The 64,783-nt window shown below is 57.4% G+C and overlaps 3 protein-coding genes and 1 long non-coding RNA gene across 20 annotated transcripts; 3 read left to right on the top strand and 1 right to left on the bottom strand.

Annotated features, from left to right (window-relative positions):
* Positions 1 to 10,730: 10,730 nt before the first annotated feature.
* Positions 10,731 to 41,489, top strand: MAST3 (microtubule associated serine/threonine kinase 3). Of its 14 annotated transcripts, XR_013440639.1 has the most exons (29): positions 10,731 to 10,884; positions 11,185 to 11,274; positions 19,296 to 19,384; positions 19,464 to 19,536; positions 19,717 to 19,737; positions 20,261 to 20,375; positions 20,786 to 20,946; positions 21,129 to 21,204; positions 21,492 to 21,701; positions 21,789 to 21,890; positions 22,145 to 22,277; positions 23,831 to 23,892; positions 24,288 to 24,373; positions 25,201 to 25,409; positions 26,085 to 26,223; positions 30,825 to 30,957; positions 31,186 to 31,351; positions 31,895 to 31,996; positions 32,667 to 32,789; positions 33,655 to 33,764; positions 34,643 to 34,779; positions 35,494 to 35,738; positions 36,238 to 36,444; positions 36,730 to 36,956; positions 37,408 to 37,530; positions 38,146 to 38,282; positions 38,391 to 38,572; positions 39,381 to 40,084; positions 40,180 to 41,489. XR_013440639.1 is itself a non-coding variant. In XM_078053523.1 (28 exons), exons 1-28 carry the CDS (start codon positions 10,838 to 10,840, stop codon positions 39,911 to 39,913), a joined length of 3,999 nt encoding a protein of 1,332 aa, XP_077909649.1. In that variant the 5' UTR covers positions 10,731 to 10,837; the 3' UTR covers positions 39,914 to 41,489. The 14 variants fall into 14 exon arrangements, 13 of the variants coding, with proteins under 13 accessions (XP_077909649.1, XP_077909633.1, XP_077909647.1 ...); XM_078053523.1 differs by having other exon boundaries at positions 19,467 to 19,536; positions 20,261 to 20,339; positions 39,381 to 41,489; XM_078053507.1 differs by having other exon boundaries at positions 19,467 to 19,536; positions 39,381 to 41,489.
* Positions 41,490 to 42,644: 1,155 nt separating this feature from the next.
* On the bottom strand, positions 42,645 to 54,644 carry LOC118536776 (uncharacterized). Its single transcript, XR_004917814.2, has 5 exons — positions 54,582 to 54,644; positions 53,354 to 53,960; positions 48,101 to 48,213; positions 43,225 to 47,644; positions 42,645 to 42,746 (listed from the first exon to the last, which is right to left on the bottom strand). It is a non-coding gene; the product is annotated as an uncharacterized LOC118536776 (long non-coding RNA).
* On the top strand, positions 44,915 to 55,163 carry PIK3R2 (phosphoinositide-3-kinase regulatory subunit 2). 3 transcript variants are annotated; one of them, XM_078053487.1, is made up of 17 exons: positions 44,915 to 45,236; positions 45,789 to 45,861; positions 47,230 to 47,288; positions 47,964 to 48,056; positions 48,424 to 48,474; positions 48,557 to 48,688; positions 48,778 to 48,988; positions 49,504 to 49,589; positions 49,735 to 49,843; positions 49,932 to 50,030; positions 50,192 to 50,372; positions 50,468 to 50,593; positions 51,624 to 51,766; positions 51,996 to 52,172; positions 53,266 to 53,337; positions 53,516 to 53,686; positions 54,054 to 55,163. In XM_078053487.1, exons 1-17 carry the CDS (start codon positions 44,915 to 44,917, stop codon positions 54,259 to 54,261), a joined length of 2,313 nt encoding a protein of 770 aa, XP_077909613.1. In that variant the 3' UTR covers positions 54,262 to 55,163. The 3 variants fall into 3 exon arrangements, with proteins under 3 accessions (XP_077909613.1, XP_035949797.1, XP_077909617.1); XM_078053491.1 differs by lacking the exon at positions 47,230 to 47,288 and having other exon boundaries at positions 45,097 to 45,236; XM_036093904.2 differs by lacking the exons at positions 45,789 to 45,861; positions 47,230 to 47,288.
* A 2,610-nt stretch (positions 55,164 to 57,773) lies between these two features.
* IFI30 (IFI30 lysosomal thiol reductase) lies at positions 57,774 to 61,393 on the top strand. 2 transcript variants are annotated; one of them, XM_036093906.2, is made up of 7 exons: positions 57,778 to 57,954; positions 59,150 to 59,332; positions 59,414 to 59,488; positions 59,737 to 59,829; positions 60,632 to 60,784; positions 60,964 to 61,017; positions 61,109 to 61,393. In XM_036093906.2, the coding sequence occupies exons 1-7, from the start codon at positions 57,823 to 57,825 to the stop codon at positions 61,169 to 61,171; spliced, it is 753 nt and encodes a 250-aa protein (XP_035949799.1). In that variant the 5' UTR covers positions 57,778 to 57,822; the 3' UTR covers positions 61,172 to 61,393. The 2 variants fall into 2 exon arrangements, with proteins under 2 accessions (XP_077909607.1, XP_035949799.1); XM_078053481.1 differs by lacking the exon at positions 60,964 to 61,017 and having other exon boundaries at positions 57,774 to 57,954.
* Positions 61,394 to 64,783: the final 3,390 nt, after the last annotated feature.

The following is a 64,783-nucleotide window of genomic DNA, read 5'->3' as shown; positions in this document are numbered from 1 at the left end:
CTGAAGTCCATTTATCAAAGGGTTGCCAAATAGAACATGCCCAATTAAATTAGAGTTTTGGATAAACAACACATAAGTTTTTAGCATATCCATTTGCCAAGGATTGCATGGGACATATACTGGAAAAGTATTCATTGTTTATCTGAAATTAAACTTAACTGGGTGGCTGTACTAGTTTGCTAGGGCAGCCGCAACAAAGACACTGAGTAGCTTCAATAAGAAATGTATTTCCTTACAGTTCTGGAGGCTAGGAGTCCGAGATCAAGATGTTGGCAGGTTTGGTTTCTTCTGGGGCTTTCTCCCTGGCTTGCAAATGGTGTCTTCCTATATGTTCACATGATCTTCCCTCTGTGCGGGTCTGTGTCCTCATCTCTTCTTATAAAGACACCACATAATGGATTAGGATCCACCCAAATAACCTCATTTTACCTTACTTACCTCTTTGAAGGTCCTATCTCTGGGGCACCTGGGTGGCTCAGTCAGTTAAGCATCTGCCTTCGGCTCAGGTCACCATCTTAGGGTCCTGGGATCGAGCCCCGCATCGGGCTCCCTGCTCAGCGGGAAGTCTGCTTCTCCTACTCCCTCTGCCCGCCACCCACCCCCCCACTCGTGCTCTCTCTCCCAAATAAATACATAAATGCTTCTCCCTCTCCCTCTGCCCCACCCTCTTGTGCTCTCTCTCAAATAAATAAATAAAATATTTTTTTTAAAAACCCATAAAGGCCCTATCTCCAAATATAGCCACATTCTGAAGTACGGATGGTGAGGATTTCAAAATACAAGTTTTGGAAGAATGCTACTCAGCCCAAGACAGCGGCTGCTTTGGACTGCCCATAACAGTCTGGCAGTTTTTGAAAAAGTCTGAAATAAAGAGTTACCATATGAGCCAGGAATTCTACTCCTAAGTGTAAACCCAAGAGCACTGAAAGCATATGTCCACACAATAACTTGTGTGTGAATGTTAATAGCAGCACTATTCACAATAGCCAAAAAGTGGGAAAACTCAACTGTCCATTAACAGATGAATGAAGAAACAAAATGTGGTCCATCCACACAATGGAATGTTATTCAGCCAGAAAAAAGGAACCCAGGTACCCTTGTGATTCATCAGTCTTACACAATTCACAGTGCTCACCATAGCACATACCCTCCCCAGTGTCCATTATCCAGCCACCCCATCCCTCCTCCACTCCAGCAACCCTCAGTTTGTTTCCCGAGATTAAGAGTGTCTTATGGTGTGTCTCCCTCTCTGGTTTCGTCTTATTTCATTTTGCCCTCCCTTCCCCTATGATCCTCTGTCTTGTTTCTCAAATTCCACATATCAGTGAGATCATATGACAATTGTCTTTCTCTGATTGACTTGTAATTGTCTTTCTCTGATTGACTTGTTTCGCTTAGCATAATACCCTCTAGTTCCATCCACGTCGTTGCAAATGGCAAGATTTCATTTTTTTGATGGCTGTATAATATTCCATTGTATACTATATACAATAGAATAAAAAGGTATATTTAAAATAAATAAATAAGGGGCGCCTGGGTGGCTCAGTCGTTAAGCGTCTGCCTTTGGCTCAGGTCATGATCCCAGGGTCCTGGGATCGAGCCCCACATCGGGCTCCCTGCTCCGCGGGCAGCCTGCTTCTCCCTCTCTCACTCCCCCTGCTTGTGTTCCCTCTCTCGCTGTGTCTCTCTCTGTCAAATAAATAAAATCTTTAAAAATAAATTTAAAAAAATAAAAAGATGTATTTTATGGTGTGTGAATTATATGTCAATTTTAAAATGTGTATGAGAAAAACAAGTGTTGTCAGGGTGTCCTGTATTTTTATGTGCTCAATCTGGCCATTGTTATTTGGTAGGAGCCTATAAGAACCTCAAAGGCAACAGGGCCCTCCCTAGGGTCTCCTCCAGCCTGAGAAGATACTGTAAGGCCTAGGTCCAACAGTGGGGTAGCCAAGGGAACCTGCCGCTGCAGAGACAGTGGGAGTCCCAGTGAAAGAGAGAACACAGATGTTGTCTTGGGACTTTGGGCTTTTCCCTGCCTCAGTTTCCCTTTTGCAAAGTGGAGCTGACCAATTATCAACAGATACCTGTGAAAGGTGGTCTTCATGAGGCACTTAGCCAGGTGCCCAGCTGGCTTGGCAAAAGCAGCCATCCTCAAAACAGAAACGGGCAACAACAACAGTGGCCACCTGTTCTTGTAAATAAAGTTTTATCGGGACTAGGGCCAGGATTAGGGTGAAACAAGAGAGGCAGGGTCATGTAAGGGCAGAGTCTGATACTGTCTTTATTTGAAATTGTGATGTTTAGTTCATCACACATCTTTTGCATTAGTTGAGATTCTTTATACTATCGTATTAAAATCTTGTGTCTCTTAATTACTGATATTTGTGGGCTCTCTTAAATTTTGAATGGAATTCACCTCACCCTAGAACCAGCCCTGTTGTGTGCCCTGGGCACATTAATTAACTTCTAGGAGCCTCAGTTTCTTCATCTGCAAAATGGGGATGATAATGTTCTCATCTAGGAGGAGTCATTGAAAAAAAAAAATGTTTTCATCTTTGCTGGGGGGTAGGGTGGGGCCTGGAAGGGCGGTCCGGCGATCCAATGGAGGCGGGGCCCTTCCAGGAGGGTTCCGAGGGAGGGGCGGGGCCAGGCCACATCAGCTGACCGGCTTGACCAATGGCGCGGGGCGGCGGGGCTTGGCAGGTTGGGGCGGGGCCGGGGGCGGGCCCGGCTGTGCGGACTAGCGGGCCATGGACGAGCCGAGCCTCCTGCGGCGCCGAGGGCTCCAGGTGAGGCCCCTGCGTGGGCGGGCGGAGGGCACAGCAGAGTAGACCTGGCCTGGGTGCCAGGGGCGGGGCTTCGGCGTCCGGAGAAACTGATGCGGAAGGCGGGGCGCGCGCTCCGGTCGCTCCTTCTGCCCACCCGTTTCTCAAAGTGCTTTTTGCCTGGAGGGAAGGGGATATACCCCGTTTGGCATATGGGGAAACTGAGGCTCCAAGCGCTAGCGTGGGAGAAAGGGGCTGAGGGCTGCGCCCCTTCCCACCAGCTGCTCTAATAATAATATGAGCAACAGCAGTCTTTGCGCGCTCACCATATGTTCATCCTTGTATTAATGTTTTTACTAGTGATATATTAATATTAATTAATGTGTATTATTACCCGCCCCGTGCCTTTGCTGAGCCACCGCGCCTCAGCCTCAGATCACCCCTAAGGTGAGCCGGGGAAGGTTGGGGCTGTCCAGGCGCCCATCTGTCAGACAAGGAAACTGAGGCTCGAGTCTGGAAAAGTCACAAACTCGAGGTGGCCCAACAGGGATTCAGTCCGGCGGCCTTAACTAGCTCTCTGTTGCACAGAGCACTGCCAATAGCTGCGGCAGTTTGGGGTGGGTGGGGGGGAGGGCGGGAACCACTTTTGCTTCTCCGGGCCTCAGTTTCCCCATTTGCCGTAAGGGCCCTCCTTTTCTGACCTCGGGCCCTGGATTTGTGTTTGGGAGGCCGAGTTACCAGGAGGTAAGAACAGGGGTGTCAGAATTCGAACCCACGCAGGGGGCCATGTGACCCCGGTGGGCAACTTCTTTGACCTTTCTGGGAATTAAGGTGATCTAGCCAGTTCCCTCTGGGGCTTAGACCACACCTTTAAGAAGCTCCCAGGTTGCAGGTCGGGAACCAGAGATGCATCATTGACCCAACAAACACGTATTGAGTGCCCGCTGTATGCTCGGCAGGGGAGAGGCAGCGGTGTTGACCCTCTGAAACCGCTCCCCTGGATCTCCCAGCCTGTTGGGGCAAACAGACGCCTGAGCAGCGGGGACCCCAGGGAGTGGTCAGCTGCAGTGTGGGACGCTCAGGCACACTTGGAGAAGGCGCCTGAACCCAGCGTTGCTGGGCGGCCTTCCAGACGCGGGTAGCGGGGCAGGCGGGGGTGGGTGTATGGGGAAATAGAAGCGTCTAAGGGAAGCTAATCTGAGGGAAGCTAACACCTAGGAAGGACGGGGTGGGAGGTGGGTCAGGGAGGGCAGGGCCAGAGCTGCAGGGCAGAAACACCCCCACCACCCCACCACCCCTGCTCGGCGTGGCGGGGGGAGGGGGCCGAAAGGGGAAAGTCCGAGGCCAGAGGCAGCCGCGAGGGGCCTGGGCGTAGAGGAGGGGGCGGTGAGGAGTGGGGTGTTGTGGGGGGACAGGCCCCGCCCCGAGCCCCAGTTAGACTCCAGCCCCGCCCGCAGCCTCTTAAAATAGAGAAACTGCCATCGGGTAGGCGAATGGGGGCGCTGCTGACGTCAGGAAGTGGGGGCCTGTTCCGTGGGGGGGAGGCATCCGTATCCTGATGACGAGTCCCATGCTACACAAGGGGAAACTGAGGCTCAGAGAAGCGTAGCCACTGTTGAGGTGTCACAGCGTGTAGGTGACAGAGTCAGGATTTGAACCCAGGGAGGTCTGGCTCCCCCTCCAGACCAGCCGTGCACTAGCAGGCCTTACTCCATGGAGGCAGAGGGACAAGTAGGGACGGCCCAGGTGGGCGAGGGAATTCTGGGCAGAGGGCGCACAGCCTGCGCAAAGGCCCAGAAGCATGTAGCTCTATGTGTTATATGGGAAAACTAGAGGCCATTTCTTAGCGCTAGAGCTGGGGCTGTGAGAGGGGACCGTCTGCTTCAGGAGCTTCCAGCGCTGATTTTGACGAGGTTAGACTTTCCCCCTAGGGTGACTGGGAGCTATGGAAAGTGCTGGAGCAGGGGAGGACACAACCAGATCTTAGGGCTTTGAAAGACTCCTCTGGAGCCGATGGAGGGCAGAGAGGGAGCCAGAAGCTTGGGAGGGGCCCGGAGTGAACGACCAAGTAGGAGACAATGAAAATATATATATATTTTTAGATTTTAAATAAATAAAATAAAATAAAATAAAATGGCAGGCTCTCTGCTCAGCGGGGAGCCTGCCTTTCCCTCTCCCTCTGCCTGCCGCTCCCCCTGCTTGTGCTCTCTCTCTCTCTCTCTCTCGCTCTCGCTCTCTCTCAAATAAATAAATAAAATCTAAATATCTTATTTAATTTAGAGAGAGAGCATGAGTGGGGGGAGGAACAGGGGGTGAGGGACAAGCCGACTTCGCACTGGAGCCGGATGCGGGGCTCAATCCCACCACCCAGAGGTGGTGACCTGAGCTAAAATCAAGAGTCAGAAACACTCAACCGACGGAGCCACCCAGGTGCCCCAGACGATGAAAATAATTTTTAAAAATAATAGTATTAGTATAAATAACGGCTCACATTAACGGGCACCTACAAATGCTAACCACTGAACATGCATTTAATTCTCCTAACAGCGCAAGAGATCAGTGCTATTATTAGCCTCCTTTTTCAGAGGGGGAAACTGAGGATCTGAGAGGGAGAGTAAGAGATTTGGAATTCTAGCCAGTCTGGCGCCTGTGGGTATAAAAATGTTGAGGGCCTCGGTTTGGGGCATTCGCTCTACAGTCCCTTAACTGGAGCTCTGTTAATGGGCCCAGGAGAACCCCCACCCCCCCACCCCCCCCACCCCCCCGCCAAGCAGGTGGCAGCCTACTGGTCAGAGCCAATCAGATACTCTGGAGGCTAACCCTCGCCAAAGGTCAAAGAGTCAATTCATAAAAGCCTGAGGAAGCGGAGGGGACTCGGGTCAGTTGCTGACTGAGCAGTCCAGGCAACAGCTCTGGTTGTGCCAATGTGGGACGCGCAGTTGGCTGTGCGCTGGGAGGTGGTGAACAGGCCCTGGTCTGGCCCTCCGACCACCAGTTTGCCTTGGGTCAAGGCTAGAGCCGGCACCTGGGCCTTCCTGGGTTGGCTTAAGCTCCGTCTTCTGTGCAGTGTTTCTAGGTGCTAGTTCATGCAAACTTATTGCTACAGCTTCTATTCGGATTATTTTATCATTATTTTTTATCATCTCCCGCTTGGACCTTTGCTTCACAAAGGACAGAATTTGAAAACCCCAGGTGCCCAAATCCAGGGGCAGTGAAGGTGGCCATAGCTCGTGTCTGAACTTTGTCTCTGCTGCTGCTGGAGGGGTTCCCTTGAAGGTCCATCCTGCCTCCTCGTGGCCCACTTCCACCTATTCTCTTCCTCCCAAAAGCCCTCAGGCTGGTGCTATGGGGTCCCTGCTGACTTCTCTCTCCCTTCACTGCAGCTGCCAACTTCCCATGGGGCTTGGTGCCAACTGGGCTGAGTCCCACCTCCACCCTACAGATTCCCATTAGCCTGACACCCCCCTCCAGGAAACCTCTTGGCTCCCCCCCCCTCCAGCCCCTTCTCTCCCCCCGGGTCCCTGCTAATGCCTCCAGTATGGGGGTGTCCATTCCCTGCTCTGTCTTCTCCAGATTGGGGGTTCCTCGGGATGGAGCTGAGGCTTCTGGCTGGAAGGCAGCATTGCCCAGCCCAGCCAAGAACAGAAGAGGATGCCGTAAATATTATCTTTAAAGGGCAGTTCCAAGGGATTGGGCCCCCACCTACCCCAGTCTATGCGGGAGTCACTCCTTGGGGAACAGCCTGCAAAGAGGGGGCTGAAGGCGGAAGCAGATGGCTCTGGGAGCAGAGGGTCCGGGGGCGGTGCCGAGAGAGTTCCATGTGGCCCTAGCTTTCCACAGAGCCTTTGCAGGGGGCTGCCGACATTCCCTCTATTCTCTCTGCCACCTCACATCTTTTTGTATTTTGGAAGCAAATTAAAATTTGTGGTTCAGTTGGTGGTAATTATTAACCTCACAAAATTCACTGTCTTGGCTCTGATTTATCGAAGCTTCCCCCAGTGCCAGGCCCTTGGCTTGCTACTGGATTCCTTCCAGGACCTTGTGTCACCAGGAGGCTTTCCAAATGAAGAAACTGAGGCACAGAGGTGTGAGATTGCTTGGCGGGGGTCACACAGCTCAGATGAGGGGGCGCTTGCCTGGGAACCCAGGACTGCCGGGCTTTGGAAGGAAATGGTTGGGATGGTGGGAGGGGTGCAGCAAGTAGCCCTGGGCTCAGATTCCAACTCCTCACTCTTTCACAGGTTAGAGGAGAGGGGTAAGCAGGCATAAGATCCCAAAACAACTGGAGGGGGCTGAAGGAAGCCTTAATGGTGGTGGTAGTTCCTGGGACTATGATCAGTTGCCCTGAATGATAGTGAGCTCTCAGTCCCCAGAGGTATTCATTCAGGCAGACAGAAACATCTCAGGATGGCAGGTCCACCTCTTCCCATCTTGAACAGCTCGGTTTTGTTTTGTGGGCTCAAGGTAGCTGGGGTCAGGCCTCGGGGTGACACCCCAATCCTGTAGACCCTCCTCCCCTTCCCCAGCTGGGGGACCCAGCCAACCTCTCCCAGCCCCGTCCTGCGGGGGGCAGCTTCCAGCCCTCTCGAATTGGCTGCGGAGGCTGATGACGTCAGTGGTTGCCATGGTGAACGCCCCGCTCTGGATGTGGGCAGCCCAGAGCCCACCTAGGTAAAAATAGTCCTGTGTCCTCGACGCGACCGCCCTGGCGTGTGTGTGTGTGTTGGGGCGGGGGGTGGGGGGAGGAGGGATGTCCAGAGACCTGGATTCCCCACCTTCTCTCTGCCAAGAGACATGGGCAGCTGGCTTCCCTCTGCGCCTCAGTTTCCCAGCCTGTAAAATGGCCCCTGCTCCTGGTCTGTAGTAGGCGACTCAGTAAATGTAAAATATATCAGGTATTATGATAGTCCACCTAGGCCCTGGCTGAGCTCAACAATAACACAGCAACACACAACAGCAACAGTAATACTAACTGATCATTATTACCCTGGACCCCTCCTGGATCATTATTACCCTGGACCCCTCCTGGATCATTATTACCCTGGACCCCTCCACATTATAGATGGGAAAATCAAAGCACAGATAGTACAAGTTACTTGCTTAAGGTCCCACAGCTAGGAAGGAATAGATAATAAGTAGATCTGGACCCAGGTCTGAGTATCCCCAGATTCTAAACTGGTGCTACACGGCCTTTTGAGAATTTAAAAACCTTCTTGGGTGAGCCACATTTGAGGATGGACTCTGGGGTCACCATGGACCCCAAGTGCAGGGCTTTTTGCCCTGGTGAGGACACCCAGGGTTGATGCAAGTCAGCTTTTGAGCTCTAAAAGGGTCTTCAATAGGGAGTCACGGGTCAGGGCCCCCACCCTCCACTGGCTCCCAGGACACAGATCTGCATAGGTGCGGGGGAATGGCTTTCAGATCTGGGAGGGGGCAGGGTGAGGATGAGTCAAGAATTTTCCTTTCCTCAATAGATTGTTAGTATTTAGCCACTATTTATAAGGAAGACATACTTCCTTATAAATATAACTAATTTGTTATTTAAAATAATGAAGCTCTTTTTAGTGCAAGTAGGGTATGAGCTGGGCAGGGAGGTGACTGGGAGTCTGGGAGGGCTTCCAGGAGGAAGGGATGCCTGAGCTGAGGGATGATGTGCAATTAACTAGCACCAGAGGGGAGGGAAGGCAGCCCTGGCAGAACACACAGCTGGTGCAAAGGCTCTGAGGCAGGGCAGAGCCCAATGTGTGGGGCAGCAGAAAGGAGGCATTGTCTGGAGCTGGGTGATCAAGGGGCCAACGGGGTGGCGGGGGGGGGGGGGGGAGTGAGGTGAATGGAGGGCCAGGGATGTGAAGGGCTTGTCTCCTCGGGAATGACCCCTGTTTCCTCTCATTGCAGAAGGAGCTGAGCCTGCCACGCCGGGGACGTGGGTGAGTTCATCTAAGGCCAGTGGGCTGGGCCGGGCCCTGTGGTCCTGGGCACAGATTTTTCAGCAGCAGCCTCCAAACTGTGAATTTATTTAATAATTATAACAAAGCTTCTCACCTTGATCCTTTCCCAGTGTTTACAAAATGCTTCAGAAGTGCTTCACTTGGCTCTCACAAGCTGGGAAGCCCATGCCAGTTTGCAATTGAGGAAACAGAAGTGCAGTAGGGTTGTACCACTGACACAAGGGCATCCAGCCTGGAAAAGAGAAAACTGTCTCGCATCTAGAGTCCAAACTATAGAATTCCAGCCAAGTATCCTGGAACCAGCTTGCATGCCTCCCATGATGGGGCGCTCACTCTTGGGGAACACAGGTATAAAAGTGTATCCTTCAGGGTCTCATTAGCGTTTGTCTGTAGGTTGGCATTTTTGGATCCCAAAAGCTCACAGAATATTTTGGTCAGTGCCTTTGCTGGTTTACTGATGGGAAATCAAAGCCCAGGACAGGGAGGGGTTTGCCTTGTGCTGGTGGTCTAGAGGTGTGTGAGTGCAGACACCCCCTCTTTGGGGGCTGTGTTGGCCTGAGGGGTGGGAATTCTTTTGCCCCGCAGTGAAATCACCCACTTAACAAACTTTTTTTGAGTGCCTACCATGTGCCGGGCCCTGTTCCAGGCACGGGGGACCCAGAGACGGGGTCCAGTGCTGGATCCTGTCCATGAGCTCACACTCTCTTGGTAAGAGTGATAGTGAAGTGATATTATGCAGGGGAGAAATTAAACAGAGACAGACAGAGGGGCTAGGGGGCAGCTTTAGCCCTGAAGATGTGGGGCCTCTTGGAGGAGGTGACATTTGAGCCTAGATCTGGAAAAGGAGGCAGAGGCAAGGGGGAAAATCCGAGGGGAACGGCCTTCCAGCTAGAGGGAAGAGCATGGGCAAAGGTCCTGGGGTGCAAACCAGCTTGGCATTGGAAGAACACCATGGAGACAGGGGTAGCTGGAATGAAAAGAGCACAGGGGAGGTAGAGGGAGAGGAGAAGGGGGAGGTCCTGGGGGTTAGATGAGAGTTTGAAATCTGATGGTGGGGATGGGGTCAGACTGGCCCCCAAGCCCAGACCATCTGTTCTCGTTGGACTGGGGATAGTGCAGCTGGTGGGGAGGAGCCTGAGGGGCCCAGTAGGGGCAGGGCTCCGACATTGACCAGAAGGCGGGCACTGTCCCTGGCCTTTGCCCAGGCTGGGGGCGGGGTGGTGGACATGAAAAAGTCAGAACCATGGAGGGGAAAGTCCTGGGCTACCGGGGCAGGACGAGGACAGAGACTCCCTGAGGGTTGTCTACTCTCTGCTACCTGCCGTGTTCCTGACTGGGTCCAAGTGGGGTGTCAAGGGGGCCATAGCCAGACACAAACAACCCCGGACTCTTGGGATCTGCGCTGGGCAAAAGGGAAGGTGGGACTCGGGGAGCCATGGGTCGTTGTTTAGGGATGGCTCCGCGAAAGAGGGGCCCGTGGGACTGAACGCGGATGTGGGTGAGGCGGACGACGCTCCTGACAGAGGGAACCCGGTGAAGCAAAGACCTGGAGGCGTGGACCCGGCCTCTGGTGTGCGCCGGGATGCTGAGACCGCCGCGAGGGGCCCCGAACGCTGCGCTGAGCTGCTAGGGGTGGGAGAAGAGGGGCAGGACGCGCTCAGATCCCGGGTGCGAGAGACCCCTCCCCGGGGGCGGGGCGAGGGCAGAGACCCGGCCGCAGCCGGGGAGGGGCGGGGCCAGACGATGGAGCAATATTGCCAATCTGGGAGACAGTGACCGCCCTTCCTCTCCGGCCGCGCAGCCCGGGGGCTCGAGACCCGGCAGCCTTGGCGTCGCTCTCCGGGAGGGGGTGGCACCCGCGACTCCAGCCTCCCGCAACCCGACTTTTCCTGCTGGGCTGGGCCTGCGCGCAGGTGCGGGGCTCCGAGCCCCGCCCCGAGGAGGAGAGAGCCCGCCCCCCGCGCCCCCAGCGGCCCAGCCTCAGCGCCGCGTCGGTCGCGCCCGCCAGGCGTGCTGTCCCCACGTCCGCGTCTGTGGGTCTGTCCGATCGCACCACGATCGGGGTTCGGGGGCCACAAGGGGGGTTTTGGCACCCGGCCGCATAGACGCAGCCCCGGCCTCGGCATGAAGTCTCGCAGGGACAAGCTGCACATCCCGGCGCTGACCCTCGAGTGAGTCCTTGTCGGAGAAGGGGGGAAATAGGGTGGGGGGAGAGAAGCAGACAGACAACCACCCTTCCCCCGCGTCTCTGTTTAAGTCGCCCAGAGTCGCACCGCCGCCTCCGGGGAGCCCTCCGGGGTGCCCTCCGGGGTCATCAGTCAGGCCCCGCCCTCTCGGCCTGTGAGAGACCCAGAATTCCTGGCCTTGGGGCCCCTTCTCCCTAAGGGAACCTAAGTCCTGGTCCCTCTCCGGATTTGGCCACACGCAGGGGCCACCACCAGGTTCACCGTCCCTGGCCCCTTTCTTTGCAGTCTGTCTCCGAGCAGCCAGAGCCCATCTTTGCTGAGCCCCAGCAGCCCGTGCAGCCCCTGCAGCCCCTCGCTGGGCCTGCACCCCTGGAGGTAAGTGACAGCACATGGGGGCGGGGCTTGGACATCGCCCTGGCACCCCAGAGCCTTGGAAGCCGTCTAGACCCAGCCTCCTCACCAAGGTACTGTGAGCTGGTGACATCACCTCCCTGGGCCTCAGTTTACCCCTCCATAAAATGAAACTGCTGTGCACACTAGGACCTTGAAAGGGAAATTCCATTTTCAGCCCTAGCCAACAGGTCCTCCATCCGACAGGTGGCCAAGGTGAGGCCAGAACTTGGGATGTTGCCCAAGGACATCCCTGAGACAGGTGCTGGGTTCCCAGGCTGCTCTGGGCCCTCCCTACTGAATCAGCTAGGACCTCAGGGGCCTTCCCCACACCCAGCTCAGCTGGTTGGAAAGCTCCTGCCTCTGAATGTACACACACACACACACACACACACACGCACACCAGGGCTGACAGTTCACCATGACAGCCCGATGCACTGAACCGGGCAAAGTGGTGTAGGGAGGAAGAGCCAGCCTGACTGGGTGCCAGGTCTGTACCAAATACCTTCTGTTTCCTCCACAAGCCTGGGAGGGAGGTGCCCTTCCTGACCCCATTTCTCAGCTGGGGAAACCGAGGCTCAGAGAGGAGACACCAGTTCTCCTGGTTCAGTACATCTGGGGACTAAGTATCAGGGCCAGCATGGCTACCAGCGTCTACTGAGGGTTTGAGCCGCCCTCCGTGCCTGGCCCATCACAGGGTCTCACCCCCCATACAGGAGGGACTATCAGGATTATCATGGGCTCTTCGCACGGCTTGGGAGAAGTTCAGGGAGGCGACAGAGGTGTGAGTCAGTGATGTCTAGAATTCGAGGGCCCATTAATCATTTATACCTTAGTATGAATGAGCTGCTTAGATTCTTTCCACAGACCTTTAATGGGGAGAAGAGAGAACAATTTGGAGCCCACACTGGGTGCTGGGTAACAGATAGTTACCTTCATTAAGTGGGCGCCTACTGCAAGCCAGGTGCTAAGGGCATAGCTGTGAACAAGACTGACATAGCCCCTCCTTCAAGGGGCTCGCAGTCAGCTCTCAGGAGGTGGGCAATAAAGAAGTGAGTGGACAAATAGGATACATTCAGATGGTGACCTCTTGGGGGAGGTGGTGTTTTATTTTATTTTATTTTATTTTATTTTATTTTAAGATTTTATTTATTTATTTGACAGAGCACAAGCAGGGGGAGCTGGAGAGGGAGAAGCAGACTCTCCGCTGAGCAGGGACCCTGATGCGGGGTTCGATCCCAGGACCCTGGGATCATGACCTGAGCTGAAGGCAGACGCTTAATGACTAAGCCACCCAGCCGCCCCCAAGATTTTTTTTTTTTTAAAGATTTTATTTATTTGAGAGAGAGAGACAGATATAGTGACAGAGAGCATGAGTGGGGAGGAGAGGGAGAAGCAGACTCCCCGCCGAGCAGGGAGCCCGTTGCGGGGCTCGACCCCAGGACCCCGGGACCACGACCCGAGCCGAAGGGACCAACTGAGCCACCCAGGTGCCCCAGGACCAAGATTTTTAAAGCCTCTGTGGCTGCTTTGGGGAAAGAAAGGTCTACTGGGGGCAGGTGACAGTAATGGAGGTGGCAGAGTCAGGGAGGTGGCTAGGACAATATCTGGGTAGGAGATGGTGGGGGCTGGACCAGGTCGGGGTGTCCAGTGGGAGGAAGGGACTGCTCTACCCCCTATTTAGGAGAGGAGGAAACTCAGGACTTAAGAGTGTGTTGTCCAGGGGCACCCTGGGAGAGAGTAACAGGCCAAATCTGACACTGACTCCTTGGCCCCTACCACCTCCTTGGCCTCTACCCTCCCGAGAGTTACCGGATGAGGGGAGGGACCTGTTGTGAACAGCTGAGCCAGTTTTAACCAGGAGCAAATGGAGGCAGAGTGTTTGGGGCTCTGAGCAGAAAAGCCTCCTCACCCACCACCAGAGGGCAGCAGAATCACATCACTTTGGGCCCGGCAAGGAAATGGGTCCCTGCCTCCCCTGCCCCAAGCACCCTAGGAATAAGCCCACATTTGTTCCCTCAGCCTCTGAGGCCCCGTGAGTCTGGCCCCTGCGACCCCCCACCTCCTCCCTGTCTATCTCCCCATCTGCCTCACGCTCCTCTAGCCATGAGACTTCCTGGGCTGCCAGAACACAAGCTGGTCCAATCTCAGGGCCTTTGCACGTGCTGCCCCTCAGCCCAGAGCTCCATTTCCTCCTGTTCCTCCTTTCTTCATTTGTCAAGTCTCTATCAAGCCCCCAGATAGGAAGCTTTTCCAAACCACAGCCCCCCATTCAGGGTCTCCCAAGCCCCAATTACATCCATTACGGCTGTCCATTTCCCTCGTGGACACTGCATCCTGGAAGTGATTTCCATGTTTTCTTGTGTGATTATTGGGTTGTTTTTCTCACCCAGAGGCTTGGGAGCCCCTTGAGGACCAGACCTGGATCTGTCCTCTCTCCTAGGGCAGGGCTTGGTATACAGCAGATGCTCAGTTAATGCTTGTGGCATATGGACAAATGGGAAGGAGGTAGGAGGGCTCTGCCTGTGGTGGGGGTGGGGGTGGGGGGGGGTGGGAGGTAACTGAGGAAGGCCACGAGTTTGGCCCTCTCTGACAAGGTCGCAACAAAAGGCATTGTCAGAAGACTGTTCCCTCTAAGGCCTTGAATGCCAAAGAGAGGAAGAATTTGCATTTTTCTCTCCAGGGTACTAAGAACCACACAGCGGATGGGGCTGGGAGGGGTGCGGACAGTACATGGGCAGGTGGGAAGGGCTGGGGTGGTCGGACCAAGAAAGGGTTGGGGGTAGGGTTCTGTATGCTCACTGTGGCTTTGCCATCTACACAGTCATTAGCACCAGCAGAGGGGGGCAGATCGAGTCACAGACAGGGTGAGGATCTGAGCCCTCGGAGAGGGATTCACCCAGAAGTGTGGTTTTGCTGTAAAAGCAGTGAGGAGCCATGGAGGGTGTGTGAGCTGGGGAGAGACAGGATGTGGTGGGCAGTGGGCTGGTGCCAGAGATCAGTGGCTCAGCCTTTCATGGGAGGCCTTTGCCGTAGCCACGGGCACTCTGGATTGTCAGCTGCAGCCCTGTTCTGCAGAGGAGGAAACCGAGGCCAGATGGGCGTGGGAGAAGTGGCTGCTGGGGATGCCAGAGCTGTGGGCGTAATGGGGGGCATGTAGGCGGTGCGGGGTGCGGCCACAGCTGGGATTGAGCGGGGTAGTTCCTTTCCTGACTGCGCAGCAGTGTGTCCCTGGCACACATGGTGGGGAGGGTTCGTGGGCACAGCATGTCAGCATAGGGTGACACGAGACCATGACTCCGTCCCTCCTTGGGTCCCCAGACCTGTGGGATCTTGCATTCCCTGCACGCAGGAGGCCCTGTCCCTGGCCTGTGGCTCAGATGGAATACCTAAGGGTCAGAAGTGACGGCTTCCCTCCTCCCTTCCACATCTGGCCCCTCGGCAGGGCCCATCCATTGGCGTCAAAACAAGTCCAGAATCTACCCACTTTTCTCCACAGCTTCACCCTGGTCCAGGCCTCAGTGTCCCCCCCTCCCAGATCCTGTCACAACGTCTCACTAGCTTCCTGCCATCTGTATTCCTGCGCCTGATAGCTCCTGTTCCCCATGGCAGACATGGAGAGGGGGGGCTGACAAACAGTTCAGATCACACCCCTCCCCTGCTCACACATCCTCCACGGCTCCCCATTGCTTCCACTGTACAACTGCACTCCTCTTGCAATGCACAAGGCTTACATGGTAAGCCCTGCTGGCATCTTCCCCTCAGTCCTGTCTCAGGGCCTTTGCCCAAGCTGTGCCCTCTGCCTGGAACACTGTTTCCATGGCTGGCTCCTCTTCCTTCTCAACGTCTCGGCTGGCTATAGTGTCACTTCCTCAGAGAGGCGTCCGGGCTAAGGTCATCCTTTGCCATTGTTGCCTCTTTCCTTTCCTTCCTTGACTTCAGTGTTCAAAATTACCTCGATCATTTCGTTGTGTCCAATTTCCTCTCTGCCTCTTCAACCAGACTTGGGGCCTCTGAGGACAGGGTCCTCAGGGTTTAGCACAAGGTCAGGCACACAGTAGGTACTCAATAAATGTTGAGTGAGTGAATGACCAGATATGGGTGTTTGAGACCCAGGCCTGGGGGACCTGGAGATGAAGAGCATTCTGGGGGACACACCCAGGAGATACCTGAGAGTGACACTGGCCATGAAGATAGGGTGGGGAGTCTCTTGAGAGATCCGAGAAGCAAACTTGTGGCAAGAGGGTTGGGGAGAGTTAGGGTTACACACCAGGCAGGAGCACCTCTCTATGCCTTCTCTTCTCAGATGTGGGATCTGGGCTTCAGCGTCAGGCCTCTTGGGTTGGTTCCCGAAGTGTCATGTGGCCTGGGAAGGGGCCACCATTAGGGTGACACTACCCCTGCCTTCTGGGACTGTCATGAGAGGAAGAAGCATTAATTCACTGCCTACTGTGTGAGGCAGTCCTATTTCTATGGTGAGCAGGTACTGTACTCCCAACACTTTCTGTGCCTCCGATTTGATTCCATTTTCATGAAGGGACATCTCTAGATGGAGAAGCAGAGGCCTGAAAGTTAGCCTGACACTAACATTTATCAAACATGTATCAGGCACTGTGGCTGCCACCTTGCAACCCGGTTCCCCACCCATCTTACAATTGAGAAGACAGGCGTGAGAAGTTAAATTAGGTGTCCGCGGAGTCCTGACTGTAGCCGGGCTGATGGCCTTTCCATCACACAGACAGGCAGAGCATGTCAGGTGCTCTGACTCAGTTTGCTAAACATGCTCTTTCTGGCAGTCTAGTGCTGGGAGATGCTGGGACCCTTGGGAAGACAGAGCCAGACACAAGAAAAGGCTCCCTGGGAGAGGGGACCCTGGATTTTGCCAGGCAGGAAGGACGTTCCGAGGAGTGGAGCCAGCGTGGGCGCGGTAGCATGAGCCAGGCCAGGCCGTTGGATAGTTCTCAAGTGCCCCACTCAGAATGGGTTAGCGCGGGGGGGAGAGAGGGAAAAGGGGACGTGAACAGATTTACATTTCCAGGGAAAGGGGCCAAGTTCCACGGCCTAACCTACCAGGCGCCAACGCCCCGCCCCCGCTGCTAGCAGCCCTGGCAACGCCCCGCCCCTCCGCCCGCGGCCCTGGCAACGCCCAGCCCACTAGGCAGCACGCGGGTCTGCCAGCCTCGCTTCCGCGTCGCTCGCCCCGCCCCGAAAGGCCCCGCCCCCGAAAGGCCCCGCCCCCGCGCTCGCCTGGGCGGGGTTCCCGGCCGCGCTCTGGGGCGCGCGCTTCCTCCTCGCCCCCTACCCCCAGCCCCGCGGCGCGCACCCTCTGCCCCGCTCCGCGGGGCTCCCGGGGCCAATCCGGCCGCGGAGGTTCGCGCCCCGCCGCCGCCGGCTGCGCCCCCGCGCCTCCCGGGTCTCGGGCGGCGGCGGCGGCACAAAGAGAAGCAGCATGTCCGACCCCAGCTACTGGACGGCGGTGGCTGCGCCAGGCCACCGGAGCCGCCTTGCCAAGGGCGCGCTGCTGCAGCGCTCCAAGAGGTAGGGGGCACCGTGCGGGCAAAGGCGCGGCGGCCGGCCAAGCAAACACGAGTTGCCAGAAGTATACCCCGGCGGCGTGGCGAGGGCCGCTGTGTGTGGCGGTAGGGGGAAGAGGGTGGACGCTTTGGGATCAAGGTATTCGCTAGGGGCCCAGACACCCTCCTTTCGCCCTGTTACCCGGAGTTGGATGTCTGCCTGCCAGGGTCGCAGCTAGGGTGGTGACACAGGAAGCAAGGAGTTGGGACCGAGTCAGAATTCGAACCCGGGTCTCTAGGCCTGGGCAGACCTGGGGGGGAGGATCTTGGAAAAACTGAAGCTAGTCTGTCCTCGGGGCCCCGTCAGCGGAAATACTGTTTCAGAAGCAGATATTTGCTGCACGAGGCTGACGAGCAGGTGGCGTGGCAGGAGTGGGTAAATCGGGAAAAATACTGGGTTTAACCACAGCAAAGCCTGGCCTGTCTTGGAGTCTCTGTTTCCCTTTCTGAAAAGCAAAGGCCAAGTAGGGGCTGTGGACTTTACAGGACTTGGGTCCAAATTCCAGCTCAGCCACTGCCTGGCTGTGTGACCTCAGGCAGTTCCTTAACCTCTCTGTTCTCGTTGGGGCATTCGTAGAGGGGAGCACAGGCAAAGGCGGGGCAGGGACAGCAGCTGCTAAAGGACCCCAAATACTTGGTTCAGGGCTTAGACTCTTCTCCCGGGTCCTGTGGAGTTACAGAGGGCTTAGGGGCACCTCAGGGATCAGGTGGGGGCAGCTGGCCTCAGGCCAGTGTTTCCTGCCATATTCTCACTCTGTGTTGTCCCACATGGGTGTTTATTGAATGGCCAGGCAGCTTCTCAGGGTCGTGGGCCTTCTCCAGGGAGGGCTGAGCAAATAGTGGATACTTGACCGATGCTCGGCAAGTGAACAAATGACGCCCAGGTTCCCCTCTGAGACCTCAGATATGGCTGTATTTTCAAGAAGGCCCCACCTGAGCACAAGAGGGAGGTGGGCCAAGTATTTCCCCAAGGCTGCTGCTGTGACAAATGGTGCAGCGTGGGGCTGAGGACCCAGATGAGAGCTGGGAGAGGATGTGGGACTGGCTGCTCTATGGGGGGCGGGGGGGTTGTTGGCAGGAAGTTTTGCAGGAACCTGTGGGTTTCACTTTTGCTTCTGCACATCAGACGAACAGGACAGTTCCCTGCGGCTGTTGACATCTGTGGCCTCAGTTTCCTAGGCTGGGAAATGGGTGCAGGTGGTCTCTCCCACCTCCGGGGCTGTTGGGATGGGCAAACGGTGACTGACTTCACTGGGGAGGCATTGCCTGCCCTCCCGCTGTGCGTCCTAGGCCCTGCAGGAGTTGTGGGGAGAGAAACGACACTGTACGTGCCCACCGCAGTCTACCCAGTGCTGGGCCCAAAGCTGAACACTGTGTATGTAGTTCATCAAACCTTCCCGGCGCCTTGCAAGGTATATAGATGGGGAAACTGAGGCTCAGAAGGGCAGCTGCACCTGGAGCCGTGGACAGGCTGGATGCCTTGTTGCCTCGGTCGGTTGCTGACCATGCTGTCCCGTGCCTTAGCCTGCACTGTGCCTTCTGCCTGGGACACCATTCCTGGCCCTGTGAGGCCCTGAGGTTTCATCTCTTCCTCCCTGAGCCACTGAGCTGCGTTGGTGGCTCAGAGTATGTGGGCTGATGCTCTTGTCGAGAGCAGGCAGAGCTGTTGCTGGGCGACCGCACCAGGGAGGGAGGGAAGACGGGGTTGCTCTCAATTTCCCTCTGCCAGGGTGGGGGGCTGGGGCTGGGGCACAGGTGGGAGAGGCTGGGCCAGGGTGGGGATGGCCTGGGCTGGGGGGGGGGCGCGGTCTGGAAGAAGGGAACTGGGATGGAGGGAGGGAAATGCGTGGGCAAAAGTTAAGTAGGACGGGACCTAGCTGCAAGATGCTGACTTGAGGGTTTTTAAGGGTCATGTTGGCATTTTGGGGGGATCCGGGGGAGGAGGGTTGCCAAGACATTTGGGGCCGTGGGCCTGGGAAGGGGTGCATGGGATGGAGTGGGGACCTGCCTCAATTCCCAGTGGGCTCCAGGGTCTTCTCCACCCTTTGCCTTATTTGTCAGTGCTCCTGGCAGTGGGCGTGGCATAGGCAAGGGTGTGGGGGTGGGATCATGAACACAGAAGCGTGAGAAGGCGAGCCAGGGGCTCCTGGCCATGGGCAGGGTCCATCAGGAGGCCGGAAGTGCTTGATGCCACCACCAATAATAACCACCGTAATCTTAATAATAGGTAATATTTGTCAAAAATGGCTATCCCAGGCCTCAAAGGCTGAGCTTGGGGCCATGTGGGCATCCAGCTGGGGCCAGAGTGGCAGTGGTCACACCTAGCTTCTCGTCCTGCCCCAAAGCCGTATGTGTGCTCTGGCCTGGGCACGTGGTCCTCTGAGCCCGGAGGCCTGGGCCAGCACCTGACTCCGTCCCCGCCTCTCCCGACAGCTGCCGCAGTGGGAACCGCAAAAGCCTCGTGGTAGGAACGCCCTCACCGACCCTTTCCCGGCCCCTGTCTCCGCTCTCCGTCCCCACAGGTGAGTGCGGGAACAAGCATGCAGGGGCGGCGTCCTGTCTTTACCCCCTCTGACTCAGTGTCCCCCGCCTCCTCCCCAGCAGGCAACAGTCCCCTGGATAGTCCTCGGAACTTCTCAGCCGCGTCTGCTGTGAACTTCCCCTTTGCCCGAAGGTGAGTGGTCACTGGCTTTGAGGGATGGTGTCAGCACAGCTGGTGAGGGGACAGGCAGGGGCATGTGCTTGGTGGCTGGGCCTGCCTCCTCATTCACTTTTTCACCTCCCCTATCCCCTGCCCCGTGGTGGTCTCTCCCTCTGGCTTCTGCCCCTGGCAAACATGCACGGCCTTCTGCAGCCACATCCCACGCGTGGACAGGTAATTTCAGGGAGCCCTTGGGGAGGAGGAGGGCACGCCTTCCAGTCTAAAAACTATTAACTCACTAAAAGTCATGAATTCACTTAATAACAGCTGGTAAAGGACCTGTTGTGTATCGGGCGCTTAAATGTCACTCATTCACTCCGTAACATTTATTCAGTACTTGCCACGTGCCGTACCCTATGCTGGGGGCCGAGGAAGGGGAAGCTGGACTCTGGCCTTTGCGGAGTCCTCAATCTGGTGGGGGTGATCAGCAAGTATCCCAGCAGCTGCAACTCAGAGAAGTCGGAGCTTTGAAGGGGTATGCATTGGCAGCTGGGTCAGGGAGGACTTCCCAGAGGAGATGTCTGAAGGATGAGAAAACACATAGCGGACTTGTTCACCTTGAATCTCTGTTCTCAGCCTTTTCAGAAGATTCCTCCTCCAACAGGGCCAGAATCTGCCAGCCATGGTATCTGTCTTTAGTCCCCACAAACCACGGGGGCCATGCCTTCCTTCCAACTATTCTGGTTCTCCTCTCTAGGGCTGACGGCAGAAGATGGTCCCTTGCATCCCTCCCATCTTCTGGCTATGGAACCAACACGCCCAGCTCCACCGTCTCGGTACCCACAGTCCCACCTTGGCCAGCAGACAGGCGGGTGCGAGGTGGGGCGGGACACGTCTTTGGTTTTTATCAAGGTGTTGGATAGTTGTCCAGTCAGCCAACATCCTGGCTGCCCCCTTTGTGCCCCATTCTGGGCAATGTATGGGTCCCTGAAAAGACCCAGCTTCAGTCCCAAGGAGCCCCCAGTCTGGAGGACACAGACATCCTCGTCCCATGGGGTTAGTGCCTGGCCAGAGGGAGTCTTGGGGTTGCCTAGGGTGCAGGCAGGGAGGCTTGCTGGAGGAGGGGGCATCAGAGCTAGGGTTTTGAGGGATGCATAGGAGCCAGGCAGGAGCGTATTACCATCCAGTGACCAGCAGGCAGCCTAGGCCTTGACAGGTAATGCTGGGGTTCTGCCTTTGGCGCTGACTGTGAACTCGTGGCCCTGATACCCCCTCCTGCCAGTCGAGCTCATCCTCCCGGGAGCGCCTCCACCAGCTTCCTTTCCAACCGACGCCGGATGAACTATGCTTCCTGTCCAAGCATTTCCGCAGCTCAGAGAGCGTGGCTGACGAGGAGGGCGGCAACCGCTCACCCCACCTTCGCCCCCGTTCCCGCAGCCTCAGGTGGGTCTTGACCTCTGACCCCAGCCCCTCCCTGGGCTGGCTTTGGGGCCCACATTGTGGCTCTTCCTCTATGTCTGCCCCTGACCCTGTCCAAGCCTGGCCTCTGATCCTTGACCCTCCCCTGGACTGGGTCTCTGGTTCCATGTCACAAGCTGACTGTGTGTCGTCCACCCCCCCCCCAGCCCAGGACGCACAACAGGGACCTTCGACAATGAAATCGTCATGATGAATCATGTGTACCGGGAGAGGTTCCCCAAGGTGGGCAGTGCCGATGGCTGGACCAGCCCTAACTCCCCTCCATGTTGTTGTCCCTCTGTGGCATTCTGTCTTCTTGGCTCTATATCCCCCTCTGTCCCATTTCTGTCTGTCCCTATCTCTCTGTCTCAAACCACCGCCCCCCCAACCTAGGCATATTGCTTCTCCCCTCCCCCCAGTTCTCTGACCCCATCGCCACGTCTTTCCCTGCAGCTGTGTCTCTTGCCCCCATCTGTGTGTTGCTCCCCAGCCCCCTCCAATGACCAGGTTGCCCCATCCACCCTGCCCAGGCTACGGCACAGATGGAAGGCCGTCTGCAGGAGTTCCTGGCTGCCTTTGCGCCCGGTGCCCGGCTGGCACTGGCCGATGGCGTCCTGGGCTTCATCCACCACCAGATCATCGAGCTGGCCCGCGACTGTCTGGCCAAGTCTGGAGAGGCGCTCGTCACCTCCCGTTACTTCCTGGAGATGCAGGAGAAGCTGGAGAGGCTGCTGCAAGATGTGCGTGGGAGAGGGGGAGGTTTAGGGGTCCCCGGGCAGGCCAGGGCCCAGGACCTGCAAGTGACCCCAGCGCCCACCTGCCCCCAGGCCCACGAGCGCTCGGACAGTGAGGAGGTCGGCTTCATCGTCCAGCTTGTCCGGAAGCTGCTCATCATCATCTCGAGGCCAGCGAGGCTCCTTGAGTGCCTGGTGAGTCTCCGCACACGGCCGGGTGACGGTCCTGCCAAGGTACAGGAGACAGTGCCCCTGGGGTAGAGGTTTGAGAGGCACACAGGGCACCTCCAGGTGGGCTGGGCTTCTTTCCCCAGGGAAGGGTCAGGCGCTGAGACTCGGAGGGGAGAGCTGGAGCCGCCCCTCGGGCTGCTCCGGACAGAGGGAACAGCATGTGCCAAGGCCTGGAGGTGAGACTGAGCCCCGGCTGACCAGCCTCTCTGCACCCCCAGGAGTTTGACCCCGAGGAGTTTTATCACCTGCTGGAGGCTGCCGAGGGCCAGGCCCGAGAGGGCCAGGGCATCAAGACGGACCTGCCGCAGTACATCATCGGGCAGCTGGGCCTGGCTAAGGACCCCCTCGAGGGTGAGCTGACAGGGGAGTGGAAAGAGAAAACCCAAGGAGAGGCTGGGGCAGAGCTGTGATTCGAACTCAGGCCCGTCGACTTCACAGCTGCCATACTGTCCTTCGTCTCTCTGGGGCCCTGCCCTCGGCCACCTGCAGGGCGCACTGTGGGAAGGTGCACTGGGGTTCCTGCGGCAGACAGCCACACGCCAGACCCTCCGACCTGCTGGGGCCTCCGATGCCAAATTAAGATGGACCAGGGAGCTACCATGAGCAAATGCATTGCTATTATCTCATGAAATACTTTCCCGATGTCATCTGACTGTGGCCCAGGAGGTAGACTCGGAGTCAGACAGGGTGACCTGTGGGCTGGACCAGGCTGGTCAAGAACTCCCCCAGACAGCTGAGGCAGGAGAACTGAGACGTGGTACTAGGGGAGCATCGAACTTGGACCTGGCCTGGTCCAGGTGTGGTCCCAGGCGGCTCTGGTGAAAGGTCGATGTGTAAGCTGAGTGCTGGCGGATGGAGAGGTGACCAGGTACAGATCTGGGGAAGAGAGGCAGTGAACCAGGCAGGGGGAAGGGTGAACGCAAAGGCCCTGAGGTGGAACCATGCCTGGTGCGTGGGCAGAACAGCGGGGAGGAGGGGTGTGGCTAGAGCCAAGGAAGGAGGGAAGCCGGGAGGAGGCGAGGGGGTTGGCAGGGCTTTGCGCTGGGGCCAGTATCTACCCAGCGTCATTGCTGTGTTAACCCTGGGACCGAGCTGCCATTGTCCCCATTTAAAGCTGGAAAGACTGAGGCTCTGGGTAGATGAGGTTGAGCAGGGGTTCAGACCTCGGTGGGCCCAAGGCCAGACCACTTATAGATTTGCTGTGTGGCCATGGCTGTATTCGGCTGTCCAGTGGAGATAATGCAGGTGGCGCCATGGGTGGCCCCAGGGTCAGAGGAGGCAGAAAGTGGCCAGGCAGTTGGCAGCTGAGACTATGGGGCAGATCATCTATCCAGTGCCCCCCCTGGGGGAACCCACTGAGTGAAAGGGGCTGCATTTAAACCCAGGCCTCCTTCGCCCGTGAGACTCCACTGTCCCATCCCAGCCCTGTCCCCTGACTGTGAGACACTGTCTTTATTGCCATCATCATGGCTCATGTTCATCAACCACTCACTCGGGACCACCCCTCTGCCAAGCCCTAGGGCCAGAAAATTGCGGGGGGGGGGGGGCTCCCTCTGGGCCACACCCTAAGCTGAGAAGGATATTAGGAGCCAAAACCCAGAGGGCCCATGTCACAGCCTGTGTTAACAGGCCCAAGGCTTGGAGCCAGGATGACAGCTGTGCCATTCAGAGGCTGGGCTTCCCACTGGTCCTTCTAGAAGGTTCCTCAGCCGTTGCTTAGTCTGGTCTCCTGGGTTTGGCCAAGACCTGGACATCGTAGGGGCTCAATGATGGTATCATGGGAGCTGGTCAGGGAGGCACCATGTCCCCAGCCCAGGATGAGCCTTGGAAGCCGTGGGAAATCTCTGGGGGATCAAGGGGCAGGGCATGGAGGCCCCATTTGAGGCTCCTCCCTTGTCTTACAGAGATGGTGCCTCTGAGTCACCTGGAAGAGGAAGGACAGCCTCCAGCACCTGAGTCCCCGGAGGTAAGTCACAGAGCTTTGATGCTCCCACCTGTCTTGTTCTTTTCAAGGTAGACCAGGAGGCCATGGGAGGGGCTGGGTTTGTTGAGGTTTTGCATATAATAGGTGCTTATTAATGCCAGACTTTAGGGAGAAGGTAAAGGCAAGTGAGACTACCCTGCCATGGTGGTTGCAGCCTGGAGGGGGCACCGGAAAGGGGAGTTTTGGAGGATGTATAGGAGTTTTCTGGAAGGAAAACATGGCTTGAGCCAAAGCTCAGGAACTCAGAAGCTGAGCTGGAGAAGTTTGGAAGGAGGAAGTAGCATCAGACGCGAGGCCCAGTGGTTGGGACTCGAGGGAAAGGAGAGCCTGGCCTACTCTGAGGTGGGGCAGGACCCTGACCCCTTCTTGTCCCCTAGAGCCGTGCCCTCGTCGGCCCATCACGGAGGAAGCCATGTGAGAACGACTTCGAGACCATCAAACTCATTAGCAACGGGGCCTACGGGTAAGTCCTCAGGTCCCCCATAGACCCATTTCTCAGATGCCCATGGGGATGACTGAGGTCCAGGTGGTCCCTGAGTGTGGAGATAGGAAACTGAGGCCTGACGAGGGAAGTAGAGATGCAGTACAGCCAGGCCAGGGCCTCAGACAGGCTCATCCATGGTCTAGGCCGTTACCTGCCCCAGGTACAGGGAGTTGTAGGTATTTCGGGACCACGCAAGGAAAAAGCATGCAGTGAGCATTATCTTAGTGCCACATTGATGGATTTGTGTGGAGGTGGGGTGGGAGGGGGAGTCCTGCACAGCATAAGACTATCCAGCGGGGGGACTAGAGAGGGGGCTTATGCGTCTAGGTGATGTCACTCAGCAGCGTGGCCAGGAGTCTGGGTCAGACAGCTCCAAAAGGCAGTAGTGGCTTGGGGTCTTCATAGCCCCCAGGGTTTATCTTACCGATAGCTAGTCAGTTCGAGGCAGTTTTACTAGATACACAAACTTGGCAAGCTCTAAATGGTTCAAAATCTGCTCATTTCACCTCTACGTAGGTAAAGCGATTTGAGCCTGGTGCCGGGGGGCTTTTGAGCTAAAGGGTCTCCATCTACTGTGAAGAAGTAATGTAGGGGCTATCTTTGGCTTCTCGATGTGACACCAGGGAGGGGCAGCTTAGACCCATAGGGGGGCTGCTTTCGGAGAGGGGCTGGGGGAGGAGAAAGGGTGTCCCGGATGTAGGGCACAGCACGGGCAAAGGCCTGCCTGGTTGGGTTCTGGGCCCAGGCCAGGCCCCACTGCCTGCGGGGGCCTCAGTGTCCGGCCTCAGTGACCCCGGCTCCCCCAGGGCTGTCTACCTGGTGCGGCACCGAGACACACGGCAGCGCTTTGCCATCAAGAAGATCAACAAGCAGAACCTGATTCTTCGCAACCAGATCCAGCAGGTCTTTGTGGAGCGTGACATCCTCACCTTTGCCGAGAACCCATTTGTGGTCAGCATGTTCTGCTCCTTCGAGACCCGGCGCCACTTGTGTATGGTCATGGAGTATGTGGAAGGTGCGGTCTCGAGGGCTTGTATGCCTACGGTGACGGGGAGCTCACCCTCTACCCAAAAGATAGTCCATCCTTTGACCAAGCTGGGGTCTGCTCTGTCCTCCAAGGGGTCCCGGCCTGCCTCGGGGGACCCTCAGTCTGTGGTGCAGGGGCCCATCCTGTGGGGTTGGGGCTGAGGGAACTAAAGAGGAGTGTGAGAATAGGACCCTGGGGGATAGGGTAAGGATGGACACCTTTGGCAGGGGGTACTAGTGAGCAGAGGCCTGAAGGCCAGAAGTAAGAGCAGGGAAGGGAGGGAGGTGGGGGTTGGAAGGGCCAGGATGGTTGGGGGCCAGGAAGAGGAGTTGTGGCAGCAAGTTTGCCATTTAAGAATGAGCAGGCCCTTCAGGTGAGTGCAGCGGTGTGTGTTGATCGAGGTGCTTCTATTGCAAGGAGAGGGAACGAGCACTTAGGAGGCACCAGCTGTGTACAGGGTAAGGGACTGTGCCCTTACGGAGCTGCTGTCCTTCCAGGGGGAGAATCAGGAGTCGAGATCTGCCCTCCCTCCTGCCCCACTTGGTTCCCCACCTTGGTTCAGTACAGACTGGGGACGTTTTGCAGGAGGTTGGAGGTCCTGGAAGCCCCGGGGCGAGGCTATAGAGCCCAGGGCCTCTGTGAATGCATCTGCGCCCCCCACAGGCGGCGACTGTGCCACGCTCCTGAAGAACATGGGCCCACTGCCCGTGGACATGGCCCGCATGTACTTCGCCGAGACGGTGCTGGCACTCGAATACTTACACAACTATGGCATTGTGCACCGTGACCTCAAGCCTGACAAGTGAGCAGCCTGGGGCCTTGGGGCGGGGGGGGGGGGAGCAGCGCCTCTGATTGGGGTCTGGGGCTTCGCAGAGCCCCGCCTGTCTGGATTCTGCTGGCCTCTGGGGCCCCTGGTGACAGGAAGACACAGAACAGTGGCAATGTTGGGCACCTGGTGTGTACAGAGGAGATCAGGTACTTAATAGGTACCTGTTGTATGCAAGGGAAGGATAGTACATTTATGGAGGGGCTGCCAGGCAAAGAGAATGTGCCCTTTAGGATGCACAAAATACACAGGAGAAGGGCCTGTGCACTCACAGAGCTGCTGCTCCAAGGGGAGAGAACGTGCACTTAGGAGGCGCCATCTATATACTGAGAGCAGGGATATGCCCTTTGCAAGACCTTACATGTGAAGGAAGGGACCGTGCATGTCTTGAGCACCTGTTGTATGTTCGTGCAGGCAAGAAAGGAAGAGAATGTGTTTATCGAGAGCCTCGGGAGGTTTATTTTACTCTAGCACCTAAGAAGCACCTACTGCATGCCGGGTCCTCTATGGGTGACTGTAAGACACATGTATGAATAATCCTTCATGCTTTGTAACCCCTACATACTTTGCAAGGCATTCTTGCCTGCATTAATTGAGCACCTGCTATCCATAGATTCAGGGGCTGTTCTTTTTTTTTTTTTTAAAGATTTTATTTATTTATTTGACAGAGAGAGAGACAGCAAGAGAGGGAACACAAGCAGGGGGAGTGGGAGAGGGAGAAGCAGGCTTCCTGCCGAGCAGGGAGCCCGATGCGGGGCTCGATCCCAGGATCCTGGGGATCATGACCTGAGCCGAAGGCAGACGCTTAACGACTGAGCCACCCAGGTGCCCCCAGGGGCTGTTCTTATATCACGTGCCCTGTGGATACCAGGCAAGAACCTCGAGTTTCTCGGGTTCTGGCCTCGTGGAGGTGTGAACAGAAATGTCGAGAGCCTGCGTGTTTTCAGGCATCTTGCAGTTTGCGAGTAGCTTAGAAAACAAAGCAGATGTGTATTTGGCAGCTGCCGTATACCTAGACATGTGCTCGTTTTCAGGAACCCAGATGGCAGTATGACTAACTCCTCTCACAATGATGACCCCTTCGGATTTATAAAGCACATTTTTTTAAATCTGGTGCGTAAATTCATGGGGCACCAGCTTTGTATAAGGTGATTAGAGGAACAGTTATTAGGCGATGGCTGCGTGCCAGGCCCAGAACACTTCAGCTGCCTTTGTGTTAAAGTTTTTGTTTTGAGAGCAGCATTGAGCACCTACTGTCCCTTTCTCAGATGAAGATACTTGCTCCGTGGAGGTGTGAACAGAAGCGTTAAGAGCCCTGCCTGTTTCCAGGGCATCTCGTAGTTTGCCAGCAACTCAGAAGATAAAGTGTGTATTTGGCACCTGTTGTATACCTGGACCTCTGTGTTCGACACTCTAAGGATGCCCTGTGCCCAGCAGACCTCTGTGGATCATCCTAGAGTGGGCTGGGGTCTCCCGAGTGTGTCAGGTTAAACCCCAAAGCAGGACCCACCCCTCCCAGGCTCGGGACCCTCATCTGCAAAAAAGCTCAGGCAAGTGTCCAGCCCCAGAGGGCTCAGGGAGGTGGGCACACATAACAGGTGCTCGAGAAAAAAAATTTTTTTTTTCACTTTGGAAGATTTCAAATACATCCCAAAGTCAAGAGAAGGTGCATTCATTTGCTAGGGCCATCAGAGCACAGTAGCACGGACTAGGCAGCTGAAGCCACAGAAGTGTATTCTCACAGTCCTGGAGGCCAGAAGTCCAAGATCAAGGTATCAGCAGGGCTCCCTCTGAAGGTGCCGGGGAAGGATCTCTTCCAGGTCTCTCCCCCAGCTTCTGGTGATTTCATGGCTCGTGGCGGCATCGCTCCGGCCTTCACGTGGTGTCCTCCCTCTGCATGTCCGTGTCCACATGTCCCCTTTTCATAAGGACACCAGTCCTATTGAATGAGGGACCACTATGTTCTAGGACGTCCTCATTTAACTAGTCACGTGACCATCCTCCCTCCAAATTAGGTCATATTTGTAGTTCCTGGGGGTGAGGACTTCCACATGGGAATTTGGGGATACACAGTTCAGCCCAGAACAGAAGGGTCCAGTGCCCCCGCCGTCTACTCCCCACATCCATCCTGATCCTGCAGCTTCCAACACTCGCCCAGTCCTGCTTCCTCCCACTTCCAGCTCCCCCCTCCCCCCAGGATGGGTAATTTGAAGCATATCCCCGGCATCATAGCATTTCATTTCTAAGAAGGAAAACATTTTTCTTAAATAGCTCATATAGTCAGTGTTCAAGAGGTGAATGTTTTTTAGACAGGCATGTGCCCATAGGAACTCCAGAAGTATTGGTTGTCTTAACAGTGGGTGGCCCCAGGCCTGCCTAAGCCCTTGGTTTTTGATATTTTTTAAAATTGTATTTTATTTTTATTTTGTTTTTTTTAAAGATTTTATTTATTTATTTGACAGAGAGAGGCACAGTGAGAGAGGGAACACAAACAGGGGGAGCAGCAGAGGGAGAATCAGGCTTCCCGCTGAGCAGGGAGCCTGAGGCGGGGCTCGATCCCAGGACCCTGGGACCATGACCTGAGCCGAAGGCAGACTGCTTAACCGACTGAGCCACCCAGGCGCCCCAAGCCCTTGGTTTTAACTGCACCTGGGGGCTACACCAAAATGGTTTTCCTCAGTTGATGTACGCAGTAGTTGCTCAAGAAACGTCTCTTATTTTTAAAAATAGTGGCTGCCCATAGTAGGTGCACAGAATTATTTTTTTTTATGGAGTCGAGGTATGCAAGATGTGCCAAATAAAGGGTTTATCAAACAGCTTGGATATACACAGTGAGTTCTCTAGAAATGAAGCAGCCCGTGTACGAGGAGGTACATAAAAATGTGACTTTATGGGGCGCCTGGGTGGCTCAGTCGTTAAGCGTCTGCCTTCAGCTCAGGTCATGATCCCGGGGTCCTGGGATCGAGCCCCACATCGGGCTCCCTGCTCCGCGGGAAGCCTGCTTCTCCCTCTCCCACTCCCCCTGCTTGTGTTCCCTCTCTCGCTGTGTCTCTCTCTGTCAAATAAATAAAATCTTTAAAAAAAAAAAAAGTGACTTTATAAAGATGGTCCATGTGGTTCTATCACCTAACAAGACGTGCATGTACTTAAGCTGATGGAAAAACTTGAAGAGCAGGGTACATGGTAGGTGTCCAAGTTTTTGCCATTTTTTTAAAAATTTTTTTATTGTTATGTTAATCCCCATACATTACATCATTAGTTTTAGATATAGTGTTCCATGATTCATTGTTTGTGCATAACACCCAGTGCTCCATGCAGAACGTGCCCTCCTCAATACCCATCACCAGGCTAACCCATCCTCCCACCCCTCTCCCCTCTAGAACCCTCAGTTTGTTTTTCAGAGTCCATCGTCTCTCATGGTTCATCTACCCCTCCGATTTCCCCCCCTTCATTCTTCCCCTCCTGCTACATTCTTCTTTTTTTTTTCTTTCTTAACATATATTGCATTATTTGTTTCAGAGGTACAGATCTGAGATTCAACAGTCTTGCACAATTCACAGCGCTTACCAGAGCACATACCCTCCCCAGTGTCCATCACCCAGTCACCCCATCCCTCCCATTCCACCCCCCACTCCAGCAACCCTCAGTTTGTTTCCTGAGATTAAGAATTCCTCATATCAGTGAGGTCATATGATACATGTCTTTCTCTGTTTGACTTATTTCGCTCAGCATAATACCCTCCAGTTCCATCCACGTCGTTGCAAATGGCAAGATCTCATTCCTTTTGATGGCTGCATAATATTCCATTGTATATATATATATATATACCACATCTTCTTTATCCATTCATCTGTCGATGGACATCTTGGCTCTTTCCACAGTTTGGCTATTGTGGATATTGCTGCTATAAACATCGGGGTGCACGTACCCCTTCGGATCCCTACTTTTGTATCCTTGGGGTAAATACCCAGTAGTGCAATTGCTGGATCGTATGGTAGCTGGATCGTATTTTCAACTTTTTGAGGAATCTCCGTACTGTTTTCCAGAGGGGCTGCGGTAGGTGTCCAAGTTGTTAAAAGTGGGTCTCCTCATGAGGTGCACAGAAAGATTTCTGTATACAGCATATGCTCAAAGTATGTTCATTGTTCAACAGGGAATGTAAACAATAAGTGCTTGCAAAGCATTTAGTTTGGTAAAAAGAATGGACACATGTACAAACATGTATTTTAGATCCACCCAGTAGGTGTTCAGACGTTTTAACGCACAGTTGGGAGACGGAGTGATTCTCAGGAAATTTGTATTTGAACAGTGGAGCATACAGTTGGTGCTCAGCAGCAACAGCGGACGCATCCAGTAGGTGCACCGAGATGTTTGCCAGATTTGAAATACCGCCCAAGACCTACTGGTTCTTGTGATAATGTGCCTGTGTTCAGGAAGCTCTTTCAGACCCCCTCCGGGGAGTGAAGCTGCCCTGGCTGGACCTCAGCCCACCTGGGGTGGCACCAAGTTCTGGGGTGGCATGAGCGGCCAGGCACCTCGGGCCCCCGGCCCTGAGTGCACCACCCACCCGCCCACAGCCTACTCATCACCTCACTTGGCCACATCAAGCTGACCGACTTTGGCCTGTCCAAGATTGGGCTCATGAGCATGGCCACCAACCTCTACGAGGGCCACATCGAGAAGGACACCCGGGAGTTCGTGGACAAGCAGGTGTGCGGGTGGGCAGGGGGCCGTGGGTGTGGGACCACCTCCCTCTGTCTGGATCCTGACCCTCAGGACATGGGGAGATTTTGCAGCACAAAGGAGAAGATCAACTGCTCCCCCTCCCCCATAATTCTCTCCACCCCTGTGCCCAGCCTGGCCTTGACCTCTCCATCTCTCCCGTGGCCTCTCTGGAGTTGGAGGCCATCCTCCTTTTCCCCATTCTGCCTGACCCAGGTGTGCGGGACGCCTGAGTACATCGCGCCCGAGGTGATCTTCCGCCAGGGCTACGGGAAGCCGGTGGACTGGTGGGCCATGGGTGTTGTCCTCTATGAATTCCTGGTGGGCTGTGTGCCTTTCTTCGGAGATACCCCCGAGGAACTCTTTGGCCAGGTGGTCAGTGGTGCGTTTCCCCCACCATGGCCGCGGTTCGAGTCTTGGCCCCACTGGGGCTCTGGGCAGCAGCCCCCCTACAGGGTGCCTAGCCCCAACCGGACACTGGGGACATAGCCAAGGGCAAGACAGACAGTGAGGGAGATCAATAAGCAAATTACCGAACAACAGATACAAAAAAATGCCAAGGAAAAAAAGCAGGAAGAGGGGAGAGGATGGGGTACCAGATGTGGTGGGGGCTGCCTTAAATAGGGGGTCACGGAGGCCTCGCTGAGGTGACAGTGTGAGCAAAGCCTGAAGGAGCGAGAGGGAGCCACAGAAGTAGAAGAGGGGTACGGCCCTGGTGGAGGGGTACAGCCGGAGCAAAGGCTGTGGGTGGGACTGGACTAAGCCTGGCGTGTTGAAGGATGGCTTGGTGTGCAGTGAGTGAGGGGAGGTGGTCGGAGGTGCTATGAAGGGCTATCCTCACCCTCTCACTCCCTCTCCTATTTTATTTCATTTTATTAATTTAATTTAATTTATTTTAATTTTTTTTCCCCTCTCCTCATTTTAGATGAGATCATGTGGCCAGAAGGGGATGAGGCCCTCCCAGCTGATGCCCAAGACCTCATCACCAGGCTGCTCCGACAGAGCCCACTGGACCGTCTGGGCACTGGTATGTGATGGGGGGGGCAGGGGGGTGGGATGGGGACTGGGGAAGCAATAACTTGAGAGACTACAGAGGAGGGGGGCTTGGGGCTGGGGTTTTGAAGGATACATAGGAGTTCACCAGGAGCTAACAGGTAGCTGGGTCTGATGCAGACAAGGGGCACTGAGGCTGAGTATAGAAGCCTGCAAGGTCATGATGGGCTGTGTCCTCAGGTCCTCAAAGGCCCAGCCCAGTGGATCCCACTGTTCCGATTTCCTTAGCCACCTAATTAATGGTTAAGGGACTGAGACTCTTGCAGCACCCCATTACCCAGCCACTACAGGTCACGTTCATGATGAAGCCTAGCCACTGGAGAGGACCACAGGGGCTCAGGCTGGGGAACAGGATACCTTCACGCAGTCAGTCTACTCCATGGAGTAGAAATGCATGGAAAAGGCCTGGGAAGGAAGCCCTCCTAGGGCTGTGGGGTTTCTCCGGGTGGTGGGATCTCAGAATCCAGCAGAGGCAAGAGCAGGGCCTGGGTTCTAGCCCCGGCTCCGTCCCTCTTCAGACTCTGAAACAGCGGCTGCTCCCTTCGCCATCTTTATGGTTCTGTGTTGGCCAAGTTTGGGCTCCTAGTTGACCCAGGGGGCAGTGGGGACGGGGGGCTGCAGGGCTGAGCTGGGCATGTCCGTAGGTGGCACCCACGAGGTAAAGCAGCACCCCTTCTTCTGGACACTGGACTGGGCCGGGCTTCTGCGACACAAAGCTGAGTTTGTGCCACAGCTTGAAGCCGAGGATGACACCAGCTACTTTGACAGTAAGTAGGGGTCAAGGGGGCAGACTCTGCTGTCCCACATTCGCCTGAGATGGTGTGGGGTGTCTGCCAGGGTCTCCACCCAAGCGCCTCGCCCTGAGCCTGGAGCTTCTGACTTCCTGAGCTTTCTGAGAAATCAGAGCATGTCTGCTGGTAGCTGCCCCACCCCCACCCCCCCACCCCCGGCTGGTTTCCTGTGCATCTGGGGTCAGGAGGCCACGGCATCCTTCCGGATTGCAGGAGGGGAAACCGAGGCGCTGAGTGTGGCAGACCCTGGCCCCCTAGCAGGTTCAGCCTCCTGAGTGTCCAGCCTTGACCAGGCACGGAGCCCTGTCTGTCACACAGAAGGGTGGGGCACTTTGCTGGGCTTTGTGGGGGGAACCCCTCCAACACTGTGGGTGGGCTCAGACAAGTCTTCCTCTGCCCACTTGGGGCTCCAGCCAAGCAGATGAAATGCCCTCGGTTTCCAGCACCTCCTCCAGACCTTGCTGTGTGCTCTTGGGCATGTCAGAGGTCCTCTCTGAGCATCTGTTTCCTCTTCTGTAAAATGGGGAGCATCCTTTTAAGATGCCCAGTATTACCTACTTCTGGGTGACCCATCTCAGGGGTGAGAAGACTGAGGGTCAGACACAAGAATTCCCACCCACGATCCTGTAGATCGTAGGGATGCAGCTAGGTTGTTTATTGCCAGGTACTCACTCTGCAACTCAAGCCTCCTGTGGTCCCTAAATACACCAGCCATGGTCCCACCTCGATGCCTTTGCCCTGACAGTGTCTCCCTGCCTGGGACGCCCTCCCCACATCACCCCACAGCCCTTGCGGCCACCTGTGGGCATCAGGTGGGCTGCACGTGCCTTTCCCTCCCCAGCACGTTCGGAACGTTACCGCCACCTGGGCTCAGAGGATGAGGAGACCAATGACGAGGAGTCATCCACAGAGATCCCTCAGTTCTCGTCTTGTTCCCACCGCTTCAGCAAGGTGAGTCCGGGGCCTAGACACAGCTAGCTCTCAGGAAACACGCAAGATGTTCACTGCGGGGGGTGGGGGTGGGGGGTGTTCTTCTACCTTTTTTTTTTTTTAATTATTATTGTGGTAAGAATACATATAAAATGTACCACACTAGCCATTTTAAACTGTACAGTTCAGCGCCGTTTAGTACATTCAGAACGTTGGACGCCCATCACCTCTGTCTAGCTCTAGAACCTTCCCATCACCCCTGCCCCCACGAGCAATCACTCCCCTGCCCCCCTCCCCCGGCCCCTGGCAACCACCAATCTGCTTTCTGTCTCTGGATTTGCCTATTCTGGATCTTTCACCTAAGTGGAATCATACAGCACGTGGCCTTTCATGTCTGACCTCTTCTTCGACCCGTGTCAGAGCTTGGTTCCTCTTTATGGCCGAGTGCTATTCCATTGCGTGGATGGGCCACACTGTGTTTACCCCTCTGTCGATGGACATTCGGGGTGTGCCCGTGTTGAGGTGCTTGTGAACAGTGCTGCTCTCTCACTGCTTACTTTAGAGCCTCACCAGCTTAAGCGCCTGCCTTCGTTTATAATTGGATGAAAAAAACCTTCTGTGCTGCTTGCGGGCCTGAGACCCACGCAGAGCGTCCCGATCAGCAGCAGGAACCCCGGCTGTGGCCCTGTTGGTAGCCAGGGCCCTCTGAGCCTCAGTTTCTCCATCCGTACAGTGGGCTAAAGACTCTTCTGTTCTTAGGGATGTGGCGAGTATGGATAGAAGGAAATGACTCACAAGGAAGCGTCGGGCTTATAGGAAGCATTCAACTAAGCTGGCTCTTCCCCAGGGGTGTGGCCGCCTGTCTCCGTGTCCTTACTGTTATATTCTGTTGCTGCCAGGTCTATAGCAGCTCCGAGTTCCTGGCCGCCCAGCCCACCCCAACCTTTGCCGAGCGGAGCTTCAGTGAGGACCGGGAGGAAGGGTGGGAGCGCAGCGGTGAGGGCGAGTCCGGCCGCCGCTTGAGCGTGGAGATCCGGTAGGTGGGCTGGGGAGCGTGCGCAGATCCAGCCACCAAGCCTGCCGGGAGGGGGGACCACAAGGTCTAATGCTGGAGAGAGCTTCCCGTGGCCCAGTCGGAAAGGATCAAACACGTGGGCTGGCGTGTCAGAGCCCCGCCAACGTGGCCCCCCTGGCTTTGCGCCCCAGACCACACCGAGCATAGAGCAACTGCGCGGTCCTACTGCTAGGCTTTCGCTTGCCCTGTTCCAGAATACCCTTTGCTGACGAACTCCTGTTCATTCTTCAAAGACCAGACTCAACAGAAAAATAATCAATGTCTTCTAACAGAGGGGTGTTGGAAGCTGGGTTTTTAAAGACAAACAGAGGGGCGCCTGGGTGGCTCAGTCAGTTAAGCGTCTGCCTTCGGCTCAGGTCATGATCCTGGGGTCCTGGGATTGAGCCCCATGTCAGGCTCTCTGCTCAGCGGGGAGCCTGCTTCTCCCTCTCCCACTCCCCCTGCTTGCGTCTCTCTCTGTCAAATAAATAAATAAAATCTTTAAAAAAAAATAATAAAAGACAGACAGAAATTCTCTGGGCAGACAGAGGACCGAGCATGCTGAGGGGATTCACCCTGCATTTACAAATTACCTCTGTTTCTAAGCTGAGAGTTAAAATATGGCCACTAGGGGTGACTGGGTGTCCTGGGGCGAGGGTACCTGGCAAGTGTGACTTTGGCTCTCCTCTGCTGCAGACTGAGGTCCTGGACATCCTCTGGTTCTTCCTGCCAGTCATCTTCTTCCCAGCCTGAGCGGGGCCCTAGCCCATCTCTCTTGAATACTATTATCCTGGACACAATGCCCAAGTTTGCCTTCTCGTCAGAGGATGAGGGAGCCAGCCCAGCCTCTGCAGGCCCCAAGAGGCCCATCTTCATTCTGGGGGAGCCTGATCCACCCCCAGCAGCCACCCCAGTGATGCCCAAGCCCTCAAGCCTTTCTGGTAGGTGAGGTCCCGGATGGGAGGGATCGTATTGTAGAAAGTTTCCCAGAGGAGGGACTATTTGAGATGGGTTTTGAAGGCTGAGTAGGAGCTCTCCAGAGAGACCATTCGCTTGTCTAACAAAGGCTTTAAGATAGGAGAGGCCAGGGCTCCAGAGAGGCCTCAGGCCTCAGTGTTACTCCCAGTCTAGGGATGATACCCCCAGCTTCATGGGGTCAGGATGGGACTGGAGAAGGGGATGAGGCTGGGGAGCTCTGAGAGGGGTATGGGATCTGAGGGGTGGGGGAAGGCTTCTTAGAGGAGGGGACTTGAAGAGTGGAGCTTTCCAGGGAGAGCAGGGCAGGAAGGAAGTGTAGAAAGGGGGAACTGCCTGAAGAAAGGCCAGGAGGAGGCTGAACGGTGTACACGCTGACCGGGGAGGAAGGGGCTTTGCCTCCCGAGGGCAGGGGGCGGAGTGGCGAGAGCGGCCAGGCTGACCGCCAACCCTGCTGACCCCTAGCCGACACAGCTGCCCTCAGCCACGCACGCCTACGAAGCAACAGCACTGGTGCGCGACACTCGACACCGCGGGCCCTGGATGCTGGTCGGGGCCGCCGCCTTGGGGGCTCAAGAGACCCAGCTCCCGAGAAGTCTCGGGTCTCCCCCAGCGGGGGCCGCGTGCCCAAGTCTGCCTCGGTGTCCGCCCTGTCCCTCATCATCACAGCTGGTACCGCGCGTGGCCCAGCCTTGTCTTTGCTTGTCTGTCCATGTCTGTTTTGACCCCTGGGTTGGGGCCGTGCCACGGGCCGGGGGAAGCGGCTAGCCCCAGGGAGAGCTGGGGGACTGGCATTCCCGGCAGAGGGCACTGCATGTGCAAAGGCCAGGCGGGGGGGCCATGCTGGGGACATTGGAACAACAGGAAAGCAGCCAGAGTGATCAGCTTGGTGGGGGGCTGCCCTCCTGGCCCTGGGCCCTGCAAGGGAGTGACCCCCTCCCAACCCTGGTCCTGCAGATGATGGCAGCGGCGGCCCCCTCATGAGCCCTCTGTCCCCACGCTCGCTGTCCTCGAACCCATCGTCCCGAGACTCCTCTCCAAGCCGAGACCCGTCCCCCGTGTGTGGCAGCCTGCGGCCCCCCATTGTCATCCACAGCTCAGGCAAGAAGTACGGCTTCAGCCTGCGAGCCATCCGCGTCTACATGGGTGACAGCGATGTCTACACCGTGCACCATGTTGTCTGGGTAAGTTGGCCTTGGGGTGAGCAGGAAGAGCGGGACCTGGTTTGAGTCTAGCTTCCCCCTGGCAAGATGCTTCACTTTTGGAGCCGCACTTTCTAGTCTCATTGCCTGCAAGGTTTTGGAGCCCAGGGCAGGGAGCTGGTGCCACCTGGATCTTTGCAGTCCCTCTTCCTTATGGGCAAGACGGACAGGGATGGACAGAGGGTTAGAGACCTCAGTTGGGCATGAAGCTCCTAGCCCCTGCCCACAGATGCACAGTGGGAGTGTCGTCCTGCCTCCTCCCAGCCCAGGGCCTGTTCCCTCCCCACCAGTCACTCTCTGAACAGCTCCCAAGGTCAAGGAAACAGCACGGGAAGCAGCAGCTTGCTGGGGTCCCATGGCTGACCCAGCTGGCAAGGGGTCTCCAGCTGTGGGGCCCCAGAGCACTGACGCTACCATCCACCCTCACCCCCAGAATGTGGAGGAGGGAAGCCCTGCCCAGGAGGCGGGCCTGCGAGCCGGGGACCTCATCACCCACATCAACGGGGAGTCAGTCCTGGGGCTGGTGCACATGGATGTCGTTGAGCTGCTGCTGAAGGTACGGCGCCCACCACTGCCCACCCTGGGGGCTCCCAGAACCCCTACCCCTGTCCATCCTCAGGGCCCTCAGATCTGCCCCCACTGCCTACCCTCTGGTTTGCTCCTCTGACCCCCTGACAGCCCCTGATGCTGAGGTTCTCGCCCTGGAACCACACCTTTCCACACCTGGTCCCAATTCCAGGCCTTGCATGTCCCCTCCACTCTGCCCAGGATGTACCTCCTTCTTAGTCCCCCAGGTTCCCCTACTTTTGGCCCTCCCTCTGGCTCACCCTGACCATATGAGGCTGGGGATATCCGTACTGTCTTCGTCTTCCTCAGATCAGGCGTCCTCCGGGGCTGAGGCCTGGCAGTAGGGAGGCGGACACAGGCCAGGAGGCAGGGCCTTGTTTGGATAGCTCCTAGGACCGGTGGGTGGGTGGGTGGGTGGGCGGGCAGCTCGTTGCATGGACGGACAGATGGCGGACATGTACCTTTGGCCTACCGGGTGGTGGGTCATTAGGGGAGAAGTGGGCAGATAGGCTCGGGGGCTTCGATGGATGAGGAGGTAGGTGGGTGGGTGGGTGGCTCCCTAGATGGGAGGCATCCAGGTGACCCCTCGCCATCCCTCCTGCAGAGCGGCAACAAGATCGCCCTCCGGACCACCGCCCTGGAGAACACCTCCATCAAGGTGGGCCCCGCCCGGAAGAATGTGGCCAAGGGCCGCATGGCACGCCGGAGCAAACGGAGCCGCCGGCGGGAGACACAGGACCGGTGAGCGGCGGGTGGGCCCTCCACGGAGTGTTGGTGGAGGACCCGGGGGCCAGCTCCCCGGGCTGCTGGGGGCGTGGGTTCTGAAGCATCAGGGCTTCCCACCCTCAGGCGGAAGTCGCTCTTCAAGAAGATCTCAAAACAGTCCTCTGTGCTACACACCAGCCGCAGCTTCTCTTCCGGCCTCCACCATTCCCTGTCGTCCAGCGAAAGCCTCCCGGGGTCACCCACCCACAGCCTCTCCCCCAGCCCCACCACGCCTTGCCGCAGCCCAGCTCCTGATCCCCCAGCAGGTACGTGTGCCACCCCAGGGCAGCTCAGGCCTGTGGTGCCTGGCCCCACTGAGGGAGCCAGCAGGGTTTAAAGGAGGGAATGACATGATGTGGGAAATGAGGTGACCAGAAGGGCCTTTCCGGGCAGCCTGGAGGTGGTAGGAGACAGGTGTGAGAGCAGGGAAGAGTGTACCCAGCAGAGGGAGCATCATGAACAGAGGGGGCTGGGCAGGAGGGTTACGAAAGCAGGGGAGAGAGGAAGTTGGGAGATGAGTCAAGCCAAGGAGCTGGGCTTACGTTGGTGGGCAGTTGGGAGCCATGGAGGGTGTGTGAGCTGGAGAGGGCATGTTTTAGAGGGGTCTGAGTTTTAGAAAGATCATTCTGGGGCAGGAAAGGATGGTGATTTGGCCCAATGCTGAGCGCCCCCAGTCTGTGAGACAGCCAGACACAGACACCCCCAGCCCCACTGGGTTAGCATCCAGCTGAAGGGAGGAACAGGCTGGGGCAACCCAAAGGGGAAGCAGGGAGGGTCTCCAGGAGGCCTGGGCACCCCAGTTGCTACCCCTCTGGCTCACCCTGACTTCATGGGGTGGAGCGTATCTTTGGCCCATTGAGTGGTAGGTCATTAGATGCGAAACGGGTGGATAGGAACTAGGGCTTTGATGGCTGAGTAGGAGTTCACCAGGGAACAACTTGCACATGGAACAGGAGGCAAGAAAAGCAGGCATACTGGGTGGCCACGGGGAAGGACGTGGGCTTTGGCAGGTGCGCTCAGCCCCAGGGCCCCACATTGAGGCTGGTGGCCCTGACCCTCATCTGTCCTCCACAGACACGGCATCCCCTCCCAGTGCCTCCCCGAGCTCCAGCAGCCCTGCCTCTCCCGCCGCCGCTGGCCACACCCGCCCTAGCTCCCTGCATGGCCTGGCCGCCAAGCTCGGGCCACCCCGCCCCAAGACCGGTCGCCGCAAGTCTACCAGCAGTATCCCGCCCTCCCCACTGGCCTGCCCACCCGTGCCTGTGCCCCCACCCCGCTCACCCTCACCCCTCCCCGGACACCCGCCCGCGCCCGCCCGGTCTCCGCGGTTGCGCCGGGGCCAGTCAGCTGACAAGCTGGGTTCGGGTGAACGGCTGGATGGGGAGCTGGGACGCCGCGGCCGTGGGCCAGACTCGGAGCTGGTGGTCATGCGGCGGCTACACCTGTCCGAGCGCCGAGACTCCTTCAAGAAGCAGGAGGCTGTGCAGGAGGTGAGCTTTGATGAGCCGCCCGAGGAGGCCACCGGGCCGCTCACCTCCGTACCGCAGATTGCCGTGGAGGGCGCAGAGGCTGTGCTGGGAGCCCTTGGACCTGCCGGGAAGGACTGATCCCTCCCACCTGGCCTCTCCCTGGCCTAGAAGTCGGGCTTTTTTTGTGCAATGTTTTTTCCGTAAAGTGACTTCTGGATGGAGACTGAGCCACCAGACTATGACACCTGGAAGGCGAGAAGCCATCTCGGTCCTTACTGGAAGGCGGAGACGGCACCTCCCTCTGTTCTGGTACAGATCAGGGGCCGTAGGGGCAGGAATGGGGGACAAGGGTGGCATTGTAAATAGCAGCAAATCCCTGCAACTAATTTATTACTTTTTATAAGCGATAGGTAGACTGAGCCGCCACTGTGAAGGCGGCTGCCCGGGTCCGGCCCCTTGCACCTGGGACCCCATTTGCAGACGCTGCCCCCTGGGCTGAGAAGGAAGCACTTGGACAAGTCATGTATGTTCGTGTTTTCTAGGTTTTCTGTATTTTTTAGTTTTTTTGTGTGTTACTTGATCCCATCCTGGCCCAACACCCACTGATTTGAGGGGATACAGGCAAGCTTACCTGTCCGGGCCCAGTTTGGATATGACTTGGAGAGTCTACAAATGATTCCCCTCTCCCACAAAACAAGCAATCTCGATGATGGACTGGATTCTGAAAGCTACTTCTCACTATCATAGCCTCCATCCCTAGGCCAGTCTTGCTAGAGTTTACTTCTAGTCCTGAAGGCTTCAGCTTGGAGGAGGGGGTGTGGGAACTGGGACTTTCATGGATGAGTAGGAGTTCACCAGATCTAGGCAGAGGGGTCACCCATCCCACAGGGTGACACTGATGCCCTGGGAGGGAGACTCAGGACTCCAAGGGTACTACCAGGGCAGGAAAAGAATGTCCGCCCTGCACAAGATTTCATGTGCTTAATGCCCACCAGGGTGAGCCCTTGACCATGATGTGTCTGAAACACCCCATGGGGTGTCCCTCAATGTGTCACAGCCTTCCTAGAATGAAATTCAAGTGAGAAAACCCAACTGGGGGGCAATGGGGCCCAAGTTTGAATCTTGGCTTCCCTGTGTGGCTCTGGGAAAATGGCTTTCCCGCTCTGTGCCTCAGTTTCCTTGTGTTTACAAAAACTAATCCCAATGACTATTTATTAAGCATCTACTCTATGCCAAACGCTTTTACTTGTGGCTTCTCCCTCAGCCAGCCTTGAGAAGGCTGCAGGTGGTGTCGTCATCCCCATTTTACAGACAAGTAACTGAGGCCTGGTGAGGGGTGGAGACTTGTCCCACAATCACCTGGTAAAAATCATGCAGCCAGGCCCTTTGGTGGGCCTTGTCAACAAGGGAGCTTGAATGGAGGAGAGTCTGGTGCCGGATACAGCGGACTCCATCTCCAGCTCTCTTCCCTAGGATGCTATGTGACCCACTAGGCATGTCAGACAGAACCTCTATTTCCTGTTTGGAGGTGCCTGGCAAGATCACTGTGCCCCACATGGTGAGGGCACTTTCCAGGCACTGCAGCCCACTCTGCATCCCTCCCAGAGACCCCCACCCAGCACTGGCTGGTGTTGGAGCTAGACCAAGGCTGTGCATGACTTGCTCCCTCTTTCCACCCTGGAGCTGACCGTGAATAAAAGCCCACATTTACAAAGAGGAGGTCCAATGTCTGGATTTGTGAGGGGCAAAGAAGGGGGTAAGGGAAGAGTGCGGTGGGGACAGGGTGAAAACTGGCTTCATTTGAAGGGGTTTTGAAGGCTGCATAGGAGTTCACCAATGGGATTATCTCCCTGATGCCTTCTCAGGCCCCTGGCCTCCTGCTGCCCTCTCCCTGAGTACCCATCATAGGCTCTGCCCTTAAAATCTTCATCCAGACACCGATCTGGGGCCCTAAGCTGTGTTAATAAAATAAATAAACCATCTTTGTGTCCTTTCTATACAGGTTTTTGTTTGGACTGTGCCCCATACCACCCCACCCCCGCCCCAATCCCCCAACCCAGCCCAGCTCGAGTGCTTCGGGTTACTTCCTGAGCTCTTGGTAGCACCAGAAACCTTTGACCACGCCCCCCGTTTCCGAGTGTCTTCGGCTATTTCCGGAAACAATCGTCCGCATCTTGGCCCTTGGGCGTGCTCTCGCGCTCGCAGGGCTGCAGTTCGTTCAGCTGTTTCCGGACGCTCTAGGCTGCCATGGAAACGCTTTCAACCCCGGCCTGTTCCGCTCTCCCGAAAAGCTCAGCTTTCTGTGGCGAGCTCCTTTCCCACCCCAACGTCTCTCCTCTTCCCCTGAGCTCGGGGCCGCCTCACTCGCCCTTTGGAGTCATCCATTCTTGGCAATTTCGGGAAGTTAGTGGTCAGCCTCTGGGTCTAAACTTCCAGGGCCTCTATCTGGGTCCAAGCATACTCGGTTCTTTCCAAAACTCTCCGCAGTCCGGAGGCTCAGCCTCTGTTCTATCAGTCCAGCTGGAAGGCACTCGGCGACTTCCGGAATCGCTCGGGCATCTCAAAGCCCAGCCGAGCTTAGGGAAAGGCTTAGCAGACCGATTGCACTCGGCTGTCTCCGGAAATGATCGGCGATCTCGGGGCATCTTCTACCCGCCAGTCCCGCGGGAGTATGTTCGGTTCTTTCCGGAAATACTCGGACGTCTCGAGGCTCCGCCTCCACCTAGCTGCACCAGCCCGGCCCGAATGCGCTCGGCCATTTCCGCCGGGGGCGGGCCCGGCTGTTCGGAACCGCGGCGGCGGTGGCGGAGGCGGGGATCCCGCGGCTGCGGCGACGGCGGCCGCGGTGGAGCCACGGGTCGGGCTCGGCTCGGTGTGACGGCGGCCTCGGCGGCGGTGGCGGCCGCGACCAGGTAAGTCCAGGCCGGCCGGCGTGGCAGGCCGGGCTGGGGTGCGCTCAAATGCGGGGCTCCTAAGTGGAGTGTGGGGCCGAGGTGGAAGTCAGAACGCGAGCGCCAAGCTGCATCGCGCCCCGCGGGAACTGGGGGCCCCAGGGAACGGGAGGGAGGCCTCGGGCTGGACCTAGCAGCAGTGCTGCCTGCCCGGGACCGTGGGGCAGGAACGGGGTACCCCTAGGCCGAGATAAGGGGCTGGGGCTGCGGCCTCGAATGGAAGGAGGCCCTGCCTGGAGTGGAGCGTCGAGCAGTAATGAGGGGCACCCAGGCATTGTGTGGGACATAGTGGGATGCAGGAGGGTCGGGGGTCGACTCCACTTCCGGAGCTAGGCTGCCGGGTCCACGCAGGCCCGAGTGCGCGTCTGAACACGCGTGAGCGCGCGCGGGCCCTGCGTCCATCCGGCCAGCCCCTGGCCAGGCCTGGCCCCTCCACCCCGCCTTTTGGATTCGGGGAGCGCTGGTTCCCCGGGCGCACACACCGGGGCGTGTGCAAACCTGTGCATGCTGGAGCGCGGAGGCGGGCAGGCAAGCGGATCCAGGTGGTTTCCTGGATGTCCCCTCACTGGGCCTCAGTTTCCCCACCTGTAGAATGGGAGTACGGGAGGCCAGGAAGCGGGTAAGTTTGGGCGCCCCGGAATGTGGAGCCTCTGCTCCCTGCTCCGACACCTTCTGGGGCTCTCGTGGTCAGGGGGATAAAGCCCACTCTCTAACTGGTACTCGAGGACCAGCGTGGTGGCTTGGTGGCTTTCATAGAGCCACCCTGAACTCTTGGCAAGCAACTTCCCGCTGTCAAGCCTTTGCACGCACTATTTCCTCTAGCCAGTGCTGTCTCCTGTCCTCTGTGAAGACCCGCCCTCTAGAAAAGCACGCCCTCCCCCACCACCCAGTCTCAGGAGAACTGCACCTGCAGGGCTGACACTGGGAAGGCTGTCTGTGGTGGGCTGTTTCCCCAAGACTTGGGGCTCCTGGGGCTTGAGCATTGCCCTGCATCCAGCAGCCTCCCCCCTTGGCAGCTGTGATGCCCATCTCCCATTCACGCTGTCCTGGCTCCATGTCTGCCTTGGGGCCAAGGTCCCCTTGGTCTCCCATGACCTCCCCACGTGTTTTGAGATCCTGTTCTAGGCCCCTCATTTAGCCAAGCCGGAACACCGTCCCCCCACTTCATTTCTCCCCTGCAGAGACCTTGGACTCACTTCTTAGTCCTTTGCCTGTGCTGGGGCCTCTGCCTGGACCTGCTTTCCTACCTCTTTGCTTCCTGACTGCCTCCTTCTGTGCTCAGCTGGCCCGGCCCCTCCTCCGGGCTCCCACAGTACCCTGAGCATTCCCCATCACACTCCACCCACTCTGGGTATAACTATCTAGCCATGTGGCTGCTACCTCCTGCAATCCATTCTGGGCCTTGAGGTTGGGTGGATCTCGGTTTATGAGTCCTGGCTTCCTGGCCCACTGAGTGGTCCAACAAAGACCTCCCTGCTCTGAGCCTCAGTTTCTCCATCTCTAATGAAGGGGCAATGAAGAGCTTATTTACTGAGCATGCGTTATGCCTGGGGCAGGTTCTTGGAAGCTCTGCTCCCAGTGACCCCAAGGGAGGGCTGTTGTTACACCCATTTTACAGCTGGGGAAACAAGCCTAGAGAGGGGCTAGGACTGGCCCAAGGTTACCTAGTGAGTCAGGGGATTCTGACCCCATATTTGGGCCCATCTCTGGGGTGGGGGTGGGAGGAGACCAACCTGGCTGATGCCACCCTGCCCATCTCCCCCTAGGTCGGCGTCCTGGCCAAGCATGGTGACAGCCTGTGCCCTCGGCCCCCTCGTCTGGCGCAGCCGGAAGAGCCGCCAGCCTCGGGCGCCGATGGCCCCCCATGTGAGGGAGTGAGCAGCCTGGCCCTGCCCTACGGAGTGAGGGGGGACGCAGCGGCTGAGTGAGCTGAGACCACGCTGCCGACCCCCTCCCACCAGTTGACGAATGGTGGACCGAGCAATGAATGACCCATGTCAGGGTCATGGAATAATGGTGGGAAGCAAGGCATGAGTGACCCCCGTGGTCACCTGTAACTTCTCAGTAGAAATAGTGGTCTCGGTGCCCCAAGCCGACTCAGCCGACCCTCCCGGCCCTCGCCCCAGCTGATGGGGCCACTGGGGCCCCGAGCAGCAGCTTGACCGTCCAGACCCCACCCTGCCCAGCCATGGCCGGTGCTGAGGGCTTCCAGTACCGCGCACTGTACCCATTCCGCCGGGAGCGGCCGGAGGACCTGGAGCTGCTGCCGGGCGACGTGCTGGTGGTGAGCCGGGCAGCCCTGCAGGTGCTGGGCGTGGCTGAGGGCAACGAGCGCTGCCCACAGAGCGTGGGCTGGATGCCTGGCCTCAATGAGCGCACGCGGCAACGAGGTGACTTCCCCGGCACCTACGTCGAGTTCCTGGGTCCTGTAGCCCTGGCCCGGCCTGGCCCTCGTCCACGTGGCCCCCGCCCACTGCCCGCCAGGCCCCGGGATGGGCCCCCTGAGCCAGGTGAGCGGCAGGCAGGGACCCTGGCAGGGACGGGGTCCCCTCAGACCCTCAGTTTCCTCTTCTTTCTAGTGAGGCAATGGCACATCTTCCAGGGGAGGAGAAATAAGCACATTTGGTCAGTCGATAAGTGTTGACTGCGCTGCTGTCAAGGGCTGGGCTCAAATCATGGCACTGGGAACACAGTGGCGGACATAGGCCTGGCCCCTGCCCTTGTGGGGCTCCTGGTTCAAGAAGTGACAAGAATGTGATTAGGTAATGAAAAATGCTGTGAGGAAGGAGCCTCACATGGGGAGAGCTGGGGGTGAAGGGCTCCAGGCAGCACGCACAGCAAAGACAGAGGCTGCGAGGTAGGACTGTAATGGCAGGTTTGGGGAACAGCCAGTGGAGTTGAGTGGGAAGGGAAGGGCAATGGGGGCTGTGCCTCAGAGATTCTGTGGGATTGATTTTGAGGACAGCGGGGAGTGTTCAGTAGGATTCAGAGGTTCAATTTAGCTTCATCCCTCACTTTTGCAGATAGGGTCCCTTGAGAAACCCCCTTTGTTACCTAACCAGGTAACCAAAATGAAGGAAGCCACAAAGCCAAAAGAGGATGGGATGATCCCTCGAGGCCATGCAGCACACTGGGGTATGAGGACCCCACATCCCTCCCCAAAGACCCTTGGCCATCTACACTTCCAAGGGATGTGCTAGGAGTGAAGAATAGAGGGCACTGAGTGTATGTGGAAATTGCTGTATGCTGGGCAGAGCGCATGGGTTCCAGCCAGGGAAACTGAGGCTCAGCTTGTGGGAAGGAGGCTAAGTGCCGAGTGCCTGGTAGTCTGCTCCAACCTTCACAGCAACCCAGGGAGGCCCCGTGTACAGATGGGGAGACCGAGGTGCAAAGGGGTCAAACCACTCACTCGGGGTCCATTCCCCACTGAAGGCCAAGGCCCTGGGAAGCGCCATGGCCCCAACCTTTGGCCTGCCTGGTTTGGGGCTAGAGGGACGCTGGTGCCCCAAGAGGGTCACGCCAGAGCCCCACAGCATGGGGCCAGATGGGAAGCACCGAGGCGAGGGTTTGCAGCATCTGGCGCCTCCAGGGCCGGGGCCTAAGTCCCGCCTCAGCCTGGAGGAGCAGGAGGCGGCCCCATCCGGGCTCCCAGCCAAAATCTGCCTCTCCCCCTGGTAACAGCCGCCTCCCTCCTCTGCCTGGCCCCGATCCAGCCTCTACACACATGCCCACTCTGGGTGGCTGCCCAGCCCCGCCCTCCAAATCCTCCAGGGCTGTGTGACAGCGGCTGGGGCCAGCCCTGCCCCGGCCTCAGTTTCCTCATCTGGCAACTAGAAGGCTTGGTCCTTTGCACGTTCAGGCCCTGCCCCTCTGGGGTCCTAGGACCACCCAGCAACATGCTGTGGCCGCCTGTGTTTCCTCCATTCGACCCTACACCGGGAGCCGAGTGCAGAACGTCCGTGTCACCTGGGCCCCCCAGAGGGAGGTTGCTCTCTCTCTCTCAGCCTCAGTTCCCGATCCATAAAATGGGGGTGACACATGTTCTGATGAGTTTTCCCTCCCCGTTTTGCAAACTCGTCACAGGCAGATTTCGGAACTGTCCCCTCCCCCCCATCACCCACCTCCTCTCCCCTTGTTCTCTCTCTCTTTTTTTTCCTTCAGCGTTTTTGACTTAACTGGGCCTTTCTCCAGCTTGAGGCACCACCTGGCCCATCACTCAGGGAGGCCCTGCAGGCCTGGGCTTGCCCCTGCTGTATGCCAGGGCGTCCCTGCCGACGGCCGGAGCCTGCACACAAAGGGCCCGGTGGAGCGAGAAACGCAGGGCCAGGAAGGCCCCTGGCACCCGCTGGGAGGGGTTTCGGCATTTTTAAAACGGGGGGTAATACTTTTTTTTAAAACAAGATGACTTAGAGAATGGAGGAAGGTCCTTGGAATGAGGTGTTCTAACCCGCAGAGGGATTTTGTCCTTTTATTCTTTTCAACCGCTTTGTTGTTCGCCCTAAGGAGGGAGAGAGGACACCGTGAGCCAGTTTCTTACCTGAGGAGACCGAGGCGCAGAGATGGTGGGTCCTGGGCCCCAGGTTGCACAGCAAGCAATGGCAGCACCCTAAACCTGCTCTCCTGAACTCCCACAAGCTCGGTGGCTTCAAGCAACAGTGTACTTGCCTGCTGTTCTGGAGGCCCGAAGTCCAAAATCAAGGTGTCGGCGGGGCCGTGCTCCCTCTGGAGGTTCTCGGAGTGGATGGTTCTTTGCTTCTTCCAGCTTCTAGTACCTCCAGATGTTCCTCGGCTTGCAGCCGCATCACCCCAATCTCTGCCTCTGTCCTCACATGGCCTTCTCTTCTTATAAAGACACCAGTCATTGCATTGCGAGCCCTAAATCTCAGATCTTGTCTCAGAATTCTTACTTTAATTATATCTGCATAGTAAGGTCATATTCACAGGTATCAGGGATTAAGATGTGGACGTATCATTTTGAGGGACATTAATCAACCCACTATACCTGGTCTCTGAAGTTGCGTAAACGGATATTTTAACCCAGAAAATTGTTTACCACTAACTCGGCCCTCCCAGCCCCTCCAGCCAGGTTTTGGCTTCCCTAGGATGGTGGTACAGATGCCAGGCACTTGCCTAGACCAGACCCTACCTGGAGCTGCCCAAGCTGAGGTCCAACAGGCAAAGAAAGGGGCTGGGGTCCTTCCAGGGAACCCCACCAACATGCTCTCCCCTTCTGCCAGGCCTCATACTCCCTGACCTGCCAGAGCAGTTCTCCCCACCTGATGTGGCTCCCCCCATCCTGGTGAAGCTGGTGGAGGCCATTGAGCGGACAGGTGAGCCTCAGCCTGCCTACAACCCCAGTATGCTGCTTGCTTACCTCTGGTGATGGGCAACTCATCCCCTCATGGGGCTGCCAGACTCACTCTGCATGGAAAGAAGCTGAGCTTGGATGCTCTGGGCCTCTGTGTTGAGTTGGGGCAGTAGTGACTCCTAGGATGTGGATGGGAATATGGTCACCAGACCCGCCATTGCATGTACTGTGCCCTCTGGCACCATCTCTCTCCCTTACCCCTCCCGGCCCCAATTATCTCTGGGAGGTTGAGTAGCCATCCCAGGCCCCACAAGGGCTCCAGGAAGCATTTGAGGGCTGGGCTTGCCACCTGGGGTAGAGCTGAACCACCCCTTCCCCTTTCTCCCCAGGGCTAGACAGCGAATCCCTCTACAGGCCTGAGCTGCCCGCCCTGCGCACAGGTGAGGGGAAGCTTCGATGGGCAGGGGTTGGAGGGACAGCCGGCCTGGACATCCCGACCGACATGTCCCCCTGCACCCGCAGACTGGTCCCTGAGCGACGTAGAGCAGTGGGACACCGCAGCCCTGACAGACGGCGTCAAGGGCTTCCTGCTGGCACTGCCCGCGCCCCTTGTGACTCCCGAGGCCGCGGCCGAGGCGCGCCGGGCCCTGCGGGGTGAGCCTCGCGGGAAGCCCGGGTGGGGAGGGGGCCGGGGCGGACGGGCGCCGGCCCCGGCTCACCCTGCCCTGGCCGTCTGTCCGCAGAGCCCGCGGGGCCGGTGGGGCCGGCGCTGGAGCCCCCGACGCTGCCGCTGCACCGCGCGCTCACGCTGCGCTTCCTGCTCCAGCACCTGGGCCGAGTGGCCCGGCGCGCTCCCGCCCCGGGCACCGCCGTGCGAGCCCTGGGCGCCACCTTCGGGCCGCTGCTGCTGCGCGCGCCGCCTCCCTCGCCGCCGCCAGGGGGCGCGCCCGACGGGTGAGCGGCCGGAGGGGGCGGGGCCCCGGCCCGCCGAGCGAGGGGCGGGGCTTTAAATGGAGGCAGGGCCGGGAGCCTTGGCCCCGGGCGGGAGTCCAGACCCACTTAAAGGAGTATGAACAGGGCCCTGGGGGTAAGAGGCCAGAGCTGTTGTGATAGCAGGACTGATAGGATAGCAAGGCTGGGGCCTGGGCTCCAGGAAGACCCCAGCAGGCCTGAGACGGAGGGATGAGACCTAGACCAGAGAGAAGGCACGTGGGGGGTACGCGTACCTTCACTTCTCCCCACCCCACCCCCCACACACACCCCAGGTGCTGGCCTCTATGCGTTCGTTGTATGAACATTTACTGAGTGCTCGCTGCATGTACATAAACAGGAGTTGGCCTCCTACACCTGCCTGTCGTCTGCCCTTCTTCCCTACCCGTGCTTTCCCGCACATCTGCCCCAGGCGTGCACACACAGTGCAGGACCGGGTGCACGTCAGGCCCCACACACTACACTCCCCTTCCCCCCAGGACTGAGTCCAGCCCTGACTTCCCGGTGCTGCTGGTGGAGAAGTTGCTTCAGGAACATCTGGAGGAGCAGGAGGTCGCACCCCCAGGTGACCCCCCCCGTATTATCTCTTATTGTCGGGAGCCCTGAATGCTGACTTGGGGCCCTGCCGGTATCCACAGGCGCTGTTGCAGTGGGAGTCAGCCACAGTATACAGTCGGTACTCAATATGCATTTGTTTTCCTGTCCCCCAGCGCTGCCACCTAAACCTCCCAAGGCAAAGCCTGCCCCTGCAGGCCTGGCCAATGGGGGGAGCCCGCCCTCCCTGCAGGACGCTGAGTGGTACTGGGGTGACATCTCCAGGTAGGGTTGTGGGATGGGGCCACGTGGCGGGCAGGGCCTGAAGGGCAGGGTCTCTGGGTGGGCATCCCAATCCTGGGTGTCCCCACAGAGAGGAGGTGAACGAGAAGCTCCGGGACACGCCTGATGGCACCTTTCTGGTCCGAGATGCGTCTAGCAAGATCCAGGGGGAGTACACACTGACCCTCAGGTGGGGGCCTGTCCCTTCAGGGGGTGACTGGGTGTGAGAGCTGGGAGGGAGGCCACCAGGTCAGAAGGACCGGGGGTGGCATGGGGAGTGGGAAATGTGCAGTGTCAGCCAGGATGACTGGGGGTCCCCCTGGCTGCTGACCCCCCCCACCCCCCCCCCAGGAAAGGCGGGAACAACAAGCTGATTAAGGTCTTCCACCGCGACGGGCACTATGGCTTCTCAGAGCCACTCACCTTCTGCTCCGTTGTGGACCTCATCACCCACTACCGCCATGAGTCACTGGCCCAGTACAATGCCAAGCTGGACACCCGGCTCCTCTACCCCGTGTCCAAGTACCAGCAGGTCTGTGGCCCGGGGGGTGGCAGCCAGGGAGGGCGGCGCCAGCCTCGGGCCTAAGTGTCCCGGGCAGCTTCTCTGATCACACCGGGTGTCCCCAGGACCAGATCGTCAAGGAGGACAGTGTGGAGGCGGTGGGTGCCCAGCTCAAAGTCTACCACCAGCAGTACCAGGATAAGAGCCGCGAGTATGACCAGCTCTATGAAGAGTACACCCGCTCCTCCCAGGTACCACAGGCGCGGAGGGGCAGTGGCGAGGCCCTGGGGACACACGTCTGCTTCCGGGTCACAGAGCAGCCATGTAGCGCCTGGGCTGCCCTAAAAACAAATCAGTGTTTTAAAAAAAAAAAAAAGAAAGAAAGAACTGATGAGAAAGCACCAGCCAGCCCCCTGGGAGCAGCTGAGTCGGGACCTAAGAGGTGTCTCCTTGAGCCCCTGCGGCTCCCTGGGCCTCACTTTCCCCATGTGGAACTGTAAACTGGGGCCATGGTCTGTTTATCCCTGCCCTTGAACCTGGATGTTACTCAAAGTGCTAGCTAATAACCTGACAAGAGTTGATAGAGACAAAGAGTCAGGAGATCATGGGAAAGGGCAGCGTCTTTTAAAACAGGGAAGGGGGAGGACGGCTTTATCACATGAGGACTCTGTTAATAAATTACTTTCGTAAGTCGGGATGTAGCTTATTCAGACCAAACATCCCATCTCAGGCAGAGAATACCTCCATCCCCCCTGTTATCCCCAAGAAATTTCTTTCTTGTCTCCGTTTTACCTGATGGATCAATGGAGGCTCTGAGTAGACAAGATGCCTGTCTGGGATTGGTTATGAACATCAGAATCTTGGAAGTGACGTAGGGTCCCCGAGTCTCGGTGTCCCCATTAATAGTTCTGACTTTGTAGGAGGCTATTGGCAGGTTCTACAAGATGATGTATAGAAAGTACTCCGCGAAGCATCTACCCTGAGAGGGAACCCCACGAACTGTATGTCGGAACTAGATTTGTCTTTAATTCCCAGCAGTGCTAACAGATCCAGTTGTTGGTAAGGTACCCAAAAGAGGATCTAAAGGAAGACGGGGTTTGGGGAATGGGGTTCTGAAGGCTGAATAGGAGTTCAGTACAGTAGGAGCTAGAGGAATAATGCACCTGATAGAGGGAACAGCTTGAGCAAAGTCTCCATATCAGAGTTGGGATCTGCCTTCATCCCTCATGAGGGACTTGTAAGGAGTCTTGGCAGAAACTAAGATTCACCCCCTTCCCGCAGGAACTGCAGATGAAGCGCACAGCAATTGAGGCCTTCAATGAGACCATCAAGATCTTTGAAGAGCAGGGCCAGACGCAAGAGAAGTGTAGCAAGGAATATCTGGAGCGCTTCCGACGCGAGGGCAATGAGAAAGAGATGCAGAGGTGAGTCAGCTCCTCTGCCCTGCCCTGCCCTGCCCCACCCTGATCTGGTGCAGTGCAAGTGGGGAAAGAAAGGAAACATGGGGCATCCTGAGTTCCAGGAGGGGGGGTCATTTGAAATGGGCTTTGATGGATCAATAAGAGTTCACTAAAAAGAAATCAGGGAAATCAGCATGTGCAAAGGCTTAGAGGCTGGGAGCCATCTGAGGCCTCAGAGCCGCTCCTCCCACAGGATCCTGCTGAACTCCGAGCGGCTCAAGTCTCGCATCGCCGAGATCCATGAGAGTCGCACAAAGCTGGAGCACGAGCTGCGGGCACAGGCCTCAGACAACCGAGAGATCGACAAGCGCATGAACAGCCTCAAGCCAGACCTCATGCAGCTGCGCAAGATCCGAGACCAGTACCTCGTGTGAGTGCCTGGCTCCGGGCTCACCTGCGGGCCCCTCGGTTCAGGGCCATCTGGTGAGGTGATCTCTGCCGGTGTCTCACTAGTGTTTTCTCCAAGTGGCCCCACCTTGCCCCTGAGACCCCTCACCTGTCCCCGAGCTCCCTCCCTCTCAATCAGGCCCCTCCTGGCCCCCTCGGCAGGGCTCCCTATGGGTTGGCCCCTGCCTCCTAGTTGTCCGTGAAATGGGAGCACTGCTCCCACGCGGCTGGGTCATTGGGAGCCTCCACCAGGATCCACTCCGTGAATGCCAGCTGTATGACCCCGCACGTGCTAGGGCCGCAGCAGCCCCAGCCTGGGCTCAAACCCCGCCTCTGCCCGCTGAACCACTGCCTTAGATGCCTCCACGGCCCTGCCGTGCGCCGGGCTCTGTGCTGGGTGCTCTGTGCACATGAGCTCACTCTGTCTTCTCAAAGTTCTTTGTAAAGTTGCCCCTTGGGGCGACTGGGTGGCTCAGTCGGTTGAGCAGTCTGCTTCGGCTCAGGTCATGATCCCAAGGTCCTGGGATCGAGCCCCACATCGGGCTCCCTGCTCAGCAGGGAGCCTGCTTCTCCCTCTCCCTCTGCCTGCCTGCGTGTCTGCCTACTTGTGATCTCTCTCTCTCTCTCTCTGTCAAATAAATAAATAAAATCTTAAAAAATAAAATAAAATAAAAAATAAAATAAAGTTGCCCCTTAACAGCTGAGGGAAACTGAGGTACAGGACAGACAGCTGCCCTGTGTGAAGGCACACTGCCGTGCAGCCCTCAGTCCTAAGCCTCTGGTAGTGATAAAGACCTTGCTGGAATGGCGCATTCTGGGGGTTCAATAAGAGTTAACAGACACACAGTAATAAGTAGGGCGTTCCCTGGAAGGCCCCCAGGTTCAAGCTTTCCTTGACCAAGCCAAGGCTGACCCCTCGTGGCAACTGGCGGCATTGCACCGAGAACCGGCCCTCAGACGTCCCCCCTTGGCTCCGGCCAGGCCGCACTGGCCCACCCTGGGCTAGCCGGCCTGTGCTACAGCCTCTGTTCCCCTACCAGCAGAGTGGAACGAGCCCACCTTTCCTCTTCCTCCAGGTGGCTTACCCAGAAGGGCGCCCGGCAGAAGAAAATCAACGAGTGGTTGGGGATCAAAAATGAGACTGAGGAGTAAGTGAACACCTACCTGATGGGGGCCAGGGACGGCATCCCAGAGGAGGGACCGTTTTCAGTGGGTTTTGCAGAATGAGTAGGAGTTCACCAGGGAGGGAGCGTCGTCCAGGCGGCCGGGGAGCCTCAGAGGCTTGGGGGGGTGAATGACCGGGTCCCCTCCCTGCTTCCCGCACAGCCAGTATGCGCTGATGGAGGATGAGGATGACCTCCCCCACCATGAGGAACGCACGTGGTATGTGGGCAAGATCAACCGGACACAGGCTGAGGAAATGCTGAGTGGCAAGCGGGATGGTACCTTCCTCATCCGGGAGAGCAGCCAGCGGGGCTGCTATGCCTGCTCCGTGGTGTGAGTGCCTGGTGGGGGCGCCCAGAGCGAGCGGGGGGCTGGGGGGTCTGCACACTCCTGACCGCTCTCATGGAGCGCCTGCCGTGGGCTGGACTCTGGGAAGAACGGCCAGGAAGGAGCCCCGCCCCCCGCCGCCGCCACGGCTGCCGCCGGCAGGAGGGCTTGTTGGGGGGCGAGGGAGGAAGCTAGGGCAGCGTTCGGGCAGGAGGTGCCGGCATCTGGACCAGGTCGGGGTCCGGGAAGTGGGGCGATGCGAGTCCCGAGCGGAGGTCACCTGAGGGGCGGGAGGGGAGAGCAGGAGCGGGGAGAACCCCTGCGGGAGCCGCCGCCAACCCCCCGACCGTCGGCCCTGTGCCTGCGCCCGCAGGGTGGACGGCGACACCAAGCACTGCGTCATCTACCGCACGGCCACGGGCTTCGGCTTCGCGGAGCCCTACAACCTGTACGGCTCGCTGAAGGAGCTGGTCCTGCACTACCAGCACGCCTCGCTAGTGCAGCACAACGACGCGCTCGCCGTCACGCTCGCCCACCCGGTGCGCGCCCCCGGCCCCGGGCCCCCGCCCGCCGCCCGCTGACGGCCGCGCGCCCGCGCCCTCGCCCAGCCGAGGCGCCCCTGCGCGGCCTGGAGGGCTCCGTCTTTGGGGTTTTCTGTGTGTCTGTCTGTCTCTCTCTCCATTTCTCTCTGTCTGAGCCTCTCTCCGTCTCTCCCTGTCACTCTGTCTCCTTCCCTCCCCGTCCGTCTGTCCTTCTCTCTGTCCCTCCGTGTCTCCGGGTTGGGGGTCCTGCCTCCCCGGCCCCATACGCCCCTCTCCCATGGGCACCGCCCTCGGGCCACCCCGAACGCCGTGCCCTGCCCACCAGAGCCGCCCCCCCGCCAGGGTCCCCGAAGACCCACCTGGCTGCACCTGCCATGTTTACAGAGGCCCCTGGGCTGTGCGGCCCCAGCCTGGGTGCCCCGATTTTTAAGCCATAGACCTGGGGTCACGGCAGGAAGGAACTTTACTTGGCCACTTCTAAGAACCACCTCGGCCGGGATATTCTGGGCCGGGCGGGACCCGCCCCACAGACCCCAACTTCCCCTCCAAACCGTGAAGTGAAACCACCCCTTGGTTGTCCCCACAAAGGGGCCACTGCCAAGAAGTAACCCCCAAAAAAGAAAAGAATTAAAAATAAACGGGGGCGCCGGCCCCACCCGGCGGCAGGCCTCCCAGAGGCGGGGGCTGCCCGCAGTGCCGGTCGCACCACTGCCCACAGCACTTCCACTCGATGGAGGCTCAAGGCTTCTCCCCGATCATGTTCGGTTCTGATTGTATTTTTTCTTGACTGTAAAGCCCTTTTTTCTCTCCTCTTTTGGGACGAGAGCCCTGGTTTTCTACACTACCCGCGGACCCCCCCCTCCTGCCTGCCCAGCTAGGCTGGCCGGCAGCTTTTGTATGGTACGTTGATATTGATATGGATATAAAACCTGGAACATGTGGATGCTTCTGTTGTTGATGGCGGGGCTTCTCCAAGGCCATGGTGTGCTGGGGACCCCGGCATTCCCAGGGTCACACAGATCTGGCCCCTGGGTTTATAATTCCAGGGAGCCAAGGAAGGCCGACAACCCTCACCCCCCCACACCACCCAGTTTAGCTGCTTGTGACCGGAGAAGGTGAGAGACTTGCCCAAGGTGCCAGGGCAGAGAGGCTCAAACCCTGAGCTCAGCCCTACAGCATGGCCTGCTCCAGGCACCCCAGACTCCAACCCAGCTTCTCACCAGTGCCCAGGCTGCACCCCCGCCCCGGCCCCTCAGGCTTGAGTCCGAGCACTGAGCCACCAGCCAGGCTCTCGGGAAAGTCCCCTCTCCTCTGATGTGCAGCTTCATCATTACCAGGTGGGGTCAATAGCACGACCCCTCCCCTGCCGCCCAGAGAGGGCCCCCATGTCCTTAATGCCCTCAGTGCCGGCCCCTCCCCGCTGACTCTCCTCTGACCCCCTCTCTCCACACCTGCCCCTGACATGCAGGCCGCCAGGTCCCAGGGGACATCGACTTGGGGCCTCATGGTGTCTTTGACCTGGACCATTCATCACCCTCCTCTCCCCAGGGTCCCCGTCTCTCGGCCCTTCCCTCCTTAGAAGACTAAGCCTTGGCCCTCTCCTCTCCCCATACGGCACCTGTCAGGGCCCAGCATGCCCACGGCAGCCGGGGGTAAATGAACAAAGCTGCCCTCTGATCCATTTCTCCCCCACTGGGCTCTCAGAGGGACAGAGCTGCCTCCCCTGGCCTCAGAGCCCGCGGGCCTTTCCAGGTGCTGCCCCTGCTGTGTGCCCAGGTCAGGAGGTGCCCCACGAGTAACCCCAGCCCAGATGCTGCCTCCCCTGCAGGCTTCACCCACTGCAACGGGGGACACAGGATAAAGGTCACTTTCTAGATCCCATGACCCCAGCCGGCTGAGCCTGCAGACAGAAGATAACAGCCCACGTGGCCTCACATGGCGTCCTCAGGTGTCTGCTCTCAACCACCAGCCCTCAACCACCAGCCGTGTCTCCTTGGGAAGGTCACCCCCCACCTCTGATCCTCAGATTCCTCTGACCAAGTAGGGTCAATAGTTGCTTCCCCCACCCACAAGGGGAAGTCTCTTGAGGGCCAGACAATCAAATGAGTGAGGTTACCTTTGTGAATTCATCCAATAGGTGCTTAGTAACCACTGGAAAAATTGTGGCAATTTCTTACTGTTCTGTCCTGCCCGGCAAGCAGGCTAACTCTGCAGAGTTGTGCTGCTTAGTCTTAGAGAAGCGTCACAGAGGAAATGGGCTTTGCGAAGGCTTCAGAGGGACAGGCTGGCAGGATCATCCAGCCGTGGGGACTTCCCCCATGCCGGAAGAAGACCCAGGAGCGGGGGAGCTGGGGCCTCGGCTGCAATCTGGGCCAGGTGTGGGCGTTTCCTCCCGTGGGATCAGGTCCTGTGTCACGCCTGGCATTTGAGGCCCTGCAAAGTCTGAACATCTGGGTTACTCCCTCACCACCCTGGCCTGCACGCCTTTGGGCAGGCTATTCTCTGCCTGGTTACTGTCCTGGGCCAACACTTTTCCAGCGGTGCCCCCCACCCCCACCCCAGCCTGGGGCAACTCTCCCTCTGGCTCTGAGCCCTCCCTGTGGCTTTATTCCCCAAACTTCACTCTCGTCCCCATTTGACAGAAGGGGAAGCTGAGGGTCCATTGCCTGAGGTGCCCAGTACGATCCAGAGGCAAACCGGGTCCAGGTGACTCCAGCAGGTTTGGGTCCCACACCCCCAAGCCCCCCCAGCCTACCCCCTGTACACAGTATAGGCTTCAGGTAATGACTGCCCCAACCCGGGGCTTCTCTCCTCCCGCGGGAGTTCCCTGCGGGCCTGCTTGCCCACCCCCACGCCCACCCCCACCCCCTCCAGCTTTGGATGCTGGAAAGGAGGAGCCAGCTTTCTTTATACCCCCCACCCCCGCCCCCGAGGGCTGGGAGGGCCAAGAAGCGCCAGGAGCGGCGCTGGCTTCTCTTGTGGCTCAGCCGTGGCGAGTCAGTGCCACGCGACCACGCTTGGTGGGACTGCAGCGTCGGGGCTGGGGAGCCTGAGACGAGGACGGGGCGCCAGGGGCAGGTGGCGGGAGGGGGCCCACTCTCCGGCAGGGGATCAGCCGCCGTAAGAGGGCAGGGTAGCGAGGCGAGGTGCCCACGCTAGGAACGGGGGGCCCCTGGTTCACCCCGGCCGCCCCCAGAGCGGTCCGCGGGGCGGGCGCGGCGAGACCCTCCCGTCTCTCTCTGCGTCCCTGTGTCTCCGTGTCTCTGAAGCCGCCACCTAATCTCGGCTCGCGGCGCTCTGGCCCCAGCCTCACATGACCGGGCGACCCTGCTGGCCTGGAGGGGTCGGAGCGGGGGGCGCGGGAGATGGCGGCGCCACGGCCTCGTGACTGCGGGCCCGGCACCTGGCGGGAGTGAGGATGGGGGCCAGGTTGGAAGGGGGCCCAGACAGGCCAGCCGACCCCGAGGGACGCCCGCCCCAGCCCCCAGGGGCGTGGGCCCCCGGGAGGCGGGTCCGGCCTGGGGGGCTGGGCCACCGCCGGGTTAAAGGCGGCTCCTTGCCGGGCCGCTGCTCCCGCCTCCGCTCCCTCGCTCCGCTGTGATGGCCTCGTCGCCACTCCTGCCGTTCCTGCCCTTCCTGCTGCTGCTGCTGCTGCTGCTGCCGCCGGAGGTCCCCGCGGCGGCGCGGGCGTCCCGGCTGGAAACCCTCCCCGAGGGGGCGGCCGCCTGCGAGGTAGGGACGGCAACGCGGCGGGGGGGGGGGGGGCAGCGGGCCCGGGCGCCCGGGCAGCGGGGTGCTGCGGGAGCGGCGGCTCCTCCCCTCTCCCCAGATTTTGCCGGGAAAGAGCGGGGTTCGGGGCGGGGGGACGCTGCCCCGGGTGGGCACCGAAAAGCCCCCGGCGCTGTGGCCCCAGTCCGAGTCGTTTCACTTCCCCATCTCGCGTCTGACACTGAGCTGTCCCCCACCCCGTCCCCGCCCGCCCCGCCCGAGGGTGCGCTGAGCTCCTACAGTGTACATCTGGGGCGGGAAGGGAGTTTCCTTTCGGAGTGCAGGGGAAGCCCGGAGAAGTGGGCCCGTGGCACCGACCCTCCGGGTGCTGCTTCCTGAGTGCCTTTCGGCCAGGGAAGAGCTCGCGTGTTTCTGGTGCGGGGCAAGCGCATGCCCCGGAGGCTGAGCCACTTGCTTTCGCCTGCACCGGCGCTGGCTGCCTGCCGCCCGGCAGCTGAAACCGGAAGTCAGCACATATTAGGCGCCGCCTCAGCAGTAGGGCTTCGGAGGGGGTTCACCTGGGCCCCTTGAGAGGAAGAATAAATAAGGGGTCAGCCCAAGTGTAGGGCCTCGCTCAGCTCAGGGCCAAGGCTCTGGGGATGAAGTGGCCACAAATGAGCATGCATTAGTCTCCTGTGGTATGCACCTCCGAGAAGGCAGGATGGAGAGCAGTGACCAGAAATGTGCATGCGTTGAGTCCTTACTGCATACATTTCCCCTGGGCGAGGGGTTTCACCTCAACTGAAGGAAAGCAAGAGCTGTTCATAAATTAAGTGCCTACTGTTTGCAAGTCTTTGTCACATCCCTCTTGCAGAAAAACAGATTGAGGGGCGCCTGGGTGGCCCAGTCATTAGGCGTCTGCCTTCGGCTCAGGTCATGATCCCAGGGTCCTGCTCTGGGGGAGGCCTGCTTCTCCCTCTCCCACTCCCCCTGCTTGTGTTCCCTCTCTCGCTGTGTCTCTCCCTGTCAAATAAATAAATAAAATCTTTAAAAAAAACAAAACTGAGATTGAAGAAGATTTAGGGATGCAGTAAAGCCTGAGAGTCAGGATTTTACCTGGCACCGTCTGAAAGGAGTGCAAGGTGGAGCACCTACTGTTTGTAGCTGCAAGAGAACCAAGCAGGGCTATGCTCCCTTCACACCCCTTCCTCCCGCACAGGCTGGGGGCCTGTGCCTGCAGGTGCCCCCCAGGAAGTCACAAGCACCGCCTGTCAACGTGAGCCTCTACTACGAGGCGCTGTGCCCTGGCTGCCGGGCCTTCCTCGTCCGAGAACTCTTCCCGACCTGGCTGATGGTCCTGGAGATCCTCAATGTCACACTGGTGCCCTATGGAAATGCCCAGGTATGCTGGCCCTGGGGAAACCGAGGCACTAGGCCAGGGAAGGGGGCACCTGGTGCTAGCACTCACCTAGCTGCCTTTCAGGAACAAAATGTCAGCGGCAGGTGGGAGTTCACATGCCAGCACGGTGAGCAGGAATGCAAGCTGAACAAGGTGGAGGTGAGCAGCCCCCAAGGTACCTGAGTGGTGGGAGCACAGAGGTGGGGGGGGGAGACTGCCCATCGTAAGGAAGGCAAAAGCCAGGCTCAGAAGGGATTGGAAGCAGCTCCATCCTCTGCCTGCGTGCCTTTGTAATCACACCTTCGTTCACCGCTTCATTAGGTGAACACCCGTGATCACTCGCAGAGTGGTCTAGGGCTGCTCTGGGCCCGCTTCATGCCCTTCCCTGTCCACCCCCTATCCCACAGGCCTGCCTGTGGGACCAGCTAGAGAAGAACTTGGCCATCCTGACCATTGTCTGCATGGAGGAAATGGATGACATGGAGAAAAATCTGAAACCGGTGAGCAACACCCCTCACTTGGCCCCGGGTTGGCAGACCCTGGCCTTCCCTGTCCCCAGACAGACCCAGGTTCAGGTCCTGGCCTGACCACCACTCTCTGTGTAGCCCCGGGAAAATGGCCTTCCCTCTGGACACCTCAAATCTCTGAAGCAAGGGAACAGAGATCTTTGGGGGAGCATGGGTAGATCAAGGAGGGCTTTCTGGAGGAGAGGTGCCTCTGAGCTGGTCTTGGATGGACAGAAATGTTCAGGGACACAGATGATGATCCTCCTCTGGGATATGGGGATGACAGGACAGGCCCGCCTACTTCTCTGGAGGATTATGAAAAACACCTCCCAGTGGAGTGACTCATTGACACCAATAGTTTATTCATTCATCAAACATCTGGACCACCCAAAAGGCTCACCCTGGGACACCCCCAGCCCTGCAGTCATAGTGGGGCCAGAGGAGGGCAGAGGAAGAAGGAGCACTCGGAAGATTCTGGGGAAGGAAGGGGAAGGGTGTTCCTGGTAGAGGGAACAGCACATACGGAAGCTCTGAGGAAAATGACATACCGTAAGGGGTCCGGGGCTGCAGGTCTGGTCTTCTGAGACTCAGGAGCAGCCTGAGCCCCTGCCTTGGGGGCCTCCACTCAGGTAAGTGTTAAGCACATGCTGTTTATGCTGTGGACCCAAATGTCTCCTGTTGCCAGGAAGGTACAAGCTTGGCCCTGCGGGGGCTGGAGGAGGAACCACTGGGGAGATAACACAGAGGAAGCTGCGGCCATGCTCCCGCTCAACCAGCAACCCTTCTCCACCCTCAGTGCCTACAGATCTATGCACCAGAGGCGTCCCCAGACACCATCATGGAGTGTGCAATGGGGGACCGAGGCATGCAGCTCTTGCACGTCAATGCCCAGCTTACAGGTGCCCTGCAGCCACCCCACGAGTATGTGCCCTGGGTCGTCGTCAATGGGGTAAGAACCCTTCTAGCCCTTGGTATGGCCACGCGCCAGCACCAGGATGACGGATGTGCCCTCTGGTCTGGGAGGCAGGGGCCAGACTTGGGGCCATTTGCAGCCCCTTCTGGGCCGGACACGGGTTGGTGGGGGGGGGGCAAGTGGGACTGGATGACTTCCTGTCTTCCTTCGTGCAGAAACCCCTGAAAGATCCAAGTCAGCTCCTAAGCCTCGTCTGCCACTTGTACCAGGCAAGCTGGAAGGGGACCGGAGGGATCCGCTGGGGGCGCGGGTGGGCAGCGGCTCCTTTCGGGACCCCCAGCTCACGGCCGTCTCCTCCAGGGTGAGAAGCCAGACGTCTGCCAACCCGTGGCCAGCTCCCAGAGGGAAGTCTGCTTCAAGTGACAGCTGGTGCCCGGGAAGGAGCTACTGGAGGAAGAGCAAGAGGGCACCTGTCCCTGTCTTTCCTGATCCCTGACTCTCAGCAGCTGCTTCCCATCATCCAGATAACTTCTACACATTCTATGAAAGCCCAGACTCAGAATCCGGCCCCCAGATCAAGCATCTCGCCCCACTGAGAATGGTGCTACATTGAACGAGTTTAATAAACACTTCTGGATTTTGTGATCCCTTTGATAAGTTAGCAAGTCCCCCTGGACCGACACGCTGCTGGGACCCCCTGAGAAGTCCCCTTTCTAGGAGAGGCAGAGCCAGACAGACACTCTTCGCCCCACGGGGAGCAGACACGGGCCAGAGGGAGGCACTAGGGCTGGAGGAGCCCAGAGAGGGAGTGAAGGCTCTGCTTAGGGAATAGGAGCATTGGGGCTGGGGTTTTGAAGGGTGACTAGGAGTTCATGAGGCAGAAGACATATTCAGTAATTCAGCAAACAGCCGTAACTACTCCCTTTTGCAGACGCCACACTGGGTGATAGGAGTTGGGCAGATATGGGCCAGAGGGAGGCATACCTCATGAATACATGGGAAATACCCACTAAAACTGAGTAAAACTCCCCAAAGTGGCCCAAGCCACCACTTTATCTTTTTTAAGATTTTTTATTTTATGTTATTTTTAGATTTTATTTGAGAGTAAGAGAGAGAGAGAGAGTGCGTGCATGCAAGCAAGGGGGAGGGGCAGAGGAAGAAGCAGACTCCCCACTGAGCGCGGAGCCCAATGCGGGGCTCGATCCCAGGACCCCGGGATCATGACCTGAGCCAAAGGCAGACGCTTAACGACTGAGCCACCCAGGTGCCCCTTTATTCTTAAGTAATCTCCCCACTCAATGTGGGGCTCGAACTCACAGCCTGGAGATCAAGAGTCGCATGCTCCTTAGGGGCGCCTGGGTGGCTCAGTTGGTTAAGCAGCTGCCTTCGGCTCAGGTCATGATCCTGGAGTCCCTGGATCGAGTCCCGCATCGGGCTCCCTGCTCGGCAGGGAGTCTGTTTCTCCCTCTGACCCTCCCCCCTCTCTCTCATTCTCTCTCTCTCAAATAAATAAATAAAATCTTAAAAAAAAAAAAAAAAAAAAAGAGTCGCATGCTCCACCAACTGACCCAGCAAGGCGCCCCCTAAACCACCACTTTATTTTTTTATTTTTTATTTTATTAAAGATTTTATTTATTTATTTGACAGAGAGAGACACAGCGAGAGCAGGAACACAAGCAGGGGGAGTGGGAGAGGGAGAAGTAGGCTTCCTGCCAAGCAGGGAGCACGATGTGGGGCTCGATCCCAGGACCCTGGGATCATGACCCGAGCCGAAGGCAGATGCTTAACGACTGAGCCACACAGGCGCCCTAAGCCACCACTTTATTTATTTATTTTTTTTAAAGATTTTATTTATTTGACAGAGAGAGAGAGACAGCGAGAGAGGGACCACAAGTAGGGGGAGTGGGAGAGGGAGAAGCAGGCTTCCCGCGGAGCAGGGAGCCCAATGCGGGGCTCGGTCCCAGGACCCTGGGATCATGACCTGAGCGGAAGGCAGACGCTTAACGACTGAGCCACCCAGGCGCCCCTAAGCCACCACTTTAAATACCATCCTTAGCTAAAGACAAAAGAAAGAGGGGGTGTTCCCAGCTTTATTGAGATATAATTGAGAAATTTGTATATATTCAAGGTCTACAATGTGATGATTGGGTATGTGTATATATCCTGAAACAGTTACCACCATCGAGTTAACACCGCTATCACTTCACATAGTTACCTTTTTGTGTGTGTGATGAGAACACTTCAGAGCTCCTGGCTTAGCAACTTTCAAGTACACAATATGGTACCGTCACCTAGAGTCACCATGCTGTACGTTCGAGCCTCAGAAAGTACTCATCTTATAATAAAAGTCTGTACCCTTTGACCAACCCATTTCCCCCATTACCCCGGCCCCTGGCAGCCAATGTTCTTCTGTTTCTATGGGTTTGTCTTTTTAGATTCCACGCGGAAGTGAGATCACGCAGTATTTGTCTTTCTCTGCCTGGCTTATTCCACTTAGCATAATGCCCTCCAGGTTCCTCAGTGTTGTCATGATTAGCTGGATTTCCTTCCTTTTCTTAATGGCTGAATAATATTTGAGTTGACCATTTTGTTCAAAGTAATCTCAAAGGAAGACCTTCCTTGGCAGGGCTCACTGGATTTGCCCTGATTATTTACACAAAGGCAGCAGGCATTCAGTTTGCTTTGCTGGGAGTTTCCGTAAGGAATCTCAAGTTTGGACTCTTAAAAACCTCTAACATCCCTTAACTCCAGGCAAGAAACTTCACCACGCCACCGGGTTTCATTTGCAGTATCTATTCCTTCCGGAAAATTGCTCTACTCTGGACATCCCTAAAGTAGCACAAGAATCTTAGTTGACCAGGACCAACCTATAAGACTGACCCTGCCAGCCAGGTACAAGCCAGTTTTCCTGTGAGGATTTTGCAAGCATCGGCTCCCAAAAGCCAAACTTAGTTTCTGGAAATTGGCTGGTCACATCACGTATATAGGTGGTTCGGGTTCTGGAGGAACCTAATTCTAACTCCTCCGCCACCCCCAGCACCTTGAGAGTGGACTGGATTTTGTAACTTGATTCCAAAGAGTAGAGAAAGGGAAAAAGAGTAACTTGACAGTAGAGACACCTGGTTGGTATCACATTAACCGTGTGATCCGGGTTAGCATGACCCATGTTAAACCATGTACATATCACATGCCCTGATATGATGCAATCAAGATACTCCATCTCAGGGCGCCTGGCTGGCTAGGTTGGTGGGAGGCTCAGCTTGCTTCTCCCCCTGCCTGCCGCTCCCCCTGCTCATGTGCGCTTTCTCTCTCTCTCTTTCAAATAAATAAATAAAATCTTTTTTAAAAAAGATTTTATTTATTTATTTGACAGAGAGACACAGCGAGAGAGGGAACACAAGCAGGGGGAGTGGCAGAGGGAGAAGCAGGCTTCCCGCGGAGCAGGGAGCCCGATGCGGGGCTCGATCCCAGGACCCTGGGATCATGACCTGAGCCGAAGGCAGACGCTTAACGACTGAGCCACCCAGGTGCCCCATAAATAAAATCTTAAAAAAAAAAAAAAAAAAAAGACACTCCGTCTCTGTGGGACTTTCCTCAAAGACCCCGAACTCCAGTCTAACCATGAGAAAACATCACCCCAAACCAGATTGAGGGACATTCTATAAGATATCTTACCAGTACTCCTCAAAAGTGCCAAGGTCACAAACAGCAAGGGAAAAATGGAGAAAGTGTCACTGACCACAGGAAACTAACTTAGTGGGATCCTGGCCAAATGAACATTTTAAGGAATAACTGGAATTATGACTAACGGTACTATTCTTGCACCTCTAGGAATCTGACAAATAGAAATATATCGCAGACAGTGAGGGCATTAACCAATCTCCCTTTAGATGGACTGATTAGGATAATTATGCCTGCAAAATAACGTAATATCATACTCACATTCTATCATATCGACAAGATCTACCTGCACTGGAGGAGGGCATACAGGTGCACACCTGAGGCGGAAATCTTGGGGCCATCTTAGAATCCTGC

Source organism: Halichoerus grypus, chromosome 1, assembly GCF_964656455.1.
Source record: "Halichoerus grypus chromosome 1, mHalGry1.hap1.1, whole genome shotgun sequence".
Lineage (NCBI taxonomy): Eukaryota > Metazoa > Chordata > Mammalia > Carnivora > Phocidae > Halichoerus > Halichoerus grypus.
This window is presented reverse-complemented; position numbering and strand designations above follow the sequence as displayed.

Coding starts and splice junctions, on each gene's coding strand:
- PIK3R2 (XM_078053487.1), top strand. CDS start 44,915: ATGGCCGGTGCTGAGGGCTTCCAGTACCGCGCACTGTACCCATTCCGC. Junction 50,373..50,467: donor CCGTGTCCAAGTACCAGCAG/GTCTGTGGCCCG, acceptor GGGTGTCCCCAG/GACCAGATCGTCAAGGAGGA. Junction 51,767..51,995: donor AATGAGAAAGAGATGCAGAG/GTGAGTCAGCTC, acceptor CTCCTCCCACAG/GATCCTGCTGAACTCCGAGC.
- MAST3 (XM_036093885.2), top strand. CDS start 10,838: ATGAAGTCTCGCAGGGACAAGCTGCACATCCCGGCGCTGACCCTCGA. Junction 21,891..22,144: donor CGAGGCTCCTTGAGTGCCTG/GTGAGTCTCCGC, acceptor CTGCACCCCCAG/GAGTTTGACCCCGAGGAGTT. Junction 33,765..34,642: donor GTTCCCACCGCTTCAGCAAG/GTGAGTCCGGGG, acceptor TGTTGCTGCCAG/GTCTATAGCAGCTCCGAGTT.
- IFI30 (XM_036093906.2), top strand. CDS start 57,823: ATGGCCTCGTCGCCACTCCTGCCGTTCCTGCCCTTCCTGCTGCTGCTG. Junction 57,955..59,149: donor AGGGGGCGGCCGCCTGCGAG/GTAGGGACGGCA, acceptor CCTCCCGCACAG/GCTGGGGGCCTGTGCCTGCA. Junction 61,018..61,108: donor TCGTCTGCCACTTGTACCAG/GCAAGCTGGAAG, acceptor CGTCTCCTCCAG/GGTGAGAAGCCAGACGTCTG.